The sequence below is a fragment of the Crocodylus siamensis genome, chromosome 4, assembly GCF_052110815.1.
Source record: "Crocodylus siamensis isolate JL-2025a chromosome 4, ASM5211081v1, whole genome shotgun sequence".
Lineage (NCBI taxonomy): Eukaryota > Metazoa > Chordata > Crocodylia > Crocodylidae > Crocodylus > Crocodylus siamensis.
This window is the reverse complement of record NC_143398.1, coordinates 96,840,519-96,900,534: the sequence shown is the minus strand read 5'-3', so window position 1 is coordinate 96,900,534 and position 60,016 is coordinate 96,840,519. Positions and strand designations below refer to the sequence as shown.

Here is a 60,016-nt window from a genome sequence, read left to right as displayed (position 1 = left end):
AGCACTGTTGCACATTGAATCCCATGAATCTCAGCTGCTTCCCCAAGCTGCCACAGCTCCTGGTCGCAGAAATGTAGGATTGTCAGGGGTGACACTGCTCATGTGTGTTTAACACAGCGTGAGCTTTAGGCAAGAAGCTGGCCTTCTTATTTGACTGTCCCATTGGTTCCCATTAGACCAGTAAACCTCCAGTCCCTAGAGCTGCGATGAAGTCATCTTTGTTTGCTTTCTATGGGAATTGTGTCCACTGGGATTTATTAACTGACCCACTTGTCAACTGCCTCAGCAACAAAGCCAGGAACACAGCAGCCTATGAAGAGGGAACTCCCTGCTGGTCCTAAAATGTGGCTTCCCCACATCCCTGCAGGGCTGAGGCACCTTGTCAGGGCGGAGGGCCTATGTGGGAGGCTTTCACTGTCCCAGCCTGTCCTGGATGTAATCAGAGCTGTCCAGACACTAGTGCTGATGCTCTGCCAAGTTTCACAAGGGCTGAGATCATTTCAGATGGAGGCCTGAGAATTCAAGGGCTGTGCAGGTAAAGGGCAGCTCGGAGAACACGGCCCCACAGGGTGGGCGCATCACCTGCTGCGTGCTCAGCGTTTCCCCTTTTGTTCTGTAGTAACAGGGGCACCCCAGCCACAGGCACTCCAGGGCCTGCCACCGCCGAAGGAAAGGCAGGGCTCTTTACGCCACAAATGAGGTCACGGTGACAACTGCCATTCAGATGATGGTTCAGCTGTTTTCAACATCCTGTTGGTGGGACCTACATCTAAAGAGCCTTGATTTCCAATGCTAAGCCCTCCTGAGGAAGCCAGGTTTTTTCTGGATTTTTTTCTGGATGTGGAGGTGGCGGAGCAGGGATAGAGGGGATTCTTCAGCTGTCCTGAGAATGAATTGGAAAGTGGAGCTTTCCCTCTTTTTCTCTTTTCATTAAAACAGTTGTGCAAACTTCAGAAAAGCTGCTGTAACCAACACTGCAGGGCACTTTTACTTCTGTCTGTCCCCTGCACTTGATGCCCATCCCATAAGACCACCCTGTCGCACATGAACTTCAGTGACCAGCTGCAAGTAAGGAGTGATTTGAGTATTTCAGTAGGGCCTAGATGGTGAATGCTTGGCAGTTTCTGAGAACAAGGCTCCCTTAAACTATCTCAAGTTAGGCTCCCTACAAATGAGGCACCTGAAATCATGAGGCTTTTTTGAAGTTCCTGGTCCAGTTGCCTCCTTCACAGACAAGCCCAGCAAAAATCTCAAGAGTGGACTGAGATCAAGTGAGGTCCCCACTTTCCTTATATATGGTCCCTCCAGATGGCGGTGAGTATGGGACCCTTGCAGCCCTGCTGTTCATGCTGTACCTGTTCTGTGCATAAGATGACTCAAGGCTCCAGGTCTGACTGAATGGGCACCTCTTACCAAGGCAGATCTCTCTCTAGGGCCCAGAGGAAGAAGGTAGTGGGTAAGCGAGTTAAGGATCTGAGAATAAAGGCTGGGGGGCAGAGCAGTCACTGCATCCAGTTGCATGGAACAAGGATTCCCTTGTCCATTGTGCGTGGGAGGACTCTCTACTGCTGAAGTAAGATTGTCTGCCCACAACCATGGTTGCTTGGTAACCATGGGCTGAATGATGTATCAGATACTGTTGCTATGTTGCCCTTGCTGTTAGAGATCAGGAGCAAGGGAGGAACCTACCATGCGGCCTCAGTTTCTGTTTTGTTTGCATTGCTCCGTGCTTTATGCTGATATGCACCAGGCCCTGCCCCAGACATAACCAAAACACGTGCAAAGCTACATTCAGCCTCTGTCACCAAGAGTCAGGGGGAATGGACAGGGGAGCAGTGCTGTAGCAAAGGGTGGGGTGAGCAGACACACTGCTCCAGGCACCAAAGCAAAGGGGCACCAACATGCACGGCCCACCCCCAGATCTGTGCATGGGACGAGGGCAGGCTGCTGCTGTGGGCTTTGGCCCAGGCACCAAACTTCCTTGCCACAGCTCTGCAGGGGAGACGTAATACACAGGACCTTGTGACCACTCTCACACCACGGATCCTGCAGTCTCGTTCCCTTTGGTGTTGCCTGTCTGCATGTAACCCAGCGCAGCCCTGAGCTGCAAGTGGTCTTCTTTGGAGGCCTCTAGATCAACTGGCACAATGGAGAAGTCCAGTCTCTGGGGCTGCACACAGAGCTGGCAGTGAGGTTTGTGTCCACAGCTGTGTTCCAACATTACCCATCCCATCCTAGCACCCTGCCACCAAAGCCAACAGCAGGATGGGCTCTGGGGGGGGACTTCCCAAGCAGGGCTGAGATGCATGGGCAGGAGGAAAGGCAGTGTCTGTAGGAAGCTTGTACATCCTTGCCTATTGGGTGCATACACAAAAGAGTCCCAGCACTGGGGCTGACCCTCTCCCAGCAGCTTTTGTAAGGGTTGAGCTTAGTTCAGAACCTGATCATCTGGAGCTCGTCTGCCAGGCTGTAAGATGGCGGGGGCCACCCTTTTTGGCAGGCATGTCACAGGTTAGTGCTGCACCCTCCCTGAGTGCCACTTTCAATCCCTTTCTCCTGCCAGATCCACTGCTCAGCAGTCTATTTCCTGTCCTATGCTCCCTGCTTGATCTGCTGCTCTGCTATCTGCTGCTCTGCTATCTGCTCTATCTGCCATCGTACTGCCTATCTCTTCCCTAATCTGCTGTGTACCACACACAAAAGCTGCCCATGTCACTGTGGAACACTTGCTGCAGTTTGGCCACCGTCTCTGTAAGCAAAAGTGCCTACGAGAAAACAGCTTGGCGAGGGCTGCGTGGAGTGCTTCTTGCCTATCTGTCTCTACCAGTTCTCTCTCCCACCAGTCATTAGTAACAGGAACACTTTGACCACAGGCATCAAGAAAGAGGAGAGGTGCTTTATACAACAAATGTTGTTGCTGTGACAACAGCTGGTTAGGCCATGCCTCAGCTACTTGCAAAGTTGCAAGGACCCTTCTGTGCTTAGCAACACTTTCCACGGGCATTGTCCCTCCAACTAGCCAGAGGAGGAGCTGCATCTAACCTTTCTGGTCACAGGGGAGATTTGAGTGCAGGTGGGCAAGATGGAAACTGAAGCCAGAGAAAGCAGGCCCACAAGAGTGAAAGGAGGCCCATAGGGGTGAAAAGTTGTGTAGCTAGGGGAGTGGGGTGTACTTTATTAGGGTGGCCATCATACAGGACAGTTTGGTTGTCCTCTGTCCTCTATTGATATGAAACCCAACGCCTTTATGTCCTCTTCAAGAGAAAAATAGAGAACATAAAGGTGTCAGGTTTTGTATCAATAGAGGACAGAGGTCAGAGTAGCAGAAAACCAGAATGTCTTCTATGATGGCCACCATATACTTAATGTAACCCCCTTCCCCCCCCGTATATCTGTTTCTTGGGCAGCTGCAGCCTTTCCCTCCATCTGCCTGGCCACGTCCCCAACAGGAAGCAGCAGGGAGGATCCAGCTATGGAGCATCTGGCCCCTGACATTTACATCTGTAAATGTAGGTTTTAGAGAGGAGGAAAAAATGAGACACAAACCGGTTCTCTCACCAGTGTGTGTGTGTGTGTGTGCGCGCGCATGTTCTCCAGGGAGGGGTGCGTTCTCAATCTCAAGAGAAGGTTGCTGTCATCTCTGCTGCAGGGATGGGAAGGCAGCCCTGCTCTGTGCTGGCCTGGGAGGTGAGATGCAGACTGCTGGCCCCTACAAGGACAATGATCCAAATTTAGCCCTGAGCTGACACCCTGGCACTGATGAGGGTCACCCCAAGATGAACCCCCACCCCCTACCCTGCCACTGTCACAGATGCCTAGAGAGATTTGTTGTTCTGCTCCAACTGTATGAAATCTCATGTGCTGCAAAAGCCTCACTGAATAAGGCTCATCCCCTTTCTGGCCATAGGAAGAGAATACTGCTCCTCTCATCTGGTAACGCTGCTCCTATTATTACATTTGTCTGATTATGGTTGTGGAATGGAGTCAGCCAGTCTCTTTAAGAAGAGCCGACATTGGCCAGTTAATTTTCTCTGGACGGTCGTATAGAGTTGAGTCTCCCGGGGTACTACAGCCGAGTGCTGACTGTTCACATGCTGCTACTGTAGGTGCTGCCATTTCAGGCCTAGCATGCAAAAAATATGACTGTCTCCCTGTTGACCAGGGAGAAACTCATCTTCTGGAGTAAGAGTGTCTCAAAAGCTACTGATCCCTTCCTCTGTATACAGGCAGCCAGATCTCTGCCTTCAGTTGTAGCTGCTCTGCTCCTCAATCTTACTCAGTTCTGTTAGTGTATGCACTCCTCAGCTACAGCATCCCCTGATGGTCCAGTCCTCCTGCCCCACAGCACCCCTTGCTCTGCCAATGCACTTCACTTCTGCTCCACAGCCCCTGACTCTTACCCCAGTCCTGAATTCTTCTCCACAGGGAGACCTTTAGTTTCAAAGAGTTAAAGAAACTCTGATGATTTTCTAGAGGGGATAGGGTGTTTCCATAATCACATACACAGTAAATGGGCAATGAATGGGCCTCCAAGGAAGAAACAGATCATGCAGCACAGGGCAGTTCTGGTGCTCTTGGCTGAGCCATAGCAGCATGTCTTGTGATTAGAGACAAAAAAAAAAAAGACAAGCACAGCCCTAAACCACAAGAGCAGACTTGGCCAGCTGCTTGAATTCTTTGTGCTGTTTAGATGTAATTACAGTCAAGCCGTTTTACAGTGAAGTAAATTTTTCCAGAAAAAAAACCCTTTCACTCTGGGATGAATCACCCTTCTAATGGACACAATACAGAAGGGATACAAGCCATGTAGGACTGACGGGTGCACTCCATTTTGCTCACTCTAGCAAGGTTTGGGCAAGATGCAGAGAAGTGGTGAAAATTTTCACCCCTCCTCCTTGGGGATGATTGTTGGTGTGCAGTGTGCCTACAACTGCCCAGCTGCATCCCATTGTTCCTGGGAGCATCTTGCAGGGAACTGGGGCCTAAACCCCTTCCTGAGCTCCTGTGTCTGCAGCATATGATAAGGATGACCAGCAGTTGAGCAGGCACTGGTAACTCCAGTGCTAGGACCTGAGAGCAGGGCTTGGATCTCATGCAGCCTGTCTCCATCCATCATGACCATGGAAGTGGAGAAAAGCTCCTCTTCTACTTTGCATGGACTACCAGAAATTCTCTATGTCTGGCATGGGCTCTGGTCTTTCTGCCACTCAAGGTTTATCCTGCACAAAAAGGCCTAGGCACCCCTTCCCACCAATTCTCATTCCATTTATCCATTTTTCTAGTTCAGAGGGAGCCAAACATCTCGGATACTGAAACACTCTCATCACAAAACTATTTTCCACTGGCTTTGTGGCCACACACATTTGGATCTTCCCTTCAGGATCCTGTCAGGCTTTTTTGGGTAGGCGGTGTTTAGCATCCAGGAATTAAGAGAGCCCTGCCCTGATAGGCCACACAGCCTTCAAAATCCCACTAGCCTGCTCCCTCTCCTGCCTGGTATTTCTTATTGGCTGGAGAAGGGCACAATGTATCAGCTGCCCAACTATTTAAGAGCACTGGGAGTGGCAGAGTAGCTGCCCACATCTGTGTGTCAGAGCTCAGCAGCTGTAGAGTGAGAGCCTGAAGAGGGTAACACCATGTCTTGTGTGAGTAGTGGGGAGACTTGGACTAAGGGCGGTGGCCGCCAGAGGAATAGGGGATCTGGGTGCGTTGCAAAGAGCAGACCTGGGGAGGGAGGGCTGTGCCAGTAAGAAGGGATGACAGGGCATTGGCCCTGTGAGGAAGGGAGCTGTACTGTATCTTCAGGGCCCAATATACCAGGGGTTGGGTGGGGCAGGGAGGCTGCTAATATCAAATCCTAGTTGTGGGGGGCTTTCTCTGTTCTCATATGAGATTATCTTCTGCTCCCTTTCCATGCTGAAGCTCTTGTTTGACTTTGTTTGGTTTTGTTTTGTTTTGTTTTGTGTTAGGTACCTTTCTTTCTATATATCCTTTTGGTGGGCTGCTTAGATTTATTTTGAAGCCCACATAACTTCTAGCCCCTTCCCCCTCCCCACCCCAGCAGGCATCCCCAGTGCTTTTTGATCATCCCATGCCAAAAATACCCAGCTCTGTGACCAACGTCAGGCCAAAAGGCAGAAGATCTTTTTGAAGTTCCTGATTTTTAAGAGGCACCTCAAAGATGGGGGTGCTGCTGCAGCTGGGGGGAACTGTGGGGAAATGCTAAGAGGAGATGAAGCACTCACTATCCCTCCCCCACCCACCCCATCATCAATGTCCCTCACCTCCCCATCATCAATGCCTTGGAAAAATGACTAGGTTGTGTGTGTGTGTGTGTGTGTGTGTGCGGGGGGGGGGGGGCGGAGAGAGAGAAAGAGAGTCCCTGCATGTAAAAGTTGCAAAATGAGCCCTGAGCTCAGAGGCTAGGGAAAGGGGAAGCAAAATGCCTGAGCTGCTGCTCTGCAAGTTCCCTCCTTTTGGGGCCCTAGTCTTCAGTTTTTTTATGTGCTTGGGGGGAAAAGGGAATAAGTCATTTCTAACCATTCCGGAGAGGCAAATGGTGCTGAATTGACAGTCCCAGAGACAGAGGTGTTCAAATCACAGCACGGGGAGCACACATATTGGCGATAGTGGAAGCTGCTCCACCAGTGAGCTGGGCTTGGTACTCCTCTCAAAGCCCCAGTTCAGCTGGGCTGGCATATGAGGGTGTGGTCACTGCTGGCAGAGCTGCTCAGAGTTTCTCTGTCTCATGGATGTGGGGGAGTGCGCACAAGGTCTTATCTCTTCAGTGCTTTATGAAATCCATTCATGTAGGTGAAGAGCTTGGAGAGGAGCTAGGTGGGGTAAGATTGCCCCACAGTGTAGGAAGACATCAATAGGGGAGCAACTGCACTGCTAGGAGAGGAACACATGCCCCAGCCATGTGTGGCAACTCTTCAAGGGGTGCTCTGCTCTTCCTTGGGGATCTCCATTTCCCTCTCTGCCTGAAGCAATGAGCCAACCTCACCTTCCATCCTCAGCCAGGATCAGTGGTCCCCAGCTGTGTCCAGTGCCTTTGCCATGTTTCCTCCTGTCATCCTGGGAGGGTGATGGAGTCGGCTAGTGGAGGGAGCCAGAATGCTTGGGACTAACACATCTGTTTTTGAATTCTGCAGGGCTTAGTCTGCACCAATTTGGGCATCAAGCCTGGACAGCGTTTTGGTGTGAAGGGTGAAATTACACCAGGCGCCAAGAGGTAAGCCATGTCCCATGGGCATGAAGGCAGCTAAACAAGAAGGCTGTGGAGTGGTGGGAGAGAGGTGCAGTCTTGAAAGGGTTAATGCCGCAAACAGCTCTTTCCAATGAGTCATATGCATTGACATAGTTCCTAATATACACTGCAGGCTACATGGCCCCCACTCCCCGCCTCTTCTCCCCTCCCCCAGTGCATCTCCTGCCAAGAGACTGAATGGAACCAGATGTTCAATCTACTATTGCCCTCCCCTAACAGCAACCACATCCTCTAATGTGCAGGGCCAGGCAGATGGAGAGCCTCTGTGTGGTGCAGGGTCTCTGGAGATGTGCTGAGTAGGCAGGTGTGTTCACTGGCTGGAAGGGAGCAACTAAAAGGGCAGAGCACTCCTCCAGCTAAAGAGCTGCTTGGGGCCAGATACAGACGGCACCTTAATGAGGTTGCAGCCTAGGGACCCCGGGAGCAGCCTCCTTGTATGAACGTCAAAACTGAGCCATCAAACTGAGCTAGTCGATATCTCCTTTCGGTGTGTTGGCTCCATGGGGGTGGAGCTTGGCTCCCACCCTGGGAGCCGATGGTATTCCAAGAAGCAACATGCCCTGACTCTTCTCACAACAGTGTCAGAACAAAGCCTTCTGGGCTTTCCCTCCCAAAATACCACGCCTGCCTGTTGGGGCCTCAAGGGAAGGAGGGGCCCATGCAGGGAAGGAGCGTTGTTCTGTTTCAGGCAAAAATCTCTTTGGAGGAAAGGTGCTTCATTAAAGAGATGGCAATTGCTTCAACGGCCTGTGGGGTGGAGAGCAGCCATAGAGCACAGCAATTCCCAGCTGTTTGGGACAGGAAGTGAAGAATATGGCAGGCAATTGAAATACCAGGGGGATTTCAGAGTGTGGAATGTGATTTCCCAACCCAGGCAGAGCTGACTGCTGACCTTTCCTCTTGTGAAACGTGTCATGGGCACAGGTAGTCAACACTTCTGTCTGAAACACAGCACTGTGCTAGAGCAGTGGTTGATTAGTGACTCAGAGCAAAGAGCTCCCCTTACCAGTGCACCAGCCCTTCTTCCTGTGGATCCCCTGGTCCTTCTTGCAGGGCTCCTTTACCAATGATGATCAGTGGTCCTGAGCCGGAGGGAAAACCACGGGCTGTGGCAGTAAGAGGGTGTGGTGCTGCTCCAGTCTGGGGTGCATAGTGCTACCTGTCTCTCACTCGTCTCCTTTCTCTGCCAGCTTTGTAGTGAACATAGGGAAGGACCCCGCCAATATTGTGCTGCACTTCAACGCACGCTTTGATATCCATGGGGATGTGAAGACCATTGTGTGCAACTCCAAGAACAATGGGGAATGGGGCACAGAACAGAGGGAGACAACATTCCCTTTCCAGGAGGGCTCCACAGTGGAGGTGAGGTTGGGAATGACCCAGGGTTGGGACAGTGTCCTTGTGCATGAGACACATCTCAGCTTTGTCCCTAAAAGAGTGGGAGGAGGTATATTATACATCGGGTACCCAATCCCAGCCTGTCTGGGAAGGTGATCACAGCCACCTCCCACTTGTCAGGGCTATACCCCGCCAGAGTTATGACTGGCAAAGGAGATTGCAGCTTTCCCATTTCCATCTCTCTTCAAAGAACCCTGCTCCTGGACTAGGGCAGTGGGAGAAGAAGGTGAAGAGATGGACATATAGCATGCCCTGGCCAATGTGTCCTCTGACTCTTTTGTGTTCACCCTTTGCAGATTTTCTTTGTTCATGACAAAAACGAACTGACTGTTCAGTTGCCAGGCCACCAATTCAAGTTCCCTAACCGACTGGGACTCCAGGCCATCGACTACCTGTCTGAAGAGGGTGACTTCAAACTCAAATCCCTCCAAATGGAATAATTCCATTCTCATCCCACACCAAAGGTCTCCAAAGAGATATTTAAAATGAAATAAATAAATGCCACTGAGTCTGATGTCTCAAACCTCATGGCTAGCTCTTTCTTATGTCTGACATACTACCTACAGCACTTAATTTTCTTTCCTGGGTCTGTTACTTCTGGGGTGCTTGCCAGACCTGGTATCTGACAGGAGAAGGGAGAGGAGATAGCTTCTGTTCCTCTGCTAGGCATCTCCTGGGAGGGCTGGAGGAGGAAGCACAGAGCTTCTCAAGGTGGGAGGAATAGTGTGAACAGGGTATTCGCTGATAAAGTAACCAGACCGTTCTTCTGGAACATCATGGGTGTGCATGGCACCTACTGACCGCAAAGGCAGGTCTCTGTTGGATTCAGTCTCTTGCACAAGACCCTCTGCTCTCAACTTGTAGCTTCTCATCTCCTGTGAATGAAAAGGGCCCAAGAAATCTGTCTGTGCTCTGAATGTACTTTACAACACATTGTAAGACTAATCATCCCCAATCAAGAGGCCCACACATTGGACAGGAACAGCACTGAATGATTATATGCAGAGCTGGGTGGAGGCACAGGAGAGGGGAGGGCACTGAGTTACCCTTCTGCTGACAGGCCTTCTGTAAAGGCATATCTCAGTCACACACTGCTCAGCCTCCTACTATCTCCCAGGATAGCCAGGAGCTCTGTTCATGTTGCAGTAGGGTGACCAGCAGGGTAATGCCTCTCTGCCAAGCATACTTGCTAATGAAGCAATTCACATGCTGTCCCTGCTTACTGAGGACCCAAACCATGAAACAGATTACAGTAGGGCCTCCCTCTGCCACCTTGCTTGCAGCGTAGTAACTGTAGGGGCAAAAACAGACTGAGGCCTGCTGGCTTTTGTATATAGAACCTGGTGCCAGGTGGGGAAATGAGAGTCCAAACACTGGGCTCCAATTCATTTCCCTGTCTGGCACAAACGGGGTCTGAACTGCTGGCTTCTCTTCACGGACGGGGGAGCGGCACATGTCACCTGTGTTACAGCATGACACTTCTACCACAGCCCGCTGCTGCTCCAGCCCCGCCTCAAAGCAAACTACACAGGGGGAGAGCAAGGACGCCTGCTCTTGGCCACGTAAAGCCTGGTGCTCTATGAACTGTGTCAATTGTGAGGCCTGTGGCAGGCAAGCTGTGTTCTCAGTGTCCCTACATAATGCGAAATGCAAATGAGCCTGTGCGCCTGTCTCAGTCCAGTCACAGGTTGGTGTGACTCTGCCACTCCTGTCTCTTCTCCCTGCTACTGTGTCCTCCCCTGCTGCATAATTCAGGGATGAAGCATATTACAGTCACATAGTACATTCCTCTCCCTGTTGTGGGTAACCCTCCCCTCTGGGCTGAGGCAGGCTGCTCTATACCACCCTACCGCTAGCTTCAGCTGGGTCTGTGCTGCATCAGGAGCAGGGGTTCAGTATCCCTAATACCCATAGGAAGGAGAAACACAAGTAGCTTGGAAGGGAAAAGGCAGAGTTTCCCTTACTATATTCATACTAAGCAAGGCCAGACTGAAGTCATCCACAGCCCACCCTCAAAGCATGTCCCAGTATCACAGCTGTGCCCCTAACAGGGACTGCAGTGGCAGGGGCTGCTCACATGAAAGCTGGGATGGGGCCCAGTCTCTGGGCAGGGGACACCTCGCTCTTTCCAGACTATCATCACTCTTTGACACGCTGGAGTGCATCCAAGAAGAGGCAGCACTTGGATTTCAGCTACCTGGGCAGAGGACTCTGGGAGAGAGAGGAAGATGCTTTCAGCCTGCCTCTGATGGGTGTTGGTAGTGAGGCTCCCTACTTGTAGACTTCTTTGCTGGGCTGGTGTGGCTATCAAGAGTGCCAGGCCTCCACCCCATGAAGCGAAATGAGGCTGTTCCCACTCCTTCTGAGCCGTTGTTTTAGGCTCTCTCGGGTGCTTGCTCAACTTTGCTCATGTTTGCAAGGGGATTTGCACGAAAGTGGGACTTATTTTTAAATAAAAGCTAAGATTCTAATGATCCCATGTGATTCCAACAGCCAGGGCTCTAGACAGGGCCCTTAATCCAGCCCTGTTGCTAAATTGGGCAGCTGTTAGAAATGAGCCTAATAGAATGAGAATTTGGAGTGACTCACTGCTGTTCTGAGTTTACAAGGGCGCAGCCTGCTCTCAGAGCACAGAAAGGATGCTTTCCTGCTAGAGACAGTATTACCACATAATTTAGCTGTGCCAGTGCTTTCTGCTCTCAGTACTGGCTCACTTCTTCATAGGAGGAGGGAAGCCAGGTACATACAGAGGGATGAGGCTGAGGAAGGAACCCAGTTCTCTTTCTTGCTACCAGAGACAGGGACAGGTCCCAAGACAGGACCCATTTTAACAATTTCCATGCCCTACCCCCAGCCCTTCCTCCTGCCTATGAGTTTGTGCACAGGGAAGCATCCTTTGAGGGGAACCAAGGGAGGGAACAGGGAGTTTCAATGGACTTTGAATAAGCCAATGCTCAGGTGAAGATTATCAGTATAGCTCAATAAGAAAGCAAAAGACACTGCAGGCACTAGAGAAGGCAGAGCTGTATTTATTTCATATTCCACATGAGACTAATAAGCATCAATAGAAAGCTGCATTAAGCCCCAGTTGAAACTGCTTGCAGAGTTTAATTGCCAGGGGCTTCCCTCTGCTTTCCTTTCTCAAGCCCCCGGCCTATGTTGGGCAGTCCGTCAGAGGCACCAGGCATGCCTTCAATTAGGACCCTGCCTTGCTTCCCTCTCCGGAAGAGGATTCTCTCACCTGCCTGCCTCTCCCCTCGGTGGGCCAGGTATTCGCGGTAGTTCCTGGTGAGCAGGGTGTAGAGGAAGGGGTTGATGCAGCTGTTACCATAGGTCAGGCAGGTCACGCCAAAGTTAAGGTATGCCTGAGCAGTAGGGCTGATCCCGAGGCCCTCAGCCCCATAGAGCTTGGCTAGCTGCCAGGCCCAGAAAGGGACAAAGCAGGACCAGTAGGCTGCAATGATGCTGAAGATCCTGGAGAAAAGCTTCTGCTTGGAGGCCCGGCCCATTGCCCGTGGCTGTGTCTCTACCACTGAAGCCCAGTAGGCTCTGGCGAGGTGGAAGTAGACAAAGCCCAGGATCAAGCCGGGACCCAGGATGCTTGTGGTGAAGAGCACCGTGAGATAAATGCGAAAGGCTTCAGGTGTCCAGGTGGGGAAGCAGATCCGCTTCTTGTGGCTGCTGCTGTCCCTCAGTTGGATCATGACCATCATGGGTACAGTGAGCAAGAGTGACAGAAGCCAGAGGGCCAAGCTAGTGAGTCTGCGATAGCTGTTTGCAGCCCACCTGGCCCTCAGTGGCCTGGTTACTGCCCAGTATCTCTCCAGGCTCATGGCAGTCAGCATGAAGATGCTGGCATGCATGGTGAGGAGGTCCAGGCTGAGCAAGAGCCTGCAACCCACATCCCCAAAGAACCAGTCATGGGCGAAATATGTGCACACCACAAAGGGGATGGTGGAGAGGTAAAGGAGGTCAGCCAGGGCCAGGTTGATCACGTAGACGCCCAGAGAGCCAGCTGAGCGGCCAGAGATGCCACTGGATGCCACCACCAGCGTGTAAATGTTCCCCATCATCCCAAAGAGGCACATGACTGTCAGGATTGTGCCCAGTAGGCCAGTGACTGGGCTGTCCTCCCCAAGACCACCATCATCGCTGCTGTCATCGGAGAAGTTGCCACACTGGGCTTCCTCTCCAGTTTCTGATGCCATCAGGCCAGGGTCAAAACATGCATTCCAGCTGTGCAAGCAGTTACAGCCCAAGCAGTCACTAATGCATTTCCTCCTTGGCTTGCCTGGACCTCTTATCAGCTTAGACCAGGCAGCAGCAAGGGAAGGAGGATGTAATGCAGAAAGACCTGGGCTAACACCAAAATAGTCATGGAGAGCCCACTTCCCACATTGAACAATACAGCCTATCAGACTTCCCTAGTCCTTTACAAACCCTGCTCAGCAGCACACCTTACCAGCTCTCAGAGAACCAAGGAGCTGAGAAGGGGAGTGGCACTTCAGATCCATGACAGTCAAACACTCTGCCTTGTCTGATAATGAGGCAATATCTCCTGTCTTCACCACCTGCTCTCTCTGTCCTTTCTTCCTCAGTGACCCACAGAGACCAACAGAAGTTTCTCCCATGGGCATGCAGATTTCTCTTTCTTCCAGGTGTCTCCTTCCTCAGAGCTTGGACAGGGACACAGAAGAATTATGCTCCCTCTCAGCTATCCTCCAGAGTCTTCTTCCCTTCTGAAGGGAGGACTTGTCTAACTCACAGCTTAACACACAAGTGTCAAAGCACTTCAAGTTTGTATTGGACTCTCAGCCACCAGCTGAGGAATGGCATTGGCTTCCTTCCCCCTCGTCCACCCTTTCAGTCTTTCTCTGTTTCTTTCTCTTTCTCTTTTCTCCTTTCTTTCTTTCTTTCCTCTCTTTTAAGTCTACTTCTAATTTCCACCCCCAGAACCTTGTAGGAAGGGTTTTGATGCTTCATCTCCTTGGTTTAATGGGAGAGTTAGCACAGGAAATGTATTATCAGGGGAACTGACACACTGCTCTCCTGCCCCAAGCTGGGTGGGGAAGGGCATAAGAAGAGAGAAAGGTATGCTGCTCCCCTCTGCAAGTGGGACATAGTGGACTGGACAATCCTAGGCAAGGAAGATGGGTTTTAGTAATTGCAGTACCTGCTTTGCTAACTAGTGTTGCCATGTTTGCACCATCAGCAGTCACAAAAAAAAAAGCTGGTCACTTTAGACTCACTGGGCACATCTACACAAGGCATTTACTGCACAGTAGACTAATCAGCTGCGCAGTAAACATCTTGGTGTCTACATGTGCGCTTCTATTAGGCTGCAGTAAATTAATATATTCCACAGCAAGATAGTACTTATAAATACAAGTACTATCCTGCTGCAAAGTAAAAAACTCTGCAACAGGGTCTATAGATGCTGCTCCGGCTGGCTGGGACACAAGTGCGCTTCAGTGCAGGGCATGCCTGGCAGCTAACCCTGCGCTGAAGCACCCTCATGCCCCAGTCACGCCCTCTGCAGTACATTGATCTGGGGAGAGCAGCTCCAGGCTGGCAGATTGACCGCTGGTGCCCCCGTGCCAGCTGAGGTTGCTCTGACCCGGTTCAGTACGATGCGATCCTGGGCAGACATGCAAATAGCAATAAACTCAAGAGTTTATCGCCCCAGAGTTTATTGCTCTCAGACGCATGTTCGAATTAATTGCAGTTGTAGATGCACCCACAAAAACGCAAATTACATCTCCCTTAGCCTTCAATTCTGTCTTCTCAAAAGCTGGCAATGGGATATATGTGCACCACTACCCCCTAGTGGTGTGGGATGGACCCACTAGTCTAGATACCAGTGATAGCTTCCTTTTGCTAGCTGAGCTATAGAAACTGAGACTTTGGGCGCAAGGTGAATGGGACTGTGTCCCCCCCCCCCACTTGCTATTACCTATTACTGACCTTCCTGCACCCATTTCCTTTGTCCAGACATGTGTCTTGCAAGCTCAGTAGTGCAGGGCAGCCATGCTGTGAAGTTGCAGACAAATCTTGTGTTTGCATAGTTCAGGGAGAAGTGTAACCTTGTGTAATAAATGCACCACTGGAAAGACTCAACAGGGATCCTGGTTTTCTCTGTTTAGGAATAGCAAATTTTCTGATAAAGCCCCCCAAATTTTCTGATTTAAAAAAACAAAATCCTGCTTTTCTGTGATTAAAATGAAATGCCACTAAATATATAGGTATCAATTGAACACAATGTTTTATCGATATATTTACAATTTTGAAGCAAATTGGAGCCTACCAGTGCCTTAGTCATTATAATAAAATACATTCTAAATATTTATATATTTTGGTGATTGATTTTGGCTTTTTTATCATAAAAAATCATAGCTCCCCCTACCCCCTTCACTCACCAGGATGTAGGTCCAGCTGCAGCAGCCCTCTCTCCGACCCTACTTTGGGGCACTGAGCAGCTCTAATATGCTGGTGCCCTGCCCATGCCCATGCCATTGCCCTTCACTCCCAACCCACAGCCCCCTGATCCTGTCAGCGCTCCCCACTCCTCACCCACCACCCCCAGCCCTGCTGGTGCCCTCACTCGCGACCTGCAGCCCCCTGCCCCTCAGTTGCCAGGGCTACAGGACAAGGGCCAGGGCCAGAAGCCCCTTGCTCCCCACCCCCAGCAGCATCTGAGCCCTGGCTACTGCCTGCAGGAGGTGGCAGACCCCAAGTCCCCCTCCCCACGTGGGGGGCATGGCTGGAGCGGAGCCTGGGTGAGGGGGATATGGGCTGTCCATTGTGGCCTTGGGGCTCCTTGGCCTGCTGCCCTCCCCCTTAGGGGCCTCCTCAGCAGAGTGGGGGACGGAGGCTCGGTGCTGCTGCCAAAAGCCCCATACCAGCCACATTCTCATGGTAAGGCGGCCCCTGCCTGCCTAGCAGTAGCAGGGTGCACAACTCTGTGCTGCCACCCCCACCCTGCCTGCGACCCCCCCCCCCAAAGTAGTCAGCCCCAGCCATAGCCAGCCTACCAGAGGCATGACACGGATGGGCACCCGCCGCACCCCGAGGGTCCCCTCGGGCTCTGCGGCCCCCCCATCGGGCACCTCAGAGATGGCCACCCAGACGGAGCCCATGGTCCTGGGCTCCACGCAGACGGAGCCCCTGGCTCTTGGCTGCAGGGGCTGCCTGTCCCTTTTTCAGGCTCTGGGGCCTGGGAGCATGGCCACTTCCCCTTGCGGGGTCTGCTCCCTACTGGGGTCTCTGGCGCGCCAGCTGGAGGAGCTCCAGGCCACAGTCCAGAGACTGCGTGCCATCAGGGACTGCGAGCAGGAGATAGACTCCTACTGCCAGGCCATTCTCCCCCCGGAGCCGCAGGGGAGAGCTCCGTCTCCCTCCGCAACTAAGAAGGACTCTGGGACCTCCCGCTCTGCCCAGTCAGGGGCATGGACCGAGGTGGTCAAGGGCCCCAAGGCCCGCCACACCAAGGCCCCTGCCCCGCCGGAGCTTAGCAACAGGTTCGCACCTCTTGCAGCCCCAGCAGAGCCTCCTCAGTTGCCAGCTCCCGCAGGCAACCCAGGCTCAACCGCAGCTACTGCCCCCGCTCTCCCCAAGACAAAGCGAAAGGTGTTTGTTGTGGGAGACTCCATCCTGCGGGGCACTGAGGGGCCAACCTGCCCCCCCGACCCCTTAGCCCGGGAAGTCTGCTGCTTCCCGGGGGCCTGCATCCGAGACATTGCGGAGAGGATCCCGCAGCTCCTTCGGCCCACAGACCACTACCCCACGCTCCTTATTCACGTGGGCACCAATGACACGGCTCGGAGCACCCCCAGCCAGGTCATGAGGCGCTACAGGGAGTTGGGAGCAGGGCTTAGGGGTCTAGCAGCTCAGGTGGTGTTTTCCTCGATCCTCCCAGTCTCGGGCTATGGGCTGAGGAGGGAGAGGAGGATCCACGCTGTGAACCAAAGACTGCGGCGCTGGTGTCATCGGGAAGGCTTTGGCTTCCATGACCACAGCCCACTCTTTGGCGAGAGAGGCAGTGAGCTGCTGGGAAGAGATGGCCTCCACCTCTCTCCCCTGGGGAGGAGGCTCTTCTCAGCCAGGCTGGCTGACCTGCTCCACCGGGCTTTAAACTAAGCCTGCTGGGGGATGGGGGGACTACTGCCACTGCTGGCCCGCTGAGCGACCCTTGCAAAGCCAGCGGACCAAGGCACTTAAGGGAGCCCACCCCTGCCCCAGCCCTGGCACAATCTGTGGGCAAGGCAAGAGCCCCCAAGGGCACACTTGCCTGCCTGTACACTAATGCCAGGAGCCTGGGTAACAAGCAGGACGAGCTTGTCCTCCTGCTCAGTGCAAAGAATTATGACGTCATTGGGATAACGGAGACCCGGTGGGACTCCACCCATGACTGGACCACGGCTACAGAGGGCTATACACTGTACAGGAAGGATCGTATTGACAAAAGGGGCGGGGGTGTAGCTCTCTATGTGAAGGAAAGCTACATGTCCCTGCAAGCTGATGTTGGCGACCGGCATGGACAGCTAGACACCCTCTGGGTAAAAATTCATGGGGAATACGGCACAGGGGACACAACAGTGGGAGTCTACTACAGACCTCCCACTCAAAGTCCTGAGCTTGACCAGGAGTTCGCCCAGGAACTGACTGAGGCCGCTTGCTCCAGGACCTTGGTTGTCATGGGTGACTTCAGTTACCTGGACATCTCGTGGGAAGATCACTCAGCAAAATCCGAGCGGTCGCAAAGCTTTCTCTCGTGCGTGGATGACCTCTACCTGACTCAAGAAGTCTATGGGCCAACGAGAGACAAAGCGCTGCTCGACCTGGTACTGGCTACGGGGGACGACCTAATCGGCGACCTAGTGATCGATGGGAAGCAGGGTGACAGCAACCACGAGCTGATCATCTTCACCATCCATCGTAAAGCTGGCAAGTCAGTCAGCAACACAGAAGTCCTTGACTTCAGAAAAGCCGACTTTGACAAGCTCAAGAGGCTTGTCGGTCAGGCCCTCAGGGACCGTGACCCCAGGGAGATGGGAGTTCGAGAAGAGTGGTTGCTTCTCAAGGAAGTGATCCTCAGTGCACAAGCTAAATCTATTCCAACACGGAGGAAAGGCAGCAAGAAGGCACAGCAGCGCTCCTGGCTCTCCAGGGACCTAGCGGACCTCCTGCGGCTAAAAAGGAAAACCTACAAAGGATGGAGGATGGGATTCACCTCCAAGGAGGATTATTCTGCGCTGGTCCGGTCCTGCAGGGACCAAACCAGGAAAGCCAAGGCTGCAACTGAACTCCAACTAGCTTCAAGCATCAAGGACAACAAAAAGTCCTTTTTCAGATATGTGGGGAGCCGGAGGAAAAGCAAGGGCAATGTTGGACCCCTGCTAAACCAGATGGGGCAACTGACAACTGACGCCCAGGAAAAAGCCAACCTATTAAATAGGTACTTTGCGTCAGTCTTTCATCAGTCCCATGGGACACCCATGCCTGCTGTGGGACAGGGAGATCCGGGTGAGGGGGATCCCCTACCCTCCATCAATGCTGACCTCATGAAGGAACACCTTGAGAAGCTGGATACCTTCAAGTCAGCCGGCCCTGACAATCTGCACCCCAGGGTACTCAGGGAGATGGAGAGCGTCATAGCCCAGCCCCTGGCACGGATCTTTGAAAACTCCTGGTGCTCTGGTGTAGTGCCCGAAGACTGGAAGAAGGCCAATGTGGTGCCGATCTTCAAGAAAGGGAGGAGAGTGGATCCGGCTAACTACAGGCCCATTAGCCTGACTTCTGTCCTGGGGAAGATCTTAGAAAAGTTTATTAACGAGGCCATCCTTGAGGGACTGGCCCAGGCTAACATCCTAAGGGATAGCTAGCACGGGTTTGTTGCAGGTAGGTCTTGTTTGACCAATCTCATTTCTTTCTATGACCAGGTGACCTATCACCTGGACAAGGGAGAAGAGATTGATGTCATATATCTTGACTTCAAAAAAGCTTTTGATCTGGTATCCCATGATCACTCCTTGGCCAAACTGGCCAGTTGTGGCCTTGGCTCCACCACGATCCGCTGGCTGGGAAACTGGCTCCGTGATCGGACCCAGAGGGTTGTAATTGACGGCAGTCACTCATCGTGGTGCCCTGTGATCAGTGGGGTCCCTCAAGGCTCTGTTCTTGGACCCATACTGTTCAACATCTTCATTAATGATGTGGACATTGGAGTCAGGAGTGGAGTGGCCAAGTTCGCCGATGACACCAAACTTTGGGGCAAAGCATCCACGCCAGAAGATAAGCGGGTGATCCAGGCTAACCTGGACAAGCTCAGCAAATGGGCAGACGAGAACCTGATGGTGTTTAACACCAAAAAATGCAAGGTTCTCCACCTTGGGAGGAAAAACCTGCAGCACCCTTATAGGCTCGGCAGTGCTACGTTGGATAGCACTACAGAAGAAAGAGACTTGGGGGTCATCATTGACCACAAGATGAACATGAGCCTGCAATGCGATGCTGCGGCTAGTAAAGCGACCAAAACACTGGCTTGCATCCATAGATGCTTCTTGAGCAAATCCCGGGACGTCATTCTCCCCTTGTACTCGGCCTTGGTGAGGCCGCAGCTGGAGTACTGCATCCAGTTTTGGGATTCACAATTCAAAAAGGATGTGGAGAAGCTTGAGAGAGTCCAGAGGAGAGCCACGCGCATGATCAGAGGTCAGGAAAACAGATCTTACGATGACAGGCTGAGAGCCATGGGACTCTTTAGCCTGGAAAAGCGCAGGCTCAGGGGTGATCTGATGGCCACCTATAAGTTTATCAAGGGTGACCACCAGGATCTGGGGGAACGTCTGTTCACCAGAGCGCCCCAAGGGATGACAAGGTCGAACGGTCACAAACTCCTGCAAGACCGTTTCAGGCTGGACATAAGGAAGAATTTCTTTACTGTCCGAGCCCCCAAGGTCTGGAACAGTCTGCCAGCGGAGGTGGTTCAAGCACCTACACTGAATACCTTCAAGAGTAAATTGGATGCTTATCTTGCTGGGATCCTATGACCCCAGCTGACTTCCTGCCCTTTGGGCAGGGGGCTGGACTCGATGATCTCCCGAGGTCCCTTCCAGCCCTGATGTCTATGAAATCTATGAAACCCCACCCCACCCACAACGCTGGGGCCCATGTACCTCCCCCCATACCTCCCTTCCCAGGAGTGTGCATAGTGGCAGGGAACCAGCCACCCCCACCACATGAGATGCCCCTGGCTCCCTCCCGCTCCCCAGCTGGGCCCTGCTGTCGCGCATTCCCACACTGCCCCTAGCCTCATGCACCCTCCAGCCCCAGCCCTGCCCTACTCCCTCCCTCACTATGGGGGTCTCAATCCGTTCCCCCCACCACATAGATTTACCTGGAGGGAGCTGCACGCGGTGCTCTCCATGCTGCCTGGCAACCACATGCACATGAGTGTGCACATGCACGTGGTACCCACTGCCTCCAATTGCCCTCCTCCTGCTCTCCCCAGCCCCAAGCAGCCTCTTGCAGGATGAAACTGCCAGCCTTCAAGCAGAAACCCACCTTTTCCCACTTTATTCTCCTTTACAGGAGAAAATCCATGTTTTTCTCCTTAAAAAGGAAAATCTGTGTTTTTCTTTGGCAAACAGAAAACCCAGATCCATACCATCATGATGCACTGTTTTCCATCAATTATATATATAGCTTGGCTGCTGTGAAGCTAAATGCCCCTTAATCATCTCTCTTCTGATACTGATACTACCACAGGAATAAAGATATAAAAGAGCAGGAGAGGAAAGCATTCTACATAGGTTTTTATATGTTACTTTTGTTACCCTAGTTACCTGGGCATCTTCCAAAGGGATGTAACTATTCCCTGCCCTGTACGGGTCATCCTCACCCAAGGGGTAGAGCTGCATGTGGACCAGTGTTTTGGTAGGGCTTATTTTTTCTTTTATTGTTGAAGGCACTGCTCTGCACTTACCAACAGAGAAAGCAAGTTACAGGATGGGCGCCATGCCCAGGAGTTGGAGGTGCTGAGGTCTGCAGTGGCCCTTAGGTCAAGTCATTTCACAGACTGGCTCCAGCCCTTGTAAAAGCTCTGTGGCCTCCCCAGACAAACTCAGGCCCCCATTGTGCCTGAGCAGTGGAGTGTCGCCCACAGCTTTCAATCCAAAGAACCATGCAGATGATAGGTCATGGTGCTCCCAACCCACAGGCCTAAAGGGATCCTGAGAGGGGCAAAGGGAAAAGAAGACATGACTTTATCCTAGGAGTGGGCAATTATTTGGAGGGCCACTTAGGGAGTTTTGATGGGCTGAACCAGTACTCCCTCTCTCCCCACTCCCTGCAACAGTTCACCAAAACTCTCTCTAAGTGGCTCTTCTCCAGGGCCTGGCCCTGTGCTATCACCACTCGGTGATCTCAGGGTCTCCATGGAGACTGGCTCAGGACCCATAGCAACAAGGTGTGCTCAGCCTGGTGGATGGGATGAGGCCATAGGCAGGCAGGGAGCAGCATCCAGGAGCCAGATGGGTGGCCAGGGCTGGGGCTGGGATCAAGATCACAGGGCAGTGACAGCACGGGGCCAAGGCCTGGGACAGAGCCACAAACTGCTCCCCGTGCACCCCTGCCCACAGAACCAGCACCCATTGCAGGGATGTGTGGGCAGTGAATCGTGGCTCTGCCTTGAACCCCAGCCCTACTCTATCACCACCCTGCAATCCTAATCCTGATCCCAACCCCAGCCCTGCCCATCTATCCCACTCCCGAAAGCTGCTCCCTGCCTGCCCACGGCCCCATCCTACGCACCCAGCTGAGAACACCCTGCCTATGTGGGTCCTGGGCTGGTCTCCATGGAGACCCCACCCATCTGCTCCAAGTAGCGTCCCCAGCAGTGGATGCAAGGCAGATGGGCCAGGATGCCCAGGCAGCAAGGCTATGTGCCTGGCAGTGGCAGCTGGAAGAAGCTGCCACTGCAGGGGCTGCTGGGAAGCTAATCCAGTCAATGTGCTGCCCCTGCCGCACTGTGTGCCCGGGGCAGCAGGACTGGCTGCACATACCATGGCCCAGGCTACCCACCATGCTTGGGCTGGGCAGGGTTGATGGACTCACTCTGGGCCAGATACAATCCCTTGGTGGACCAGATTTTGCCCACCTCTGTTTTATGCATCCATGGAAGGATATAATTTGACACTGATGGAAACAGCCACAAACCATCAAAACAAAATGTAATGAATACGCTTTTTTCCTATTTATTTTGATTATATGTTACCGTCTCTCAGTCTTTTGGTTTAAAATTTAAGAGAGCAGGAGTTCACTTAACAAACGATAAACCATAATGAGATTTTTTTAACGTATTTCTTTGTGAGCTTATTACCAGTTTCATCATAAACTCCTTATAGTTCCTGTTAATAGACTAAATATGCATTTCACATGTTGCTTGCACTGCAGACCACAGGCACATCAGACATCAGTCATCAGCCAAGGTTCTAGCACCCAAAACATGAACCCGTTACTGAAAGAAATGTTCTGTGACTGTAGGTGGCAAGCTGTTACAGCTGTTGGGACCAGCCATCAGTGGGAGGATATGATCAAATATGCTTACTTTGTACATTATTCTTGTTCAGCAAGTTTAAATTGCACAGCTTAGAAAGAAGACAGCCTCTGTCATAGCATCAGTAGTGCCAGTGTCTTCCCTTGACTGATACCAATGATTTCCCTTTTTTATATATGCATGTGTGTGTGTGTGTGTGTGTATGTTAGCAGATCTTGAATCTTCTCAATACATTTTGGGGAAAGGTCTACCATAAACATATGACTTGATAAAGTTACAGCTATTGAGACTGATTGATTGTGTGCAGCTAGCTTGATTCATAGAAAAAAAACAGATGCCAATCTTGGCTGTAAAACTAATTCTTTAAGTGTCCCTCCTTGGTTTATGGTTATAAAATACGAAATAGCTTTATAATTCCAGAAAAAAAGATCAATTCTCCATAAGCAGAGAAGCTGTTTCCTTGTGACATTATAATCACTTTCAGACTAATTTATGTTCCCTCTAGAACTATGCTGCTCCCAGCATTGTGTCCACTGAGTTGAATACTGGACACTCCATTTACTTGGTGATATTCCCTTCCCTGTGGGAGTGATGATGGACATTTGTGACAACAGCCATCTTCGCCACTGCTAGTGAGCAAAACTTCAACCTGACTGGCTGACACCATACAGTGTCCAACTGGGTCACAATATTCCCTAGGAACAATAGGTCTCAGTGTCTGGCTGTTTTAAATGCTCCATCCCACACAGTTGTCCATTTAAAAGAATGCAGCCTAATTTGACCTCCCCTGCAGAGGGAAATTGGTTCATCTATATAAGTAAAACTTCTCTAAACTGTGAGGTATCAGAGGCATCTATCTTCTCATGTGCAGAGCTTCACTTCTCTTTCCCCTGTCCTTTTCCCCAAGAGATCAGGCAGACGAGAGTCATAGTCAGGTGCTCGTGAGGGTTCCTAGGATCTGACCTTGAAGTAGGCTTCAACTGTAGGAAAGGGCAATAAAGGTGTATCAAAAGAGAGAGATAAGCAGGATCTAGTTTTCTCTGTGAAGAGTCTGACAGGCAGGTGCAGGAGAAGGGGGAAGAGAACACCAGTCTGGCACTTACTTGCATATTCCTGGGGCGTCATAGGCAATTCAATGACCCGTCTGAAGGCCGCAATCCATTCCTGCTGCTCGCTCTCTGTCTCACAGGTGAAGAGGTAGTCCCGATCAGGGGTGACGATGGTGAGGCCATACGGCCAAGAAAAGTTGCCTTGCATACTTGCTGGCAGCCCTGGCTTGACGCTATAGCCATTCTCCCCACTGCCCACAAACACCTCACCTTTAGCAAACGCATCCTACACAGCAGCAGGAAAAGAAAGATCTGTCATTTGGGGGCATTTGCAGCACTGAAGCAAATGTGATCCCACCAACACCTGAGCTAGGAGAGCTTGCTATGGTTCTACGCTTTAGTAGATAGAGACTATGACTTGCAGGATCATAGCAGGTAGGTGGACAAGGTGTAGGGAGTGTCAATGAAGGGGAGAAAGGGACCTGGTGGCCCAGAACACCTTGGAGATTAAGCTCAGAGGAAGCTACTAAAAGTGATCTCTGGAACCGGAGGCCAACAGAAGTAGATGTAGAAGTCAATGCTTTGGAAGGGGGAGGGGGGGAGGGGGGGGTGTTCAGATGATGGATCTACCTCCCTCCAGAGCAAAGCTGTGGAAATGGACACTCCAACTGTTCCTTGTCCCAGGCTACAGCACCATCCATGGAGGTGAAGTTATTCCTTTTTATAACTCACCAATGGATCCTTGAAGTACATGAGTCTTCGGTGATCCAGTGTGAACCAGCGCTTCTTAAAGGCCTCTTTCTGCTGTGGAGGTAAAGAGGCGGGGGGGGGGATATTTATAGAAGGCAAGTGCCCTCTGCTGGAGAAAGTGTGGAATGAATAGCCCAAATTAATTTTAGGCTTCATCTAGACCATGGGTAGGCCAGATAAGCAGTGCCAACCCAGGCCACAGGCCAGACTGGGCCCAGGAATTCCCCTGCTCCCTCCCTACCCCCCATGCCAGATCCAGCACATGGGGCACACACATTACCCTCAACCAAGCCCAGGACTCTGCCACACTAATCTGCTTCAGCTGGTCTGGGTTCTGCACTGCATGTGGTGCCTGTTCTGGCTATTCCAGGATCCACACCACCCATGGTGCAGTTCCAGACCAGGCAGGGGCAGGGGAGGAGAGGCAGTGTGTGCAGCCCAGAACCTGGACTGGCTGGTATAGGACATGTCCTGGAACAGGTGCCACATGTAGTGCAGATCCTGGAGGCTGCATCCTGAGCCTGGCAAGTAGGGTGGGCCCAGCAGCATGTGGGTCAGCTCAGGGCCAACACCAGGGGCTGGACAAACTGGTGTAGCAAGCCATGTCTTTGACACCCCTGACCTAGACATGCAAGCCTACCAAAATGGGCTCACATTCTCAGTCCTGGAGAAACTTCCCAGCTTGTGATGAGTTGACAGGAAGATTCAGTATCTATGATTTTTTTTCAATCCTGAGTTTTTCCCTGAATGTTTCCTTGAAAGGCCCCCCGAGATCAGAAGCCAAGGAAATTCTATCTATGAGTTCATCTATGGATATGTCCTGCCACATAGGCACTCTAGCTCATCTGGAGAGCCCTGCTCTTCTGAAGTGAAGAAGAAATTCAATTGCCATGTTCATTTAATTCCAAATCTCCTCACTCCTCACATCATGGCTCCCTGATGAGCCCCCAGCTCTGCCTTGGCTGGTGTATAGAGAGGCCTTGCCATGGGGTTTTGAGAAGTCTGGGAAAACAGAGATAAACAGGAGAGCACTGAAATGAAAAAGGCCAGATGAGGAGCCCTGGTATTTCTCTGATGTCTGCCCTTCAAACAGACTCCTGGGGTTGCATCACCTTACCTTAGGACCAGTCTTCTCCATGTATCCCTCCTTCAGGAAATTCCGCATCAGTCGGCTTTTGATCTGCATAAAAGAATGGCATATCCCTGCATTCCTTTCATGTAGCCAGCACTTGTCATTCCCTCCTTCCCTCTCAGCCTGTCTCTAACCATCTGACTGCTTTGCTCTCTTTCTCCTCTCCACCCTGCCTCTTGTCCCTCTTGCAGTTGGTGAACTAAAACCAATTTGATGTTCCACCTAAGGTCACTTGACCTGCCCTATAAAGGACAGGCCCAGCTCTGGAGCTGTGGAAAAGGCTGGAGGACAGTTTTTCTCTGCTTATCTCAGACCTTTCTAACCATGTCACCATTAGGATGTGTAGGCACAGTCAGCACATACTGTAACTTCTGTCTCTTTACTTGGAGTAGTCTGCTATAGAACTGGTGGTTCTCAATACCAGCAGGAAGGCCGGTTACTCTTCTCAAGTTGTTTCTTACCTCATTATCACTGGCCATGGGAAAAGCCACCTTCAGATAATGAAACTGCACTGAGCGAATGGCATTGAACCACTCCACTATTTCCTGAGGAACATGAGAGCAGAGGAGAGAAAGCTTCAGCACAACCAAACCCCTCTTTACAGACAGCTCTGTGGGAATACCTTTATGCTTCTCCCAGGGACTGTGTTTTCATAATAGTCCTCCCGGCTGCCTTCAGAATTTTCTCCTGATCCTACAGTGGCTCACAAACTCCACAACACAATCAACAGCTGGTATCCCCAGCCTGCCCCTTAATGCAACTTCTCCACCATTCCTTACCATGACTCCCCTTCCACTCTATACCTACAGCAACTTCTTCCACACCCAGAAATCCCATCCCATTCCCTACAGCAGCTCTCCCCACTCACAGGTCTTTACAACATTTAATACACTGACTTTGCTAGCTTTTCACACTCCATTCCATATAGCACCTGGGAATGCTGCCTAATGCTAGAATGGGCCCTTGTACCTTTCCATTTTCATGGTAGACAAATATATTACGGGTCTTGTTGTCCTTGAGGTAGGTGATCTGGAGGCCATTGGGATTCCCAACCTTCGCTGGCTGGAATGTGGCATTGATCACATCAATCTTAATATTTATTTTGGGCTCCTTTGCCTGGAAAAAGGGAAATAAAACTGGTCTGATAGGGTACGAAGAAACACGGATGAAAAAGAAAGGAGAGAAGAATTCCACCTGGGATAGGGAGAATGGAAATATGAGCCAGCATTGAAAAAGATGGAATGAAAATATGAACCTGACACCTAAAGTAAGGATGCACTGAGACTGCAGTGAGAAAGGAGGCTTCAGGACACAGTGTGTGGAGAACAGGACCATGACACCAGCAAACACTATGTACAGGGAAAGGAGCAGGGTCAGCCTTCCAAGCAGGCCATACTCACATCCTGTTTGGTGAAGTACTTGAGACACCCATCTTTCTCAGACAAGATGAACTTGCGGGGTAGAAACTGACCATTATCCCGGCCCCGTTTCCACAAGGTCCCTTCCTTCACCCCTAAGAATAGAGAGACCAGTTTGAGAGTATATCCACTGGGCAAAGTAGGCCTCAGAGAGATGCAGCCTGCCAGGGTTTCCAGACCCCCAGGATGGAGCACCACACAGGGTATCTCTGCCCCCTCTGCAACTGAGAGCTCTGTCAGAGGCCCTGTGTGGCTGTCTCTTGTGATTAGAAGGAAAGAGGAAGGATGAGGGTGAGGAGGAAAGGGAAATGTACTGGAATATAGATCCAAGCATGATATATTCTCTCAGCAAGGTTCCCCACTCCCTGGCAGTCACAGGGAGAAGATGTTCACTCAACCATTCTCCATTTCTCCATGCTGCTCCCCACCAACCTGCCTGACTGCTTACCGTCCCAGCTATGTGCAGACACTGGCAGTAGGCCACAATTCTTACCGCTTAGTTTCACAAGCCCTCAAGCAAAGGATTTGTGCATTGTAGTGCTGACAGTGTCATTTTGAAGACAGCTTGCTGTGGTTTTGGGGTGGGAAGTGGAGGGTAGAAGGACAATGCTTACTCACTGTGCAGCCTGGGCCCTCTCAGCACTGAAAATGCCATGAGACCATGCTCAACAGTACACACTGGAACACCAGTGTGGTGAGCTTCTTGTGGTAATGCCTAAATAAGATGCCAGCACTGTGTCCTTCTATGAAATAATGCCCCATACTAGTCACATTCCCAGTAGAATCATAGAAAATGAGGGTTGGCAGGGACCTCAGGTGATCATCTAGTCCCACCCCCTGTTGAAAGCAGGACCATCCCCAGCTAGATCATTCCAGCCAGGGCTTTGTCGACCCAAGCTAGAGGAGAGCAGATTTAGATTGGATATTAGGAGGAACTTCTTCACAGTTCGAGTGGCCAAGGTCTGGAACGGGCTCCCAAGGGAGGTGGTGCTCTCCCCTACCCTGGGGGTATTCAAGAGAAGGCTAGATGTGTATCTAGCTGGGGTAATGTAGGCCCAGCACTCTTTCCTGCTTATGCAGGGGGTCGGACTCGATGATCTATTGAGGTCCCTTCCGACCCTAGCATCTATGAATCTATGAATCTATGAACTCCAAGGATGGAGATTCCACCAGGTCTCTAGGTAACCCAATCCAATTACCCTTAGTAATCTTTTCTGTAAGTACTGCAAGCTCCCTCATAGCAGCACTGACAGGGCCACCTGAGAGGTTAGTGCTATCAGCTGACTCATGACAGCCTCTGTTGGCACCCTCTTGGGGCAGGGCCAATGCAATGTGCAAGGATAAATCCATGCTGTGCTCTTACCATCAGAATACAGTACATATCTCCCTGGCTCAGTGAAGTCCTTCCGTTCATATTTGGACCGTATCCACTGCTCTCTCAGCACTCTGTGGAATAACACAACAAGGGAAGGGGCTTAGTGATGGGCTGGCGGAGCCCACAAAGGCCCACCCTCTTTTAAGTAGTGGCTCTTACTGGCAGTCAGCATAGGTTGGCTGGTAATAGTAAATGGGGATGTGAGCCTCATATGTGGCTTTACCCACTCCATTCCCATGCTGTGCCAGGAACTGCAAAATAAGACAGAGTTAGTGCTTTCTTTAATGTAAATTTCATCACAGGCCTTCATCATAATGGACACACAGAAAGAAAACAGCTAATAAGCTTTAAACCAGAGGTTCCCAAACTTTTTCTTATTGTGTAACCACTTCTAGATTTACCAGCTGCCTGTATACCCTACCGGCATACATTTTATATTTTAGCCCCTTAAATGACAATTATTATTATAATGAAAATTAAATCTGCCATTACAAAATTTCTCCCATGTACTCCCCAGAGATGTCTTGCATACCCCCAAGGGTATGTGTACCACAGTTTGGGAACCCCTGTTCTAAACCAACCCTTTCTCCCACCCATTGGCATGTTCATGGAGAGCATGACAATGGAGGAGCAGGTTTCAGTCAAGTCTCTTAGACCTTGTCTATGTTAGCACAAGTTTTACAGGATGCACTTAACCCAACATAATTATCTTTAGTGAAGTTCACATCAGGGCCACGCACTCATGTTTAGTGGGTTTGCATTGCCTTTGGCAAAGGTACCCCAGAGGCCCCAGCTCTTCCCCAAAGAGAACACTGTTAGTGCCCAAGAGAACTGTAGGAGGAGAAGACAAACCCTGTTATCCCTGCTAGGCCAAGCATTATTTGAAAACTTTTGCTGGAGTGGCTGAGGAAGAAGGGGTGTTCTGCTTGGATTACTGAGTTCTGTGCAAGACGTGGTCTCTAAGGATTGGGCAGAGGAGAAGTCAGCTGCATGATGAAAAGGGGACCCTGAGTCAGAACACAATGTGTTTCAAGCAGACCTCCATCATAGTCATAATAAAGTAACATGATGAGGGTTATCACATATCCAATTTTTACTCCCTACCAAAGGGTAAGTCCATCACCCATAAAATTAGGGGAAGAATCAGCATTTGTGAAATCAAATTGAATATTAACTACTGTTAGCCTTGAAGGCTGCCCATGTGGTTTTGTGTTCCCAGGACCCAATACATTACAGTCTACAAATAAAAAATCTAGGCTTGAGAAGGCTTGAGATGTACCACAGCACAGATATGGGCAGAAAGGGTCTCACCTGCACCTGGGCCACCTCCCAGTGGTCCATCCTCAGTGATTTGACTTTGCTGATGCTAGGGATGTTACGGTGGATCCCTGAGCAGCTAAGGCAGATGAAGACACCCAAAGTATAGGATGCCCAGTCAGGATCTGAGATGAAACAAAAATGGGAGCAGGCTCAGCAGCAGGTTCTCATGGGAGATATTTCTTGAACTGAGAAATGCGCTGTCAAGGCACCAAGGAAAAATATGTGGATGGATGTATAACTGCCATTTTACCCTTGCTGATTCACTCACCTTCTGGAGTATAAATCATAGGGATAGAAGGCATGTCAAGAAATCACCTACTCCAAACTCTTGCTCAAGACAAGAATGGCTTGGTCTAAACCAGCTCAGACAATGTCAGTCTACCCTGCAGTTAGCTTAGACACCAGCTCATAAAATGTATTGTCATTATTCCCTGCCTCCCCTTGCTCCATGCAGGAGGCTAATGTTCTTAAATGTACATTGTGCCTTTTGTTCTGAAGGGTTTTGTGGCATATTTACAGGATTTCTGTCTCTAAAATGAAATTGCCCAATCCAAAAACCCAGGCATCTCAGCAGTTGATTATGGCAGCTGTTTCATAAGGCAACAGACAACAGTTTAGCACAGGAAATGAAGAACAGTGCTGAAGCCATGTGAAAGTCAGTGAGGAATTTAAGGCAGTAAAATGTAATTAATTCCCCAGAAGTGTTTCTGACCAGCATATTGGATCAGCATGTACATTTTAGTGGCGGTGTCTCAGAATCTTTTAACACCCCAACATTGACTTGACATTCCTATCCCTTTCGAAAGAACAGTATTGCCGGGCCCTGTGGCAGGACATTCTTCTAGTGCCGACTCAGACAGGAGGTGATGGCTTAGTGAATCATACTGTTCTGCTTGCTGCAATAGCTGGGATTTCTTTTGAAGTTTTTCTGTCAAATCCATTACCAAACCAGGTCCTAATTACTTCTTGAGATCTGATGTGCCAGAAGCCCCAGTGATGGAGCTGCACAGTCTCCTCGTCCTTCTCTTGTACTTCAAGCAGTGCACCATCCCTATTTTTCCTCCTTCCTATGCCATACACTGCATGACAGCTCCATACAGCAATAACATAAACCTGCACCTAATGTCTCCATAGAACAATAATTCTCCCATCCTTCTTTACCCAAGAAAAAGCCCCTTGGCCCCTTTTCTCTGGACCCCAGACACTTCACACCAAATTCCTCCTGACACACTGTTGCATTCCTGATGCTTCTCTTCCAAAACAGAGGAAGGGCACCTTGTGCCCCAAACAGTGTCTAACGTCTCTCCCAGCTATACAGCTGGTCTAGTAAAAGATATCACCAAAAAAAACCCTTTGCTTCTTGCATATTTTCTGGAGCATCACAGCTACAACATTCCAACCACTCAAGCTACAATGCTCCAACCACTCATGCTAGACATTCTTCAGCTTTCCTCCCCAAAACTAGTGATGCTGGTTGCTGCTCCTCCAAAGGTCTTTCTCCCCACACAGGCCCCAAATGGCCCTAAATATTGGCTAATATTGGCTATCCAAAATTGCCCCAAATATTGGCTAATATTGGTGTCCCCTAGCTAGCCACAGAAGTCTTCTCTTCCACTACTGCGATCCCCACCAAGACTCACCTGGCTTCCCACAGTCCGCACACAAGGCATTTTCAGGTCTTTTCCACACATCCTTTAGGGCTTTCACATTCCTGTCCTCCCCTCCAGCCATCTTTTCCAAAAGCTGCCCTTCTGGGCAGGGCAGGGCCCGTGTCCTCTACGCCTCCGATGGAGCCCACTGGTTTGCCCAAGAGAGAAGAGGTCAAGAGAAAGTCAGAGGGCTTTAGGGGTGGAAGCAGAAGCTACAACATTATTAGAAGTAGGAGTACGGTGCACTGAGCACCTGGCCTGATAAGAGTGCAGCCACTAGGAAGCAGGCAGAGGCCAAAGTACACCCAGACTGATCAAGAGGAGGAGACCAACCCCGTGGGCGTGAAGGGAAGTGCAGCAGTTAACCACAGAACTGGTTTTTCCGCATTTCTCCTTGTAAAAGGATAGGCCCCAGCCAGGAAAAGAACACAAGCAGCAGTTGTACAGATAAAAGCAACGCAGCCCTGGTTCAGAGGCGGCACTCAGCGTCACGGGCACCAGGACACAGCATAATTAACTAGGTTAACTTGTTACTGTGGTCAGGGAAGGGTTTTTTGTTTTGTTCTGTTTAGTTTATTGATATGGCTATTCATTTTAGATCCAGTAGGTAAATTCAGGGCAAGTGTGAAACTCCTCACTCACTGGGCACTTCATATCTCTCGTGGATCCCTACTAGCCTGTAGGCCTGTCTGAAGTGGCAAGTATTCGCTTTGGATTCGGCCGATTCAGGGGACAGTGATTTGATTCTGTGATTCGAATCACTGCCCCAAATCGATTCGGCCGAGTCTGATTTGGAGATTCGGCTGCAGCCAAATTGGCCAAATCTCCAAATCACACAGGTCCCATCCCCCGCCCGTGCTCAATGGCTGCCCCACCTGCCCCAGCTCCCCGCTCTTTGGGGGGAAAAAAGCTTGCACTCACTAGCTCCTGCCCGGCAGGGGCAATCCCTGCTGCCCTGTGCTGTGTGGGGGGCTCTGCCGTGAGTCCGCCCACCCCCGTCCACTGTCCTAGCCCCACCATGGCTGCCCTGCCCACCTCAACCCCCAGCCCTTTTAAAAAAAAAGTAAAACAAAAACCTGAACCCAAAACCCAAACCCCCAGTTGTTTAAAAAAAAGCCCCGGTGCTGGGGAGCTGGGGTGAGGGGGGCAGCCATGGGGGTGGGGGCTGGGGGTCATGGGAGCTGGGGGAGCAGGCAGGGGATGGTGCCTGGCAGGGGTATCCCCATGGTCCAGCTCCCTGCTGCAGCCAGCAGGGACTGCCCAAATCACCAAAGCTCTATGAATCTTTTCCAGATCAATATGGAGAGCTTCAAATTGATTTGGACCTTTTAATTGGTCCTCTGATTCAATCAGGATTCGGAGATTTGACCACCAAATCGAGCCAAATCTCCTCCGAATTGAATCAGCACCTGAAGTTTCACACGGCCCTACTGGCCTGTCACGTGCTCTTGTCATGGCCAAGACACTTCGCTTGAAGCCCGTGCCTTCCATTTGGTAGTTTCAGGTCCATTGCAGATGATCGCATGAGATTCACTTACTGTTTTGGAAGATGACACTTCCCTGGCCAGAGTGTGATATCATAAGATCATAGGAGAGTAGGGAGGGGACCTCATGAGGTTTTCTAGTCAACCCCTGTGCCCAAGGCAGAGGATTATCCCTCGCTAAATCATCTCAGCCACTGGGCAATGAGGTTGACAAGGAGAGCAGAGCGCAACCTTGCCCTCAGCCAGGAGTGGATCCAGGGTGGATGTACTGGTACAGTAGCAATCCCTTTTGATTCCTGTTCCACCCAAACTTTAAAACCAACTGCCTTGGAGGGGCAGTGGCATTTCTATTCAAGCAACCCAGACAGAGTCATAGATTTCATAGATTTTCATACACATTAGGGCTGGAAGGGACCTCGGGAGATCATCGAGTCCAGCCCCCTGCCCAAAGGGCAGGAAGTCAGCTGGGGTCATAGGATCCCAGCAAGATAAGCATCCAATTTACTCTTGAAGGTGTTCAATGTAGGTGCTTGAACCACCTCCGCTGGCAGACTGTTCCAGACCTTGGGGGCTCGGACAGTAAAGAAATTCTTCCTTATGTCCAGCCTGAAACGGTCTTGCAGGAGTTTGTGACCGTTCGACCTCGTCATCCCTTGGGGCGCTCTGGTGAACAGACGTTCCCCCAGATCCTGGTGGTCACCCCTGATAAACTTATAGGTGGCCATCAGATCACCCCTGAGCCTGCGCTTTTCCAGGCTAAAGAGTCCCATGGCTCTCAGCCTGTCATCGTAAGATCTGTTTTCCTGACCTCTGATCATGCGCGTGGCTCTCCTCTGGACTCTCTCAAGCTTCTCCACATCCTTTTTGAATTGTGGAGCCCAAAACTGGACGCAGTACTCCAGCTGCGGCCTCACTAAGGCCGAGTACAAGGGGAGAATGATGTCCCGGGATTTGCTCAAGAAGCATCTATGGATGCATGCCAGCATTTTGGTCGCTTTACTAGCCGCAGCATCGCATTGCAGGCTCATGTTCATCTTGTGGTCAATGATGACCCCCAAGTCTTTTTCTTCTGTAGTGCTATCCAACGTAGCACTGCCGAGCCTATAAGGGTGCTGCAGGTTTTTCCTCCCAAGGTGGAGAACCTTGAATTTTTCGGTGTTAAACACCATGAGGTTCTCATCTGCCCATTTGCTGAGCTTGTCCAGGTCAGCCTGGATCACTCGCCTGTCTTCTGGCGTGGATGCTGTGGCGAAATGCCGGGCTAGCGGCTCCGGCACCGCTTAGGGGAGCCGCGGGCTTTGCGGAGTTGTGCGAGCGCGCGGCTTGTGGGGCGGGATTGAGGTAGCTCTTAGCCGCCCTCGAGGTTCGCCGAGTTGGCACAAGTAGACGACTTAGAGTAAGTAGTTAGTGTCTCTTAATCTATCGGGTGTCCGTTGGTTCACGAGGTTCCAGAGCCAGCCCTTGCGTTCCAACAGTGGAACAAGTCCAAAGCTAGGTGCGGCTGCCGGCTCCTTAAGTCCCAGAACTGGTCAACGGCTCATAATTGGGAAACACAAAGCAATACTGTAACACAGTGAATCGTTGTCAGTTGTTGGATTTCTGAGGCCTTTATCTTCGCTGGGATACGCCCAGGCGGGGAGGCTGAGAACCGGTCTGCGGGGTGATCAGGCCCACAGAGTTTTCCAGTTGTCGTCTCTGCTGCTTCCTGCTTTTTTGCCTCTTTTATAAATGTTTGTTGGACTGCCTCTATGACACTAACTATAGTATACAGATAGGATAATTTTCTTTTACATAATTATTGCTAGGCAGATTTTCTACATAAGTTTCATTTCTGCAAAAATGACACTTTTAGATAAGAAATGAAATTTACAGAATGCGCATGTGTAGCTTAATGCCAGTGGAGAGAAGTACAAAGCGTTCATTTTGATTAACAGTCTACTTCAAGGTTACATAAATGTGAGAGTGCCGCGCGGCAGTTACACAAAAAAAAGAGAAAATAATATAAAGTCTTTGCTAAAAACTATAAGACAGTTACATGCCCCCGTGCCGTGGGGCAGTGAAACATTTATGTAGTGGTCTCATTTAAAAATGGGTTGATGGTGAATAGTTCTTCTTCGTTAGGTTCATTAGAAAGTTTGGTATAGACAAAGGCACTTACAGAGTTTATACGATTTTGGATATACTTCATAACACAAGAACAAATACAAAAGAAAATGATAACAGGTACAAATACTAAGAGGAGTGCTGAAAGTAGGTTAGATAGCCAAGATGAAATATTAAAACCTAGTGCATTAAAGACTTGAGAAAGTAGACTGTTGCCAACGCCAGCGATGCCGTTGACACGGGTAGCTATTTTGCGAATACTATTAACCTGTTGGTTAAGTGGACTGGAAACATTTGGAATTGTAATGCAACATAGGTCATTAGATAGGTGTAATAACTAGGAACAGGAAAACAGAGTGTGTCACTAACGATAGACATAGCATGGTGGGCATCAGCTTGTAGCTATAGTTCATTTACGGGAATCTTTAGGCGTGACAGATGGTGTTGTATAGTGGTTACGACAGTGATGCGCAGGGGTAGTGTTAACGGAACGATGAATAGGCTCGCCGACGTATCGCGTTAGCAGGGAATACAGCCACTTCTTCGGAGGAGTGGTTTCTACGGAGTCAAGGCGCGTATACAAGATGGGTGACGAAGGTTTCCCGAACGGCTGTCCCATACGATACACTTGCCTGTAGAGAAAATAAACTGATTAAGGCAGGGTATAAAAGCTATATACAGAATAATAGCTAGTCTTTTATCTCAGAACGACGACTCAGCCAATTATGATGGGCTAATAATGTCTTATTGGGCGTGTCAGTTTTAACGTGATAAGTGTTTGGGTAGGTTCCTGCAGATTGTATTGTTCCTTGGTATAGAAGCTGTTTCTTTTCGGTAGACCCTGGTAGGAAGCCAAATCTTGCTCGCTCTAATGACGTTCAAGTAGGTGGTCCTTGGGCTGGTGGTTGTTGGGGCAAACTATAGGCGGAGGGATGATTTGGCTGTTGAATCGAGGGCTGTGTCCATACTGGTTGAGTTGTAAGGGCTGCTGTGGGAAATGAAGACGACTGAGATACAACTCCGGTGGGTGAAAAAGACTGCGGTTCTGCGAGTAGAGCAAATCGTTTTGATGTTTGACTGGCAGGGGAGTCTAGTTGGCGTTGTAAATGAAGAACAGTACTGCTAGGCTTGCCAACAGCAGTAATCATTACTAGGCGAGCTGCTTGCCCAAACCCGGCTCCATAAACTTGGTATGCTTCTTCTACTCCCTCTAGGGTAATTGGGACTTTACTAGGATCTGGTAGGTACTTATGTGGCCACTTGTCTATAGTGGTCCTGAAATCTGCGCTGCCAATTTGGTTTTCTCTAGGATCCCATCGCAGGAAAGAGCAGCCTATCATGGCATAAATAAGTGACAAAGCTCTTGGTTGTTCAAGTAGAGTAGAGAGTCCGTCATGGATTCTATAGGGACAGTTGAGAAGTGCCCCGACAGCTAAGGCAGCCGGCGATAACACTGGTAAGTCTTCTACATCTAGAATTTCGGTATTCACGCAGATTCCTCCACTCCACTGGGATTGTTGCATTAAATATCGCGCTTCTGTCTTGTCCAGTGTCTCCATAGCATGTACGACTACGAGACGGCCTAACCAGATGGCGGGGGTTTCATCTGGGCCAATTCGTGTATCCAAATAGAGTTCTCGTAACTCGCTCCGGTCGCGCGTTCTGAAGACGATGGTTATACGTTCTGTTTTCATGGGGTCGCGCTTTCCCTTAGTTTTGTTATTTTCTGTATGTCGTTGGTTGCTCTCACCCTCGTTTTCTTCTTTTATACTTTCTTCTCCTTCTCCCCTTTCGCCCTCCTCTTGCTCCCCTTCATCTCTAGAAAATGGAAGTGTGTCATCCTCCTCTTCATCTTCTTCAGTAATAACTTTTCGAGTCCGGGTAGTAACAGGCAAGGCAGCTCTTCGAGTAACAGCTGGTAAGGTAGTTTTTCGGGTGGCAACTGGTAAGACGGCTAATGGCAGAGTTGTCGATGGTAATGGTGGATAAATTGACGATATTAGCGTGGTAGTAGTAGCAGAAGGGTTAAGTTCTGTAGTAACGACAGCGGCTAGTGATGTGGTGGCGGCTGGCGGTGCGACGGCGGCGGCTGGCGGCACGGCAACGGCGGCTGGCGGAGCGGCGACTGGTGGCGGGACGGCGGCTGGCGGAGCGATGACTGGCGGCGGGACGGTGGCTGGCGGAGCGATGACTGCGGCTGGCGGGACGGCGGCCGGCGGAGCGGCGACGGCGGCTGGCGGGACGGCGGCCGGGAGAACGGCGGCGGCGGCTGGCGGGATGGCGGCTGGCGGAACGGCGGCAACTGCTGGCGGAACAATAGCAACGACTGGGGGGTAGAGGAGCTTTGCAGCAGTGTCAACTGGAGGGTTAGGCTCTGAATACAGAGGTGGTTCCTTATATTCGGTTAGTGTATATTCTGGAGCAGTTGGAGTAGTTGGGGGAAGGCATGGAAGTAACTTCGCTTCCTTTAAGCACTCAGGGCTCTCTTCTGGGTTGGTCAGCACGCTTGATGCCTTTGCAGCTGCTAGTTCTGTGGCATTGCGGCATGCAGTGTGGAGCTGTGACTCTAAGTCTCCTATAGCTCCTACAGCATTTATGAAGTGTCGCAACAAAACTTCTGTCACTCTACTGGGAATTATTTCTGTTTTGTTAAAGAGTCTTTTCTTGGCTCCCCTCTCGGCTTCTAGTTCACGGCGGCAGCGGACTAGACTATCATAGGCCTTCCCAGTTTCAGGTATTCGCTGGGGGTTAATTTGGCCGGGGGGGTGCTTTCCTATGACATTATGAAGGAGCCCTAGAATAGAGGCTTGTTCTTCACTGGCCGGTGACGCATCTCCTTTAGAAGGGAGAATACCTGCAAGGGCTCCGTTTCCCCCTGCATTTGTTGGAGAAAATATGACTTTGGGGGCGGCCATTACACACCCCAGAGCAGCAGCAGCTAGTGAGCATGTCCAGATTCTACTTCCTGGTTCGTTCACCCAAATGCGACCAGAGATTTGAGTCTTAGGGTCACTATCGCCTGCCGCATGAAAAGCAAGATGATTCCAAAGATCATCAGAGGTTAATGGGGGTGAACAGTGTCCCAGTCGCCAGGGACACATGCAGACTAGCATGGCCTGATCGTCTACTTGGGATCCTGTTCGTGACGCCATGTGGCGAAATGCCGGGCTAGCGGCTCCGGCACCGCTTAGGGGAGCCGCGGGCTTTGCGGAGTTGTGCGAGCGCGCGGCTTGTGGGGCGGGATTGAGGTAGCTCTTAGCCGCCCTCGAGGTTCGCCGAGTTGGCACAAGTAGACGACTTAGAGTAAGTAGTTAGTGTCTCTTAATCTATCGGGTGTCCGTTGGTTCACGAGGTTCCAGAGCCAGCCCTTGCGTTCCAACAGTGGAACAAGTCCAAAGCTAGGTGCGGCTGCCGGCTCCTTAAGTCCCAGAACTGGTCAACGGCTCATAATTGGGAAACACAAAGCAATACTGTAACACAGTGAATCGTTGTCAGTTGTTGGATTTCTGAGGCCTTTATCTTCGCTGGGATACGCCCAGGCGGGGAGGCTGAGAACCGGTCTGCGGGGTGATCAGGCCCACAGAGTTTTCCAGTTGTCGTCTCTGCTGCTTCCTGCTTTTTTGCCTCTTTTATAAATGTTTGTTGGACTGCCTCTATGACACTAACTATAGTATACAGATAGGATAATTTTCTTTTACATAATTATTGCTAGGCAGATTTTCTACATAAGTTTCATTTCTGCAAAAATGACACTTTTAGATAAGAAATGAAATTTACAGAATGCGCATGTGTAGCTTAATGCCAGTGGAGAGAAGTACAAAGCGTTCATTTTGATTAACAGTCTACTTCAAGGTTACATAAATGTGAGAGTGCCGCGCGGCAGTTACACAAAAAAAAGAGAAAATAATATAAAGTCTTTGCTAAAAACTATAAGACAGTTACAGATGCTTTGCCCCAAAGTTTGGTGTCATCAGCGAACTTGGCCAGTCCACTCCTGACTGCAATGTCCACATCATTAATGAAGATGTTGAACAGTATGGGTCCCAGGACAGAGCCTTGAGGGACCCCACTGGTCACAGGGCACCATGATGAGTGACTGCCATCAATCACAACCCTCTGGGTCCGACCACGAAGCCAGTTTCCCAGCCAGCGGATCGTGGTGGAGCCAAGACCACAACTGGGCAGTTTGGCCAAGAGGTGATCATGGGATACCAGATCAAAAGCTTTTTTGAAGTCAAGATATATGACATCAATCTCTTCTCCCTTGTCCAGGTGATAGGTCACCTGGTCATAGAAGGAAATGAGATTGGTCAAACAAGACCTACCCTCAACAAACCCGTGCTGGCTATCCCTTAGAATGTTAGCCTGGGCCAGTCCCTCAAGGATGGCCTCCTTAATAAACTTTTCTAAGATCTTCCCCAGGACAGAAGTCAGGCTAATGGGCCTGTAGTTAGCCGGATCCACTCTCCTCCCTTTCTTGAAGATCGGCACCACATTGGCCTTCTTCCAGTCTTCGGGCACTACACCAGAGCGCCAGGAGTTTTCAAAGATCCGTGCCAGGGGCTGGGCTATGATGCTCACCAGCTCCTTGAGTACCCTGGGGTTCAGGTTGTCAGGGCCAGCTGACTTGAAGGTATCCAGCTTCTCAAGGTGTTCCTTCACGAGGTCAGCATTGATGGAGGGTAGGGGATCCCCCTCACCCAGATTTCCCTGTCCCATAGCAGGCATGGGCATCCCGTGTGACTGATGAAAGACTGACGCAAAGTACCTATTTAATAGGTTGGCTTTTTCCTGGGCGTCAGTTGTCAGTTGCCCCATCTGGTTTAGCAGGGGTCCAACATTGCCCTTGCTTTTCCTCCGGCTCCCCACATATCTGAAAAAGGACTTTTTGTTGTCCTTGATGCCTGAAGCTAGTTGGAGTTCAGTTGCAGCCTTGGCTTTCCTGGTTTGGTCCCTGCAGGACCGGACCAGCGTGGAGTAATCCTCCTTGGAGGTGAATCCTGTCCTCCATCCTTTGTAGGCTTTCCTTTTTAGCCACAGTAGGTCCGCTAGGTCTCTGGAGAGCCAGGGGGGCTGCTGTGCCTTCTTGCTGCCTTTCCTCCGTGTTGGAATAGATTTAGCTTGTGCATTGAGGATCGCTTCCTTGAGAAGCAACCACTCTTCTCGAACTCCCATCTCCCTGGGGTCACGGTCCCTGAGGGCCTGACTGACAAGCCTCTTGAGCTTGTCAAAGTCGGCTTTTCTGAAGTCAAGGACTTCTGTGTTGCTGACTGACTTGCCAGCTTTACGATGGATGGTGAAGATGATCAGCTCGTGGTTGCTGTCACCCTGCTTCCCATCGATCACTAGGTCGCCGATTAGGTCGTCCCCCGTAGCCAGTACCAGGTCGAGCAGCGCTTTGCCTCTCGTTGGCCCATAGACTTCTTGAGTCAGGTAGAGGTCATCCACGCACGAGAGAAAGCTTTGCGCCCGCTCAGATTTAGCTGAGTGATCTTCCCACGAGATGTCCGGGTAATTGAAGTCACCCATGACAACCAAGGTCCTGGAGCAAGCGGCCTCAGTCAGTTCCTGGGCGAACTCCTGGTCAAGCTCAGGACTTTGAGTGGGAGGTCTGTAGTAGACTCCCACTGTTGTGTCCCCTGTGCCGTATTCCCCATGAATTTTTAACCAGAGGGTGTCTAGCTGTCCATGCCGGTCGCCAACATCAGCTTGCAGGGACATGTAGCTTTCCTTCACATAGAGAGCTACACCCCCGCCCCTTTTGTCAACACGATCCCTCCTGTATAGGGTATAGCCCTCTATACCCGTGGTCCAGTCATGGGTGGAGTCCCACCGGGTCTCCGTTATCCCAATGACATCATATTTCTTTGCACTGAGCAGGAGGACGAGCTCGTCCTGCTTGTTGCCCAGGCTCCTGGCATTAGTGTACAGGCAGGCAAGTGTGCCCTTGGGGGCTCTTGCCTTGCCCATAGATTGTGCCAGGGCTGGGGCAGGGGTGGGCTCCCTTAAGTGCCCCCTTAAGTGCCTTGGTCCGCTGGCTTTGCAAGGGCCGTTCAGCGGGCCAGCAGTGGCAGTAGTCCCCCCATCCCCCAGCAGGCTTAGTTTAAAGCCCGGTGGAGCAGGTCAGCCAGCCTGGCTGAGAAGAGCCTCCTCCCCAGGGGAGAGAGGTGGAGGCCATCTCTTCCCAGCAGCTCGCTGCCTCTCTCTCCAAAGAGCGGGCTGTGGTCATGGAAGCCAAAGCCTTCCCGATAACACCAGCGCCGCAGTCTTTGGTTCACCGCATGGATCCTCCTCTCCCTCCTCAGCCCATAGCCCGAGACCGGGAGGATCGAGGAAAACACCACCTGAGCTGCCAGACCCCTAAGCCCCGCTCCCAACTCCCTGTAGCGCCTCATGACCTGGCTGGGGGTGCTCCGAGCCGTGTCATTGGTGCCCACATGAATAAGGAGCATGGGGTAGTGGTCTGTGGGCCGAAGGAGCTGCGGGATCCTCTCCGCAATGTCTCAGATGCGGGCCCCCGGGAAGCAGCAGACTTCCCGGGCTAAGGGGTCGGGGCGGCAGATTGCCCCCTCAGTGCCCCGCAGGATGGAGTCTCCCACAACAAACACCTTTCACTTTGTCTTGGGGAGAGCGGGGGCAGTAGCTGCGGTCGAGCCTGGGTTGCCTGCGGGAGCTGGCAACTGCGGTGGGCCTCTGCTGGGGCTGCAAGAGGTGCGAACCTGTTGCTAAGCTCCGGCGGGGCAGGGGCCTTGGTGCGGTGGGCCTTGGGGCCCTTGACCACCTCGGTCCATGCCCCTGACTGGGCAGAGCGGGAGGTCCCAGAGTCCTTCTTAGTTGCGGAGGGAGACGGAGCTCTCCCCTGTGGCTCCCGGGGGAGAAGGGCCTGGCAGTAGGAGTCTATCTCCTGCTCGCAGTCCCTGATGGCACGCAGTCTCTGGCAATTGACTTCATGGCTCATTACCTTTTCTGTGATTCTTACTAATCTTTTGCCACTCTGCAAGTGTTAACAATCCTCTCTCCTTTTTAATGATCTTGATGTTTCACTATTCAAACTGTCCTTTTTTCTGTAATTTTGCTGCCTGTCAGCCATTTTTGGTAATGTCTCTCTTCTATTTTAGAGCCCTGCAGATTGTTTTGAGCTCTAGCTAAAAACCTTAACTCAGGTATGGTCATTTTAACTTAGGCGTAGAACTGACTGACACTGAAGTATTGGAGGCTGGTAGGCTCTAAACACTCAAGGAGGCTAGATTTTGTTTTATGAATCTGAAAAAGAGATATATGTTGAACTAGAATGACTACAGGACTAATGATACAATATCCTCTGACTCATTTGCCTAGTTGGTTGTGTGTTTTTAAACTTTATATATATATATAGAGAGAGAGAGAGAGAGAGAGAGAGAGAGAGGTATGTATACAGAGAGAGATAGAGAGCTATAAAGTTATATATGCATAACTTATTATAAGTTATATATAACTATATATATAACAGTGACTGGCTGGAACTTTCATTATACGTAATTAATGAGAGATATATGTTTTAAACTTTATATATATGAGACTTTTTTTGCCTCGGTTGTGCTTTTTAAACATTATATATACTGGGATTTTCATTAATATATACATCTTAGGACTGGAAAAGGACCGATGTGGTCCCTATTTTCAAAAAGGGGAGGAAGGAAGAGCCTGGCAACTACAGGCCAGTCAGCCTCACTTCTATCCCGGGGAAGGTCTTTGAAAAAATTATCAAGGGCCACATTTGTGAGAGCCCTGCAGGGGAAGTGATGTTGAGAGGTAACCAACACGGGTTCGTGCAAGGCCAATCCTGCCTGACTAACCTGGTCTGCTTCTATGACCAGGTAACAAAGAGCTTAGAGGTGAAGGAGGAAGTCGATGTCATCTTCTTGGACTTCCAGAAGGCCTTCGACACAGTGTCCCACCCAATTCCGGTGGGCAAGCTGAGGGACTGCAGCACTGACGAATGCACAGTCACGTGGGTGGCAAACTGGCTCCAGGGGCGCACCCAGAGGGTGGTGGTAGATGGGTCAATGTCGACCTGGGAGGGTGTGGGCAGCGGAGTCCTGCAGGGCTCGGTTCTTGGGCCGGTGCTGTTCAACATCTTCATTAGCGACCTGGACGAGGCTGTGGAGAGCACCCTGTTCAAGTTCGCTGATGACACCAAGCTGTGGGGTAAAGTGAATACACCGGCAGGCAGGGACCGCATCCAGGCAGACCTGGACAGATTAGAGAAGTGGGTGGATCTGAACAGGATGCGGTTCAACAAGGACAAGTGCAGGGTGCTGCACCGGGGGGAGAGGGAACCAGCATTATGGTTATAGGTTAGAGGCTGCCCCTCTCAGCAGCACAGAGGCAGAGAGGGATCTTGGAGTCAGGATTGACTCCAGGATGAATATGAGTTGCCAATGCGACGAAGCAATAGGCAGAGCCAACCACACCCTGTCCTGCATCAACAGGGGCATCACTAACAGGTCCAGAGAGGTCTTGCTCTCCCTCTATGCGGCGCTGGTCAGGCCGCAGCTGGAGTACTGTGTCCAGTTCTGGGCGCCGCACTTCAAGAGGGACGTGGAGAACCTGGAGAGGGTCCAGAGGAGGCCACTCATATGGTTGAGGTCCTCCGTGGCCAGCCCTGTGAGGAGAGGCTGAGGGACCTGAATCTCTTCAGTCTCCGCAAGAGGAGACTGAGAGGGGATCTTGTGGCTGCCTACATCCTTATCAGGGGCCACCAGCAGGGACTCGGGGAAAGTCTGTTCACCAGGGCCCCCCTTGGGGTCACCAGGAACAATGGCCACAAGCTGAGGGAGGAGAAGTTTAGGTTAGATATTAGGAAGAACTACTTCACGGTAAGGGTGGCCAGAGCCTGGAATAGGCTTCCCAGAGAGGTGGTGCTCTCACCTTCCCTGGAAATCTTCAAGAGGAGACTGGATAGGCAGCTGGCTGGGGTCTTATGACCCTGCCACCCCCAGTGCTCCTTCCTGCCCATGGCAGGGGGGATGAACTCGATGATCTGTCTAGGTCCCTCCCCACTCATTGATTCTAGATTCTATCATCTCTCTAATGAAAATTCCAGTCACTGGAGTATATATATAACTGCGGTGACCAAACCACAGCCCATGAGCTGCACACGGCTTGCCAGTACAGTACCTGCAGCTCTCTGGGGCTTCTCCACCAAAGTCCCCAAGGTGGCTCTGGGGAACATCGGGCTACTGTGGGCAGGGGCTGCAGCCGCGCCGCTTACCCCAGGGTATGCATCCTGCAGGGAAAGCCAAAGTGGCTCAGCGGTGCAGGGGAGAGGAGTAGTCACCTCCACCCCAGGTTGCTCAGCACACCCTTCCCCACCCTGCTCTCCGGCTTTGGTGGAGGATCGGATGTGGCTCCCAGGGTGAGTAACTCTGGCCACCCCAATATATAAAGTTTTAAATATATATATCATCATAGGTGGCAGAAGGCTAGGACTAACACGGCTTAGCGCCCCTCCCCCCAACTAATTTTGCGGCGGTTGGTAACATCAGCAGCACCACAGTGACACTATCCTGCAGCACCCAGAGCTTCATGCTTCTCTGCCACCATGTACAGCACCAGCAGGCACCGGCCCCACAATGGCCCTGAGGGAGGGAAGGGTGGGGTCACCCCCCAAACAATATTTCCTCCCACTGCCTATGTATCTCATTAATGAAACATATAGATCTCAATGAAAATCCCAGCCACTGTAGATAGAACAAAGATTGGCCCCTGACAGTTTGTCATCTCTGACAGTACCATGATGTGTATTTTATTTTTCCTTCCTTATCCAGGAGAAAAAAAAAGAAATATGCAGGCCCTGATGCTCTTCTTATGGTAGTGCAAATTGGGAGTCACCGCACAGAGGAGACAATAGGATTGTAAGTGCAAGAAGAAGCAGGGCCCATAGTACCTCACTACTAGTGACAGGGCTAGAAAAGTCTGTGAGCCACCTGGTGCAGGTAAGTGGCCAGGCTGCCTATACACCTACTGTAGGGGGAGAATTAGGTGTGGAAGAGGAGGTCTGCAGAGGAGTGTGCAACTACCTTTGTTTTTGCTTTGACCTTAAACTGAAAGTTAGTGCTAGCCCTGTACCTAGAGAGGTGGTGGATTCCCTGTCCTTGGAGGTTTTAAGGCCTGGCTTCACAAAGCCCTGGCTGGGATGATCTAGTTGGGGATGGTCCTGCTTTGAGAAGGGGGTTGGCCCAGATCAGTGGTTTTCAACCTTTTGTGTACCAGGACCCATCTGTAAACATGGATGGCCAGTCCCATCCCAGCACCCCTCACTCCTGACCCACTGCCCCCCAACCCCAGTCCCCAGTGTGTGGGGCAAGGAGGGCAGGCAGGGAGGGCCCCAAGCAGCCCCTTGCAGGCTGCAACCCTGCCAGCCTGCAAGGGAAAAGCCACAGTTTGCCACCTTTTTCTCCTTCAGAGGAGAACCCATTTTATTGACCCATTTTTAGTTTGTTGCCACCCTTTCACATATTCCTGCGACCCATGGGTTGAGAAACACGGGCCTAGATGCCCTCCTGAAGTCCCTTCCAACCCAATCCTCATTTTCTATGATTCAACCTTCCCAGTAAACAAGGGCATTTGTCCCCGAAAGCTTGCAAAGAACAATTTCTTTCCGACTATTCAGATGGTCTAATAAAATAAACCACATTTTCCCCAAGGCAGGCAAGGTGCTTTGGGTTGATGCAATCTCTTTTATTACACACGAGTAGTTGGAAGAAAGTGCTTTGCAAGCTTTCGGGCACAAGTGCCCTTCCTCAGGCATAAAGTGCTAAAACAAAGTTTATTTCCGACCTAGGAGAACGTTTGACCCTCTTTAATTTTCCCAGAGCCTGAGGAAGGGCATTTGAGCCTGAAAGCTTGCAGAAAAAGATTTTTTTTTGTTTTGTTTCTTGGTTGCTCTAATAGAAGGCATCATCTCTGAACCAAAAGGTCTAGGGTTTTGCATTTCCTTTAGCCTCGGGCTGGCACGGCTACCAAATATGCCCCTTCTTCAGGCATAGGGAGACTCCCATTTACCCAAAGAACCTTGTCTGGGGTTTTTTTTTTGGTTTGCAAATATATGCAAAACAAAAAAACCAAAACAATGTTAGTGTGCGTGTGTAAAAAACTACCTCCAACACTCCACCAAGTGGCTGTTGTGGTTCACTTGGCAGAGAGTTATTAAAACCCCCTGTCTGAGCATATCAGTAGCTTCTGGTTTCTGAACGGGAGAAAAGCGGTGCTGTGCTAGCTGTGATGCCGCTCCCCGCCATGGCCTCAGCGCCCCCGGGGAAGCAGAGCCAGAGCAGGACAGCGAGCATCTCCCCGCCCAGCCCTGACACGAGCGCACGCCGCCCCGGCTCAGACCCTGGCGGGGCGGGGCCCTCAGGCGCCTGCAGCAGCAGGGGGCGGGGCGAGGTGGGGCCACGTGGCTCGGCGTGGGACAACGCATGCGCAGCGCGAGCGCGGCAGGCATGGGTCGCAGGAGGCCGGCTGGTCGTGGGGAGCTGCGGCGGGCCGTGGTCTTCGATGAGGAGCAGCGTCGGTGAGCACCAGGGTCCCACTTCTGCCGCACCCACGTGGCAGGCAGCCCCCTCTCTCGCGCTAGGAAGACTTCATAGGAGCTTGAGCGGAGGGGCTCTGCGCGGGGCAGGCTGGTCCCCACCCCATGGAGAGCTGCAGGCCGTGCTGAGCTGGGCCCCTGCCTCCTGAGGGGCAAGACAGGGGGTCTGACCCGGTGCTTCTCAACCAGGGTTCCCGTCAGATCCCTTTAAGGTAGCCCTGCTCTCCGAGCACCGCCAGGCCTGTGAGCACCTGTGCAGTGTGGCCGAAAAACCCTGAGGCTTCCAGGGGGAGCCCACGAGGCCCGCGGTGTTCCAAGCCCAGTACTCTGCTGCTGGAAAACTGCTCCCTTCTCTCCTCCTAGTCGATAAACAAGCAGAAGCTCGGTGCTGGTGGTTTTTTTGCAGGCACCCTGAGTCTACTGGGGGGGTGCCCTGCATCTGTGATGGTGGGGAACTGCTGGCCTAACCTGCACTGTGCCTATTTTTTTTAACTCAGTGCAGAGCCTCTTTTCCCTGGGTGCTGGGGAAGCTGACAGCTTAGCCAGACTCAGAAAGGAGTGGGTGGGCTCAAGCCTTGGAGGGAAAGGGGCATCAGGAGTGGTTGAGCACAGGAGTGAGGGGCACGGCTTCTGAACTGGAACTTCCTTGACCTTAAATGCCAGCATTGAGGTTGCAAGTGAGAGGGGAACTGGGGCGGGGCAGGGTGGTAAACCCTGGTCACATCCAGTTCTCTCTGCTGTTCAGCACCTGATCTCTGCCTGGTGACAAGCCTTTTGATGTGCCTAGTGGATCATGGGCTTGGGCCTATCAAGAAACAACTATAAGCCTCCCTTAGTAGGGAGGCCACTGGGGACATACCAACTGATTTTTGAGGGACAGCTAAAGAGAAAACAGGGACAGGAGTGAGGTCAAGGGTTTAAAACAAGTGCAGAGTACACCAGATGGATGCATCTGAGGGCTAGTGAGCATCAAGGAGCCAGCGAACACTGCCCAGTAAAACTCTGCTTGGAGATGAGAGTGAACCAGAGACAAGAAAATGGCCCTGCAGTCCCTTGGGTCCTCCCAGCGAGAGTCTCCTTCCTGGCTAAGTAGACAGCTAGCTTGGCTAATCCAGGGGGAAGTTGATTAGGAGGTCCCTGGATTTAGTGGAGTTATGGATGGGGAGTGCGTAAACAAAAAGGTATGGGTAGTAGTGGAGCCAAAACCTCAGCAAGAGGTTGCGGAGGAAGTGGTAGATGGGCTGCAGCCTGGCACACTCGAGGTAGACATGCACCAGGGTCTCCTTTTGCTTGTAGAAGGGGCAGGTGTCGGGAGAGTCTGTGAAGCATGCCAGGTATGCACCCATGGTGATGGCTCCATGGAGGATACTGGACGAGACGGGCTTGTGGTCTGATCCAGTATATGGCAATTCTTATGTGCTTATGTTGTTTTTATGTTGCAGAGAGTACCTGACTGGATTCCACAAGCGGAAAGTGGAGCGAAGGAAAGCAGCTGTGGAGGAGATCAAGCGTAAACTGAAAGAAGAGCAAAGGAAGATGAAAGAGGAGGTATTGTTTCTCCATGGGCCTGTGTGGCTAGCTAGTTAGAAGTGGTGATTCAAGATTTTATGGTCAAGGTTGCATAGTATGTCTGGGGGACCCCATCTGGAATTGCAGGGGGGATGCCGGCACAGGTAAAGTGTATTTGTTAAAAGGATGCCAGAGAGGAACAAGGCAGGACTGGAGTAGCCAGAGATTTTGCAGGTTGTGTGGGTCAGCAGGGCTACATGGTGGTTCCAGGACCACAAGGACAGGCAAAGGGTGTTGGGAGGGCAGACCTGAGATGCACAGACAGAGATGTTAATGGAAGGAGTTTGGGCAGTACCTTTTCTGGAAGCTGTAGCCCATACTTATAGTTTCATAGTAACTAGAGTCAGGGGGGACCTGAACAGATCATCTAGCCTGACCCCCTGCCACAGGCAGGAATGAATGCTGGGTTCATAAGACCCCAGACAGGTGATCATCCAACCTCCTCTTGAATTTGCCAAGGGTAGGGGCGAGGACCACTTCCCTGGGAAGCTGGTTCCAGATTTTGGCCACCCTAATTGTAAAATATTGCCTTCTGATCTCTAACCTAAACTACTGTCGGTATAAGAATGCTCAACCCTTTAAACTGTTTTGCAGCTTTCTCTACCCCTGTTGTAGAGGGTGGGGGTACCCATGTGCTGTGGGCTTCAGGAATACGGGGCATACATGTCAGCTAGTAAAATAGAAATACTGCAATGATTTTTGCTTCATTTTTAGCGGCACAAGGAGTACCTGAAAATGCTGACAGAGAGAGAAGAGGCTCTTGGTGAGTGTTTCGTCCCATGGCTGATGTTGTTTGCTAGATGTAAAATGGTAGACTGAGGCTTGCAGGAAATTGGCTAGGGTGCTGAACCTAGAAGGAGAGGTCGTAATTTGAGGCTCAGTTTGATGCTTTAAGGTTTTATTTTCTGTTTTGCCATGGGGATATGTATCCATTCTTCCAGTCCCTGGGAATGGTGGGAGTTGGGAGTATGGCACAGACTCAGCAGTAATGGCATCTTATTACTCCCGTGTCTCACTGAGAAGGAGTGGTGAGGTGTTTTGCAGAACAACCCTTCATTTACTGACTGGAAGGAGGGTGACTGCATTTTGTAGAAGTGACAGGCATATTGTATGTAAAGGAATAACTTAGAGAAGATCCTTAGGGTCCTGTTGGGGTGTGACTCCATTGTGTGGAGAGAGATGATGTTTGCTTGTAGTGAACTGTTACTCGCCCCCATTACTTCAGACTTGCAGCTTTTCAACTCTGTGGCCAGCTTGCAAGATTTGGGGTGTCCACCCTTCAGAGCTTAGGAACTGGAGTTAGAGCATTTTAGCTTGAGATGCCCAGCTGGTCTGTAGGACTGTACATGCCTCTCCTGCATGGTCAATAGAGTATCTCCTCTCTGTAGATGAGGCTGATGAGCTGGAGCATTTGGTGACATCCCAGACAGAGTCTGTGAATATTGATCACCCAAACCACACGGTAACAGTAACCACCATCAGTGACCTGGACCTCTCGGGAGCACGCCAACTAGGACTGACCACTCATGAGGTAGGATTATTTGCTGTGGATCTCATCCAACCTTTGCTACATTAGCCTTAATAATTCCTGAGTCTGGCTTTATGGGACCAGTGCTCCCTAAATATGACAGTAGATAGAGCTTGCTCAGCACCTTACAGGAACAGAGGCAAAAAGAGAAGGAATGAGTAACTTTTACATTCTTCCCCAGCTTGTGCTGTTAGTCCATGAGTAGGAGCATATCCTTTGTCCTAAGGAGTCCCTCCCATCCAGACTTAAGTTTTTTATTCTGTTATAAACTAAATGTTGTTGATAGCCCTTAAGAAAGCTGTAGCTCCACAGCAGATATTATTATTAAGAGGAATGCTGCAGTCTGCGTGGCCCCACCACAACGTCTGATTCCTGTCCTGGAGAGATCACCTTTATAGCAAGAAAGGAGGAATTTCTGGTCTCCCTGACCCATTCAGTTCTTGGCCTCCCTGTTGAGACTGAATAAAAAGCCCAGTTATTTTTTATTACAGTTATTTCCATTCTAGGGAAACCTGGGAACTCAATTAAGTTCTCAAACTCATTTTGTAGAGACCTCCAAGTATTACTTTAACTGAAAACACCTTATGATCACTATGAACCATGGCTGGATTCATAGCTCAAGCACCCAGCAAAAAAAATTAGCTGGTGCTCAGCATCCATGAGCCACGGCCATTTTGGTTTTACATATTAGATCTCTATGGCTGTTTGCAGACCTTAAAAAAACAAAACAGAAGAAGTAGTGTGTTACTTCAGCCCTGCTCTACAGTGTTAGTACAGATTGGGCACTTCAGCAGGGCTTTTTGGCACTCTTGGCTAAAGTTGATTCAGTCACCTATTAGATAAAAGTGCCAAAAAAGTCCCACTAAAGTGCTCAATATTTACAGGAACTGCAGAACCAGGTTGAAGTAACATGCTCTCTCTTCTGGGCATGCATTAGACTTTGTGCAGGAAAGCACCGAGTTTAAAATAAAGCTCTATTTTGAGCAGGGATGGGGGTTATATCTGCAAGCATCCACCTACAAAAACCAAAGTTGGTGCCTGTGACTGGATTTGAACCGGCAAGAGAGGAAAGGTCCCCAAGTTGTGGAGTGGATCTTGTAGCTTCTTAAGTGCATCCTCTCTTTCCAAAATCCACTTGGGTTTCTTTTTTTAAAACTACTAGGTTTGAGTTGTAATGGAACTTGGGATCTAAAGGGAGGTAGAATCATTTAAAAATTGTGCCTTGAGTAGAAGAGCATTTTGGTTCTTTTTGATGTGATTTTTCTTTTGGTCTGTGGGCACAGGCTACAAAGTGGGCCGTTCAGAACCAGGCAGTGAGGGATTTGAAGAATTTGAGAATGAATTGGTCCAGGAAGGATGTTTTACAAATTGGCTGTGAGAATGACCACTGTACAACCACGGAAACCACCTAACACTGGGTAGACTGATCTGTTATGTTTTCTACTTTTAAGGAAAATGCTGACTCTAGGGAAGAGGAGACAACAAGCAGGCCCGCAAAAGCATTGCCCAAGAAATCTGGTGATCCTTTGTTGTCCCAGAGGTGGGTATAGGACATCATGCGTCTCCTTCTACCTTGGCACAGGGATTATCAACCAGGGTGCTGCAGGATCCTTTTAAGGGTGTTGCACAGTATCAGCACTGTTTAGTGTGCAAATTCATACATGTGATTTGCAAGATAAACCTGAAGATTGCAAGGCAGCAACCCTAGATTTCAGGAGGGCAAACCTCACCGAGCTAAGGAGAATAGTCAGGGATGCACTTAGGTCCCAGAGGGGAGGGGAGCCAGGTGTCCAAGGAGAGTGGTCACTCCTCAAGGAGACGATCCTCCAAGCCCAAAGAGAGGTTATCCCAATGTGGATCAAAGGGAGCAGGAGGGCACACAAGCCCCCATGGCTCACCACAAGCATCCGGGAATGTCTCCTAGCTAAAAGGAGGGCGTATACCCAGTGGAAAAGAGGGGACATCACGAGGGATGACTATACTGCAGTTGTTTGGGGATGTAGGGGGGCAGTCAGGAAGGCCAAGGCAGAGATGGAACTGGGACTAGCTTCCCGGATTAAGGACAATAAGAAGTCCTTCTTTAAATATGTAGGGGGTTTAAAAAAAAGGTTCTGGGTAATGTGGGGTCCCTACAGGACACGTTAGGAAATTTGGTCATCACACCAGACGATAAAGCCAACATATGTAATGATTTCTTTGCCTCCATCTTCCTAAGCAGGGACCGGAACAGCCACCCCCCGCTGGGCCCCCCTCAGGCCCCAGGGGAGGCACACCTAGGCCAAGGGTTAGTGAGGAACTAGTTGGGGAGCTTCTGAAGGGACTGGACGTATTCAAGTCAGCCGGTCCGAACAATCTCCGCCCTAGGGTACTAAAGGAATTGGCTGAGGTCATTGCAGGACCCGTGGTGCGGCTTTATGAGCGCTCGCGGTGCTCTGGTGTGGTGCCAGAGGACTGGAAGAGGGCCAACGTGGTTCCCATCTTCAAAAAGGGTAAGAGGGAGGACCCAGGAAACTATAGGCCAGTTAGTCTTACTTCGATCCTAGGCAAGCTTTTCGAGAAAATTATGCTGGCACACATCCACGAGGGGCCAGCAGGGGATTTCATGCTTAGGGGCAACCAACATGGGTTCATCAGTGGCAGGTCCTGTCAGACCAACCTGGTGGCCTTCTATGATCAGATCACCAAATCATTAGATGCAGGAGTAGCAGTGGACATAGTCTTCCTGGACTTTCGGAAGGCCTTCGACACTGTCTCTCACCCTGTTCTCATTAAGAAACTGGGGGATTGTGGTGTCAATGCCCACACAGTCAATTAGGTTGCCAACTGGCTGGAGGGCTGCACCCAGAGGGTGGTGGTGGATGGGTCACTTTCAGCCTGGAGGGTTGTGGGCAGTGGGGTTCCATCCTCAGGCCCGCACTGTTCAACATCTTCATCAGTGACGTGGCCAAGGGGGTAAAAAGCACCCTGTTCAAATTTGCTGATGACACCAAGGTGTGGGGGGATGTGGGCACACTAGAAGGGAGCAATAGGCTACAGTCAGACCTAGACAGGTTACAAGGGTGGGCGGATGAGAACAGGATGGGATTCAACACTGACAAGTGCAGAGTGATGCACCTGGGGAGGAACAACCAGCACCATACCTACAGGTTGGGGAACTCCCTTCTTGTCAGTACAGAGGCAGAAAAGGATCTTGGAGTCATCATTGACTCCAAGATGAACATGGGTTGGCAGTGTGGGGATGCAGTCAGGAAGGCCAACCGTACCTTGTCATGCATCCACAGATGCATCTCGAGCAGGTCCAAGGAGGTGATCCTCCCCCTCTATGCGGCACTGGTCAGGCCGCAGCTAGAGTACTGCGTCCAGTTCTGGCCACTGCACTTCAAGAGGGATGTGGACACCATGGAGAGGGTCCAGAGGAGGGCCACTCATATGATCAGGGGCAGCAGGGCAGGCCTTATGAGGAGAGGCTACAGGACCTGAACCTGTTCAGCCTCCACAAGAGAAGGCTAGGGGGGATCTAGTGGCCTGTTACAAACTAGTAAGGGCGGGGATCAGCAGGCATTGGGGAAGTCCCTGTTCCCCCAAGCACTGCCAGGAGTGACCAGGAATAATGGTCACAAGCTGGTAGAGGGTAGATTTAGGCTGGATATCAGGAGGCGCTACTTCACAGTCAGGGCGGCTAAGGTCTGGAACCAACTTCCAAGAGAAGTGATGCTAGCCCCTACCCTGGGGGTCTTTAAGAGGTTAGGTTAGATGAACACCTTGCTGGGGTCGTTTGACCCCAGTAATCTTTCCTGCCATGGCAGGGGTCAGACTAGATGATCTACTCAGGTTCCTTCCGACCCTAGAACCTATGAAACTATTTCAAATAAGAATCTGTAGTGTCAAAACCATTCCAACCTATCGTGGTCTCTCTGTTCTTTGCAGCAGAAGAATTGCTCTAATAGTTTTTCTGTAGTCAAAAAAGAAATAAAAACAGAGCTGGCATCTTCCAAAAGGTGCTTTGACTCTAGTTTGGGGGTACCTTGACTCTAACAAGGTTGAGAACCACTGCTGTGGCATCTCACCTACCCACTCTTCAATGTGGAAATCTGGACCAGATGAATGGGTAGACAGGAAGGTATTTTATTTTCACCTTGGAGTTGCTTTCATGTCTTTTTTATTAAGCTGCTGTCATGTGAATAAGCAACCAGTAGAGGGCACCTGCAAAACACAAGTATAGTGAGGCTGTGGAGCTCACTGGTGGTTTTAATGCTTCCAGTGCATCTTGTAGGGAGGTAATTATCAGGTCATATGGGTCCTCCTAGCAGCAGCCAGAGGAGGTCAGTGCAGTCTGCCTGGAAGCTTTGTCCTCAATTGAAAAGTTAGCCCCCATGTCAGCAGATATTGCAAAGTGAGAGAATAATGCAGAGTAAAATGTTTCATTGAAGTGGGTCACAGGATTTTGGAGCTTAAGTCTGTAGCATTCTCTACATTTCTCAGTACCCAGGGTCTAAAGCTGATTTGACATCACAGGCTGGTATTCAGCTCCAGAGTGGCTGGACTTTGCTCCATTTTGGGAGGGTAATGTTTTCTATTACGTACTTTGACTGCAGGCTGTTTGGGGCAAGGACTGTCTTTGTGCTCTTAATATGATGTCTCAACCACTGGTATTCTAGCCCACAGCTAGGGCTCTGCGCTTCTGTAATGCACACAGTAGCATGATTCCCCTGCTCTGCTTTCAAGGGTGACCCACTCTGGTAGTAACAGTAATTCTCATGCGCTGCCTTGTTCCTCCATCTGAGCAAGGTCACAGAAACTCTCTCTCTGTCTCCACCTTGTACAGGATCTCTTCTCTCACTGCCTTGCTGCATACACGCAACCAGAAAAAGGCTAAGGGAAAGCGGCTGAGACGTGGCCAAGACTCTCACAGGAAAACCCAGAAACCTAATACTGGACGGACCAGCAAGTCCCAGCGCCGGAAATTGACTGGCAGACTGGGACATAACCAAGACTGAAGGACAGACTGGAGTGGAAATGATCTGCCAGGATAGGTTCTGCATTTGGAGTTCACCTCTAGCCTGATGTGAAAGCTCAATTTGTGGTAGATGAGGACTTTCCTTGATGGGATTCTTGGTCAACAAGCAATGCAATGGAAACCCCTCTTGTGGCCTCTTGGTCTGGGAAATGTACATGTGCAGGCTCTGAACCCAGGCCCATGAGGTGAATATTATTCACCATTCTTTCCATTATTGTGGAAAGTAATTACCACAATGAACTGTTTTACGTGCCAGGCAGTGTGTTATGTCCTATGCCTGTCGGCAGGTTGTGGATTAATTTGTACTCTGTCCTTTGTGCATCAGTCCATCTGTTCCCTAGACTTCCCTTTCCCAAGGAAAGAGTGGGAAATCTGATTCTTTGCCTTACAAAATGCAAGAGATGGATACAGGACAAACCAAATTAGGATGGTTTGTAGCACAAGAGAGGGCTTTGCTTCCACCCACATTTACATTACCTGCTGTATAATTCCTCCTCTCTCAAAAAGACGGTATGCCAACTTCAGCATCTTGTGTGTTCCTTGTGCAGAGTTGTATCTGAGTGCAAGGACACATCCCCTTCTGCAAATAACCAGATTTTTTGATAACTTCTCTGGGTGCATATCTTTATAAACAGCCATTTGTAAGGAAATAAACGTGTGTGACTTACTAGATGTGGAAGGGCAACCTAGTTGGGGAGAGGCGCGAGGTGTTTGGAAGGTCTTGGAATCTCCAGCTCATTACTCCAAGAGAGGGACCATATGGGAGATGTTTCAGTGGTGAAATGACAATGAGTCACTTGCTGCTGTCAGTGACACAATGTCGTAACAGCCCTGGGGAGAGTATTGAACTCCCTAATGTGCTTTCCCCAGTTGTGCAATTCTGCCCATGTTGGGAGGAGGGGGCAGAGACCTCCCTTATTGCAGTAGTCAGCATCTGCCCCCTCACGTGGACTTTGCATAATGCTCCATTTGTAAATGCATAGCCCAGTACCTGCATTTCACCCAGACTCAGAGTAAACATTGCCCAGGAACTGCCTGTTCTGTTTTTCACACTTCATTAAGGCTTGTTACTTTGTTTCCCAAAGTCCTTGGGTCAAGGTTGCCTTGAAATAATCCTCTCCTAGCAGTTTGCACCAATTATGCTGTTAAAAGAGCACCAATTAAGTTAGGAAGTAGACATCCTGTGCACTGAAATGGTTTACACACTTTAGCTGATAGCTAGTGTTTGTTTATAATAAGCAATGGGTAGAAAATCAGGACTGATGTAATGTTCAGCAGTTAAGCACATGTATCCACTTATCTAATAGGCATATCAGTGGAGTTCATTTTATGTTGCAGCATTTAGTTGGGAAGGTACTCTTTAGTGTTTCTGTAGCTTAGCTCTAACATTATGCAGGAGTTAGGGGAATGCTAATGGTGAAACTTAGAGAGAATCCTAAGAGGTTAAAAGGAGAGGAAGCTTCTGCCTAACTGCAAGTGATAAAATGTCTGTCCTGATGTGTACTTTACCCATCCCTGCGGTACCACAGTGCTAACTCTGAGGCCTCTGGAGACATAAATAATGATACTCCTTAAAATGAGTTATGTACAGTGACTTGAGCACCCCAGATGTTCCCTAATGCCCTTCACGCCTAACCTCAGCCTTCCAAAAAAACAAACAAACTGCAAAGCAAATTATGTTTTGAATTAAGGCAATGGGGGCCACCCTTTTTGGCAGGCATGCCACAAGTTACCTCTGCCCCCTCCCCAAGTGCCACTCTGATCCTTTTCCCTTAACTGAAATCCTGCTCTGTTCCCTGAGCAAGCTGCTTCTCTGCTTTCTGCTTCCTGCGCTGTCTGCCACTGTGCTGCCTGTCTCCTCTCCAGTCTGCTACATGCCACACTGGTTGCCTGTGGCACCGAAGCTGTAGATCAGCCACCTCTGAAATAGGCGGTAGTCCAGTAATGCTACCATTTCTGTCAGTGCCACATTGCTGTCCTCTGCATGGACTTTGTGGTAGGCTGTATTCAACCTCAGGAGCTCTTTTTTGCATAAAAGTCAGTGGGGGGTATTTGACAATCCTCCCATCAGCTGAGTCATTTATTGTTCCTTCACAACAGACTTGTTTTACCAGGGTAGGTAAACTTTAAATAAGAGATCAACTTCTCTTGGTGGCTTGTGGTTCAGCAGCGTGCTGTACAGCATAGGCAAGCAGGGAAGAGAGGACAGATGGCTTCATTGTTAATAGACCAGGCCAAGACTCTGAAGCTCTTCTTTGCCAGAGATTCCTCGATGGCTTTGTGCAAGTCTCTTAAGCACTGTCCCTTTTCCCCACCTGTGGAATGAGGGTGATAATCCTCTCACCCACGGTCAGTGTGACTGGAAGCTCTTTAGGTGTAGGAACTGTTTTTGCTGCCCTAGCAGGCTTGGTGTTGGTTGGGGCTTCTGGATGCTGCTGTAAGACAACACGGGCTCAGAAGGGACTTCCTGGGCTGCCAGGTTCGGTTTACTGTATTCACAGGCAATTGTGTACCCAAGGAATCCCCAAAATCCCTGCTTTGAACCCTCACACACCATTAATTATGAAGTACATTACCCAAAACACCACCCAGGCCATATAATATGCTGTAGGTAAAGGCAAAGGTGATGAGGTCACTGCTAATGTCCTGTCACTGCAGCAACAGGGAAATCTGATTGATTTATGGTCTGATGATTAAATAAGGACTATGCCCCATGTGACAGAGTAAGGGCCAACTCTCACAAATCGTGTCAATCTTAAATCCCTCCTGACACTAAATGTGGTGTTTGGTAAGACCCTGAGCAGATGACCAGGAAAAGAGCTGGGGATCTAAACCAGTGCATCAGGATTGGACTATGCACTGCCTTTACCCAGTCCTACATGGGATTCAGCTCCAGGGGCCCTGTGCTGCCTTTGTCTGGCCCAGTCCACCAGGATCATGGTGTCTGCAAGCCATATGACACTGTGCCAGGGTCCAAGCAGTGCAGAGATACCAAAGATTAGTTGATCAGAAAATTCATCCAAGATGATGTCTTCTTTTGTTTCAGTAGTTGTGGATAAACTAATTTCACTTCTATAGTGAGTAGTTGACATACATTTTGTTGGTCAAGTACCAGTATGTATTAAAGAGGGATTGTAGAGGAGAGAGAGATTCCTGCATCTAGTGAATCTTATGGAAAGCATTGGAAAACGTGCAGAGGCAAACATACTTCAAAAGTACAAAAGGGGTTTAAATACTGAGGCTTGACATGCTGATCTATGATGGGCCCATCCTAGGGGAAGAGAGTAGTTGTGTTTGGTCATAAAGCAATGCTCCACCCTGATCAGACCTGGCTAGAATCAACCCTTTGCCTCAGAACTTTTCATCCGAATCTGAGCTTTCTTTACAATAACATTATATTCCCAGATCTTATGGTGATGAGCAATGTGTTAGAAAATAGGAGGTGTAAACCTAAGGTATTGTTGCCTTGACATGTAAGCTACCCTGATGAGCTTAGTAGGTCAGTGCTTTCTAATGTGCTGCCAGTCATTTTAGAAAAAAATCCAGCTAATAGGGATGTGAAACAGGCATAAAACACACCTGCCTTCACAATTGTTCCAAACCTCCAGTATCTCTTTTCCCAGCTTCCAAAACCACCAGCTCCTATCTCTGAAAACTTCTATGGATGTGTATTATCAGTATAAAACCAATGTTACATGGAAAACTGAAAATATGGGCGCTGTATAAAAACATAGTTCACTCTCAGAATTGCTGGCATAACTCTACTGTGTTCCTTTTTTGTGTTTAATTGATTCAAAGTCCATGTTCTGTAATGAAGACGAAATTACTGTATGGTCTGCAGCCCACAGTCTCTCACAATCCACCTGTATAATGGATTTGGAATCAGATTGCCCTGGGGGCTGTTAAGACATTGCCAAATGTATCAAAGTTCAAGCAAGCTAGGCATCAATTTTCTGCAACTAGCACTAGGGACATGTGAACAGGATATCCTAAAAAAAATGAAAGCAACTGTCTGAAGAAAAACGTGACCCCTTGAACTGTAGTAAACCCCCTAACCCAGGAAACCTTACCCTGGTTCCAGTCCAGGGTAATTTCCTCTCCCCAGGACCCTGGGTAGTTTCTTCTCAGGACAGCTGGTTGTTTGTGAACAGACTTTTGCCTCAATATTCTCTGTTTGGAGGCAGTTCTGTTTGTGGGTCTGTGGCCTAGATACTCCCAAATGTTGCTTAGAGAGCCTCCTTCAAGCAGCACTTGTTTTCTTCCAGTTGCTTAGACACACTTCAGCCATTTTGGAGTGAATCTCTTTGAAATGTGATCATACTAGCAGAAATTAACATGACAGTACAGTTCCTCAGCTAAAGAGGAAATGCTGTAATCAGTTTCCTGCCTAGGCATATACATGCGAACCTATGCCTGCAGGGTTACTTGTGCATATGCATGCCCCATAGCTTTGCATAGAAGGATGCATACTTCCACCCTGGTTTATGGGTGCTTGAGCTTATACATTCATGAATAGGCAGAGCGGACTTTTGAATCCTTTTCAGATCTATTCAGGTTTCTGTATGTTTGTGATTTGACACAAGTTCCAGGTGATAGTTATGTATTTGCATGGAGAAGCAGCTGTTAGAAGGAGCTGGGTGATTCTGCTGAAAGGATGTGCAGAAACCTGTGAAACCCCTGATGTGTGGTGATCTTATCCTCAGCATATCTCATGTTTTAAGTGTCATGGGCTTGTATTAAGTCCAAATCAAGAAAGAAGGAGGGGTGGGGAGAAGCACCTAAATCAACAGAAGAGGACAGGGCTGTCTGCATGTGAAGAAAGGAGATGGTGAACTACATGTGGAAGAAGCTAAGGGGAAGGAAAAATCTTTTGCATCTTGTCATCAGAAGCATCTTTTTTCCTACTGGAAGAAAAAATTAACCCCTATGACAGCCAGACCAGTGATGCAAATAGAAGGGAGGAAGCAGACCTCTCCCCAATCAAGTCCACAATAGTATGTCTAGTATCACTGCATCATGGGTTATAAAACTTTCAAGAAAAGGAAATAAAACTAAAAAAAAAATCCCCAAATTACAACACCCAGCATAGCTCTGGGGGCTTAGTTCCTACCCCCACCCTCTTATGAAGGGGGCCATTCAGGGTGTAATATTCAAATAAGCTACCTCCAGCTAACCTATCAAAAATAGACTGGGGGTGTGGCCTTTCCTACTTCCCAGGGAAAGTTTGTGTTGGTTGTTTGAAAGAAAAAAAAAAGGTAGCGGTGTATGAGTTGAAGCTGGAGCTTGAGCTACTGGTGCAAGGTAACAGCTACCTAAGGAAGGAGAGAGGTGGGTCTGCCATATCGGCCTTCCTTCTAATGTTAGTCATTGTGTTACAGTGTTAGAAATTGATTGAATCTGTTAATAATGGCCATTCTGCATAGATCTTAAAACATTTTACAAAGGAGAGTACCCTTATTCCCATTTTACAGAGGAGTAGGCTGAGGCAAAAATGCTGTGCTCAAGTTAATGAAAGCCTTTTTTAAAATTCTGTGACAGATAAAGAGTGGCTGTAAGGTTCTCCTCACACTCCCAAGCAAGTGGCTAAATATATTCTCATGCTTAACCAGGATTCATGACAAATTAAAAAAACAGTCTGTGGAACTAAGGAGTGTGTGTTGCATGTTGTTTCCCTCTTTTTCTTTGTGAATTGTTACAATAATTGTTCTAACAAAACAACATCATAATCTTGTTTTCACAGTTGCCTTTGGGAGGGTGCTATGGGAAGAAAATATTTCCTTTAATCAGTCAGAAGTGTTGATTCAGATTCCCTTTTTATGAAAAGAGG

At 50.1% G+C, this 60,016-nt stretch overlaps 4 protein-coding genes across 4 annotated transcripts; 2 read left to right on the top strand and 2 right to left on the bottom strand.

Moving 5' to 3' along the window:
* The first annotated feature begins 5,492 nt into the window (after positions 1 to 5,492).
* LGALS1 (galectin 1) lies at positions 5,493 to 9,191 on the top strand. Its single transcript, XM_090041075.1, has 4 exons — positions 5,493 to 5,645; positions 7,155 to 7,234; positions 8,461 to 8,632; positions 8,965 to 9,191. Exons 1-4 carry the CDS (start codon positions 5,637 to 5,639, stop codon positions 9,106 to 9,108), a joined length of 405 nt encoding a protein of 134 aa, XP_089897201.1. The 5' UTR covers positions 5,493 to 5,636; the 3' UTR covers positions 9,109 to 9,191.
* Positions 9,192 to 11,680: 2,489 nt separating this feature from the next.
* LOC149866180 (urotensin-2 receptor-like) lies at positions 11,681 to 15,617 on the bottom strand. The gene has a single exon (XM_090041074.1). The coding sequence runs from the start codon at positions 12,874 to 12,876 to the stop codon at positions 11,776 to 11,778; it is 1,101 nt and encodes a 366-aa protein (XP_089897200.1). The 5' UTR covers positions 12,877 to 15,617; the 3' UTR covers positions 11,681 to 11,775.
* A 6,288-nt stretch (positions 15,618 to 21,905) lies between these two features.
* On the bottom strand, positions 21,906 to 31,214 carry LOC149866179 (arf-GAP with dual PH domain-containing protein 1-like). Its single transcript, XM_090043065.1, has 11 exons — positions 30,908 to 31,214; positions 29,259 to 29,389; positions 28,107 to 28,198; positions 27,936 to 28,018; positions 26,555 to 26,667; positions 26,124 to 26,270; positions 25,616 to 25,699; positions 25,140 to 25,202; positions 24,005 to 24,076; positions 23,327 to 23,558; positions 21,906 to 23,203 (listed from the first exon to the last, which is right to left on the bottom strand). Exons 1-11 carry the CDS (start codon positions 30,996 to 30,998, stop codon positions 23,175 to 23,177), a joined length of 1,137 nt encoding a protein of 378 aa, XP_089899191.1. The 5' UTR covers positions 30,999 to 31,214; the 3' UTR covers positions 21,906 to 23,174.
* Positions 31,215 to 45,948: 14,734 nt separating this feature from the next.
* On the top strand, positions 45,949 to 57,956 carry NOL12 (nucleolar protein 12). Its single transcript, XM_090043064.1, has 6 exons — positions 45,949 to 46,057; positions 47,518 to 47,623; positions 48,359 to 48,407; positions 49,033 to 49,175; positions 50,624 to 50,712; positions 53,998 to 57,956. Exons 1-6 carry the CDS (start codon positions 45,963 to 45,965, stop codon positions 54,167 to 54,169), a joined length of 654 nt encoding a protein of 217 aa, XP_089899190.1. The 5' UTR covers positions 45,949 to 45,962; the 3' UTR covers positions 54,170 to 57,956.
* The last annotated feature ends 2,060 nt before the right edge of the window (positions 57,957 to 60,016 follow it).

Coding starts and splice junctions, on each gene's coding strand:
- LOC149866180 (XM_090041074.1), bottom strand. CDS start 12,876: ATGGCATCAGAAACTGGAGAGGAAGCCCAGTGTGGCAACTTCTCCGAT.
- LOC149866179 (XM_090043065.1), bottom strand. CDS start 30,998: ATGGCTGGAGGGGAGGACAGGAATGTGAAAGCCCTAAAGGATGTGTGG. Junction 29,390..30,907: donor TGCGGACTGTGGGAAGCCAG/GTGAGTCTTGGT, acceptor GTTTCATCTCAG/ATCCTGACTGGGCATCCTAT. Junction 28,199..29,258: donor GGGAGGTGGCCCAGGTGCAG/GTGAGACCCTTT, acceptor CTTATTTTGCAG/TTCCTGGCACAGCATGGGAA.
- NOL12 (XM_090043064.1), top strand. CDS start 45,963: ATGCGCAGCGCGAGCGCGGCAGGCATGGGTCGCAGGAGGCCGGCTGGT. Junction 47,624..48,358: donor AAAGGAAGATGAAAGAGGAG/GTATTGTTTCTC, acceptor CTTCATTTTTAG/CGGCACAAGGAGTACCTGAA. Junction 49,176..50,623: donor TAGGACTGACCACTCATGAG/GTAGGATTATTT, acceptor TCTACTTTTAAG/GAAAATGCTGACTCTAGGGA.
- LGALS1 (XM_090041075.1), top strand. Junction 7,235..8,460: donor ATTACACCAGGCGCCAAGAG/GTAAGCCATGTC, acceptor TTTCTCTGCCAG/CTTTGTAGTGAACATAGGGA. Junction 8,633..8,964: donor AGGAGGGCTCCACAGTGGAG/GTGAGGTTGGGA, acceptor CACCCTTTGCAG/ATTTTCTTTGTTCATGACAA.